General features: G+C 38.5%; 1 protein-coding gene across 2 annotated transcripts; it reads right to left on the bottom strand.

The window, feature by feature from the left end:
* Positions 1–3,712: 3,712 nt before the first annotated feature.
* Positions 3,713–41,320, bottom strand: PIK3CB (phosphatidylinositol-4,5-bisphosphate 3-kinase catalytic subunit beta). 2 transcript variants are annotated; one of them, XM_054385952.1, is made up of 22 exons: positions 41,168–41,320; positions 39,060–39,285; positions 36,971–37,194; positions 34,863–35,045; positions 34,443–34,613; positions 31,578–31,655; positions 29,122–29,373; positions 28,471–28,567; positions 27,497–27,627; positions 25,501–25,554; positions 23,362–23,550; positions 21,240–21,361; positions 19,079–19,222; positions 18,073–18,172; positions 15,496–15,674; positions 14,767–14,876; positions 14,395–14,473; positions 7,998–8,165; positions 7,408–7,531; positions 6,247–6,392; positions 4,594–4,726; positions 3,713–3,890 (listed from the first exon to the last, which is right to left on the bottom strand). In XM_054385952.1, the coding sequence occupies exons 1-22, from the start codon at positions 41,318–41,320 to the stop codon at positions 3,753–3,755; spliced, it is 3,201 nt and encodes a 1,066-aa protein (XP_054241927.1). In that variant the 3' UTR covers positions 3,713–3,752. The 2 variants fall into 2 exon arrangements, with proteins under 2 accessions (XP_054241927.1, XP_054241928.1); XM_054385953.1 differs by lacking the exons at positions 25,501–25,554; positions 28,471–28,567; positions 29,122–29,373; ... (4 more) ...; positions 39,060–39,285; positions 41,168–41,320 and having other exon boundaries at positions 27,497–27,613.
* Positions 41,321–72,089: the final 30,769 nt, after the last annotated feature.

Here is a 72,089-nt window from a genome sequence, read left to right on the forward strand (position 1 = left end):
TCACGCTGATATGAAAAAGTCCCCAATGTCCCCACAGAAACATCAGCAAATCTTGCTCTGCTGGCTCCCCAGCTCCTGAACTAATTGGTATTTAGCTGTGCTCCCCGAGTAAGTGAGCCATGTGAGCATGATGTTATGCCTGCTGCTCCCACAGAGGACCTCAGAGGAAGCTTTCATATCCACACCACCTAAACCAGTTTGCTAAGAAACAACAAATCTAGGGTTATGAGCAGACCTACCAAAAAATGAAAGATCAGCAGCTCCTATATCCATTTGATCCGTGAAGATTTTATGATGATCTTACTGGGACTGATTTGCAAAGATATTCCAGTTGCAGAAATAATTTCACTATTAACCAGATGCTCAGACTATACCAACCAACAATAGGTGGCAGAGAGACGTGCCTCAAAAAACCCCAGTTTTGCATTGGAAGCTATAGTCAGTGTGGTATTGGGCTCAAGCAATAAAATCACTACCTGGAGCTTAGTGTGACTTTTCTCTCGTGAGCCAATCCAGAATGAGGCACATCTGTCTATAAAACCCCCACATCCAGATGCAAACTGTGAGGTCCAAGAGCAATGCAGCATCGCCATCTCCTATGGCAGCACCTAGTAACACTTGCTTTCCATCAGCACAGCTCTGCTCCCTCATCTCTCAGCAGTATTATGCCAGACAAGTTATTCTTAAAATCATTTTAAGAAGATTTGCCCCAAACTGGAATGCATTATCTGAGCACAGGATTTTAGTTTTAGATTTTAAAGCCAACTCAGACATAATTATATTACTACTCTTTCACAATGTATTGCAATAATAGAAATACTGATTCCATACTTGAAAGACTCAGACTTGAAATAATTTCCAAAGAATAAAGCTATGATCACAGCCTGATATACTGATTATTAAGAGCCTGTAATATTTAATGATCTGATTTCAATAGCTCTAGGAGATTAGAGAGGAATATTGGGCTCTCTTATATTAAATATACAAGCAGGCTCCACAAAGGCATTCACTAGGACAAGCAGGAGTTGTAACAGCAGCAGTTGTCACCATTTGTCACAAATCAAATGACACAAGGTAAAGAAAGCAAACTCATCTTTTAGTCATGCAGTCAAAAGGAAAAACAGAATGAATGTATGCAATATACACACTACATATACCAGTTGTTTTTAAAGCAGTCTACATATCTTTTTCCCCTGAAGATCCAATGAAGGCCTTGAGAAGCACAGTTGGTTTAAATTTTTTTTTCCAGTGGAAATATGTAGACCTGATTAAAGTGGACTTGGAGAAAAATTATTAACATGAGACCATCTGAACTGAAGTTGTTTTATACCAGAGTTGTTGCTCACACTTGCCTGCATCTGCATAAAGCTACATCCTTTCCAAAGGTCATATTGCTACTCACTGCTACAAACAAAATCTTTAAATTCCACTACTACAATCTGACCATTTGATGACTTTTGAATTCTTCAGCCTAAAACAACAGCTCAAAAGAAAGTGTGAACCCACTCAGCCCAAATTAACTTACCATTTTAACACTACAGCTGGATATTGGGAAGTAAGTACAGAAATAATTAATGGGTTGATGTGACCAAAATTCCAGTATTCTCCTTTCAGGTGGAAAAATGTCTTTACTCTGTGCAATATCCTGCTGGGAATTGAGGAGAGGTGTTTCTTCATCTGGAGGTCAATGCCACTTCTTCCATTTTTGCCAGTGGGAACCTACAGCACAGACTTGAGTGACTTCTTGAGCCTCACAAGAAGTCTGGATGGAACACACAAGTGACAAAGAACCATCATACTCCCTGCTGTCACAGACCCTGCACACCAGCCCAAGCAGCCGAGGTGAACTTGCCAATTCTGTCTCAATTTTTGGGAAAGGTTATGTCCTCCTCAACAAGACAACATATCAGAGATGTTCGAGTGCTGTGTCCCACAGCAAAATCCAGGAATGGCTACTTCTGCAAATGTATATGCTATGAATTAGCCAAGGATGACATTGCTTTCTGAGCTATAGGCTGCAAAGCACTTTCTTTTTCCCCTTCCTCCCATCTGCTTTAAAAATAAAATAAAAATTAGAAGTGCCACATGGCACAATTTAAATGCTATTCTAGTATATTAAAAACAAACAAACCCAAACCAAAAACCCCAATCCCAAGCCACAAACCACTTGTGACTTTTACAATATTCTAGAAGCAGAGGTCTTCTCAGACAGATTAGCGTGAAGGGTGATGACAAAAGAGGCAAACCACTACATTAAAATGTTATCCTGACTCCAGATAGCTTCCAGACCTTTAAAAGATACAACTAAACCCCAAACAAAAAAAAAAACCAAAACACAAACACTCTCAACAAAGTAAAATCACCTTTAATTAAATTCCTACATAAACCAACATTTCTATGCAAAACAACTGTTAAGTCAAAAAGTAAATATATCTGTTTAACTCTCTTTCAAATGTCAACAAGAATTGAGAGCTACCAGTGTTCCTTGGAGAACAAGCAGTAGTTAAAGTCTATCTTGCTGATGTTCAGAAACAGTATGTTACATCTTTTAACCAGCAGTTCCCTATTGCACGTAACAAATTTGCTCTCCATTTAAGCACCTAAAAGCCTGGTACCTCACTAAATAAATTAAAACAAATCCAGTTTCTTCAGCAACCATCTTCAACATATATGTCTTGGTAAAGCAACATTACGGCAAGCTTTTAATAAATACAGAAAAAAAAGATTAATGACTTTTCACTGGTGTTTTATGGAATGATCTTCTCCCATAAACACTTGCTTTTCCACACATTTGGGGTTTTTAGCATGTATGCTCTAAAAAGCACGATGTGTAGTACATCTCAGGAAAATTTTCCACACATAAGTCAGTACATTTGCATGGCATAACAAATCCGAGATGTGAATTTCAGCGTAAGGCTGTAAGGAGCTTCTTGATGAAACTGAAATAAATGTGCTTTTTAAGGAGTGAAAACAAAGCCCCAGAGGCCCTAGAATGAGAAACTGTTGCCAACCAGGGATTCTCAGGCGTGCTTGGAGTTGGCCTAACTTCCTCCCTGTTACTGAAGGGCTTCTTTCATGTGTGTTATGTCAGAGGAACAAAGTTGTGCAACCATGAACATCTGGACACTGCATCATTTTCAGTCTCCCCCTCCCCTTCTTACGAATATCTACTCTTCTTTTGGCAGCAGTATAAGACATTAAGCAGCTCCCTGTGGTACAATCATATTGTGGTTGCTATTTACAGTAGAATTAATGCATCTGTGCCACTAGGGCATAGTTCATATGAAAAATATACAATATGGTCATTTTTAGCCAGATTAGGAGTATATAAAATAAAATTAAAAACCAAAACAAAACAGACATTTACTCTTCAAGTCCTAACTTCAAACAAAGAACTGTTCTGTCAGAGGTCTTCAAACCTCCTGAATATGTTAGAGTACATTACCCTAACATATAAAAACAAATATTTACACTTCCATAAAGTACCAAAGAATTTTTAAAAATGCCTAGTAGCTCTCAGCGTGCAAAGTCAGCAGGAACTGATTATCCAGAATGTTCACTGTTTGTAAAGACAGTCTTGGAATCAAGCATTCAGAAGCAGAGTGCAAAAGACTCAAGAGTTATTTCAGTCCATTTGTTTTTGCTGTTCTTTGTTCTCTTTCTAAAAGTAAATTTTGTTGGTCCATAATACAGATTCCCTTCAAAAACACTTCTCAAGGTAACATTCAGATTAGTGCAAAGGCGAACATCTTCTAGGATCTGTAATCTTTTCGCACAGTGTGAGCCATCCAGTTCACTTTAGTAGTCCAACTTTCCCGGAGTGCTTCATCAAACTTTTGCTTAAATTGCTTTAGTGCTTCTTCCTCACTCTTCCCTAAGGCAAGAGAGTCCTGCAGCGACAGGAAAACAAGTACTGTTAGGAGTTTTAAAAGCACAGGTAAGGCCTTCTCCACATCTCAAGATAAATACCATTCTGATTGTTCTGATACTTGTTCACTGACTATTCACTGAGCCATTCATCAGTGGTATTTTCTGAGTTTAAAGCTAAAACTAAAGAAGAATTAAGCAAACTGATTTTCACCTTTACCACACTGCAAGCATATGTGCATATGTGTGAGCCAAGGTGTAAAATATCCCCCAAATGATCATCTGAGCATGAGAAAAACTTCTTTCCTGTGAGGGCGCTGGACCAGTCTGCCCAGACAAGTTATGGAGTCTCCCTTTCTGGATAAATTCCAAACCCACTTGGACGTGATCCTGGCCAACCTGCTCTGGGTGAACCTGCTTTATCAGGGTGGGTAGCTTAGATGATCTCCAGAGGTCCCTTCCAAACCCTACCATTCTGTGGCTACATTTAAGATGTAGGGATGCTGAACTCATTATGGAATAGTTGAGAGGAATATACATTCACAGTTTCCTTAGACTGTTAAGGATACTGACTACAGACCTTGTTCTATAGACTGAAAAAGAAAGCTTGGAGAACTATGTGGAAATCTTGAGAGAAACGGAAAACAACTAAAATGCCTTCATCTTAGAACAAAACTTCACATCTTGGGAATATCCTAAGTGCTACTGAGCTGCAGCCAACTTTACCTTGAGATACTGGATGTCCTTGACAGAGGTTAGTTCTGGAAGCCCTGCAGTTAACATCAGTGCAAAGAGTGTAATAAATAGGTTTCCATGTTTTCTCAGAATCAAGTAAGCTTCTTCACAATACTGGCGGAATCTTCATGTTCAGCCACACAGCACATGCAACAGAGACACACAAGAGAACTTACACAGTTGGCAAATATATGCAATGACTTTCAACGACTGTTACCTGGTCTAACACATGTATTGTGGGGACACAGTAACAGAAAGGACAAGAGGTGTCTACAGAACCTTTGATGTATTCCCACAAAATATCCCATGTCTCTCTAGCAGGCCTTTAAAACATGGATACGAAAGACCAAAGCTTTAAAAAGCCACTGTTCTACAGAAAGAGTGAAAAATGACAAAGGTAATGCCCGTGCCCCATCCCCCTGAGAATGTGCTAGGTCAAACACCCTGATGATCTTGTACAAACCTAGGGTAGAAAAACAGAAGCTCTAGAGCAGTCCCAACCAACCCAGCTCACGTCTGTAACGCAATGTCATCATGCAAGTACCTGAGAACTCGCTCAGAACAAGCCCAAAATGTGACACTGTCCAGCATCTAATCAAATTTACAGAGGAATTATAAGAAACCTTCAGACTAAGCTCATAAATTATAGTTTGAAGAATAAATCCTCTTCTGAGATGCTTTTCAAGTGAAAGTGGAATCCTGCTGCCATTTAAAGTACTCCACATTCCACAGCTATCATAATAATAGCCTTCAGAGTTTTAAAAATAGAGCTACACAGGTTGATTTCCTTACTCTCCAGGAGAGACATGGGTTACCAACAGTTATTCTTGATTCCTCCCAGAGACACCATTACAAATATATGTACAGATTCCTCTGCCAGAAGCAGCCATAAGATTTATCAAGCCACTCTTAAGTACTCCATTTTATATCTCTGCTACCAAATTCTTCCTATGAAGACTGGCACCAAAGCAACAGCAATCCTGAATGCCCCTCCTGACAACTGGGGAGAGTGTTACAGAAGGGAAAAAGAAAAATCCACCTCAATATGTAGGATCACAGAGGGCAGTTTTCCCTTGTCAGGCACTTTCATGTTCCACTGTAGCTCTCTAACCCAAGATGGGAATGGGCATGCAACAATGCTGGCTGTATGTATCTAAGCATCTAAGTAAGGTCAGGACTGATGTGCACTGATGGACAGGACGGGCAGCAGGGAGCCTGTTTCTAAGTCCAGTGCTTTCTCTCACTTGAATAATAACAGTCTGTGGAACCACAGAATACATCCATTTGGAAGAGACCTCAAAGATCATCCAGTCCAACACTCGACCCAGCACTGAAGGGACAACACTAAACCATGTCCCTAAGTGCCAGGTCCAAATCTCTCCCTAGTGTCCAGGGCTGATGAAGTCCAAAGCAGATAAGCCCAGAAGAATCTGCTATCTCCTGCAGGAGGAGATAAAAAACAACTAGAACTTTCCACCACATTCTAGCTCCGGTGCAGAAGTAGGTAGGATAGTAAATGCATGTAGCATACTTTCACACAAGTACAAATGAGCAAACCACACCCAAACTGGTTCTTAGTGTGCTGGAAATTATCACCAGAGATCATCTCAGTTACAAAAGGAAGAGATCAAAAATAACACTCACCGACCAAACTTTTCAGTGTTCCCTGTTTTTCCTTGTTGAATAACATGGATGAAATCATAGGTAAGTATGAAAGGTACCCGTTCCCTTTTAATGCCAAACTTGGACTTGAAGTTTCCAAGAATATGCCCAAAATCTATATGAAAGAGCTAAAAAATGAATAAAAACCAACCAACCAAAAAAAAAGTTAAAGTTATTTTTTCCAGATAAATATTTCACTTTTTAAATATCTCTGTAGAATGCTGCTATCAAGAACAGTTAACTCACAGTGCTAGTCTCCACAGCCCATAGCTTTGATCCTTCAGGATTATTTAGTTTTAAAACATTTCAGGATTTATTTAAGTCAGTGGTAACATCCACACTCTTACAAGCAACCACAGTTACAGTGTGCAAAAGATTATCTCAGGTTTAAGCTGATATCTGCCAAAAGATATCTTACTGGGAATACCATAAAGAAAGATGAACCCACTGGTGAGCCCATGAGGCTCATAGAATGATTTAGGCTGGAAGAGACCTTAAAGATCATCTAGTTCCAGCCCATTGCCATGGGCAGACACCTTCCACTAGACCAGGTCACTCAAGGGCTCATCCAGCCTGATCTTGAACACCTCCAGGGAGGGGGCATCCATGACCTCCCTGGGCAAGCTGCTCCAGTGTCTCACCACACTCACTGTAAAGAATTTCTTCCTACTATCTAGTCTCAATCTACCCTCCTCAAACTTAAATCCATTCCCTCTCCTCCTATCACTTAAGGCCCTTGTAAAAAGTTCCTTCCCAGCTTTCTTGTAGGCTCCCTTCAGGTACTGGGAGGCTGCTACAGGGTCTCCCCAGAGCCTCCTTTTCTCCAGGCCGAACAGCTCCAACTCTTGCAGCCTGTCCCCACAGGAGAGGTTCTTCAGCCCTCTGATCGTCTTCACGGCTCTCCACTCCAGCACTTTGATGTCCCTTATATCTAAAGGCTTCCTACATAAAGTCAAGAGTGAAGCTAGTAGCACTTCAATTAATCTCAAGGGACCTGTGACAGTTCTCCCACTTCAGAATCAAAGGTAAGCATTACAGCTTTCTAATGATAGGCAAAAAAACTACTGCAAATGTCTGTAAAACTCACTTTTATAAGCTTTGCTAGTTTCATAGGCAGAATAATTGAACAGATGAGATTTTTACCTGACCATTTTTTCTGACCATGATGTTGTCACTGTGTCTGTCACCAATTCCCAGTACGTAAGTAGCTACACAGTAGCCAGCACAAGACAGAGTAAATTCTTCAATGGCTCGATCCAGATCATCTCTATAAACACAAAGACAAACAATATCAGTGCTCACTGCTGCTAACTCAGGGCATGCCTTGACCTCAAAGAGGACTTTTGTTTGGTTAAACAAGCAGCAAACTAGAGTTATTTGGGAGAAAATACTGTATAAAGGAGCTATGGAGAACAGAAGAAATGCAAATATTATGAAAGGCAACAACAGAAAGACTTCACTCCCACAGTTTTTTTGGGTTGGTGTGTTTGTTTTACTAAGTCTTCTATAACTGACTCAACAACATGAAGTCAGAATGCTGCAAATGCTGAAATTTCAGCAGGATCATTTTTTTGAATTCCGAGAGCACCCTCTGATCTGAGTCAGAATCTGTCATACTAGAAAAATTAGTAGCAACAAACCTGCCAGAAGAGCCACACATCCATCAGTACTGAAATAGAAACTTAAGGGAATACTGTATATACTATAAATGAGAAAATAACTGTAGAAATTACCCTAAATTGTATTCCTTCAGCCAGTTCAAGAGAGCATCTTTGTTGAAGGCAGCAGCAGCAGCAACATTGCTGCTATTTAACTGAATGTCAGCAATGGTTTCTGAGCTAGAAACAGCCTCAATAAGGCCAGAGTGATCTCCAGTTGCTAAACAGCCATAGGGCAATATCCTGGAACAAAAACACAGACTCACGTTAAAAACAAAGAGTGAGGATGTTTTCTTAAGTATATCAGTGTTTTGAGCAGGCTGAATACTCATGTGAACTCGAACATTAAATTCTTGAAGGTTAATGTATGGATCTTGCTACTTGATTGCTGGTCAAAATACCAGCAATATACACAAAACATAAGTTTTTCCTATTAAATTTGTAAAAAAAAACCCAAAAAACCCAAACAGTATAAGCAAGCTTAATTTTTCCCCTTTACAGTTACTTGTAATTTTACAGGAGAAACCACAGAGGGAGCCCTTTGTTTTCATTTGTTAGTTTTGTGGCTCAACAGACTGTAAATGAGACTCACACACACATTCATTCTAGACTAAGTTATTTGTACACATGGAAAAGTTCTTAGCGATCTCAACCTTCCCCCCATTATCCTATTTCAACTTCAAATCTTAGAAATCCTTTTAAAGATAATAATTTTAAAATGTTTTCTGATTCTTACTAAATTTTAAGCATAGAAACCTAATGAAAAACAGGAATACCTCTTTTAATCCTCCTAATGTATAAGAATATCCCTCTGCATTCATATACTGTGCCTATTCTACAATATCACTGCATTAAAAGAAGACACAGCTGAAGATGTGAATCAAGGAGAGCAGTGTCTAAACAGATTAAGTGTACTTTTCCAAAACATCTCCTCACTCCAGATGCCTAAAGTACTGAACAGAGTGTCAGCTCAGGTGAGAACTAAATTTATTCAAGGGAAACTTAGATCAAACTCTTCAAAGACACTGTGTCCCAAATGGAGGTGTCTGCTCTGGTGCTAGGTACCTCAGGTCAAGTACATGACTTCAGCTCTGGTGGTGAGTCCATGTATAAAACAGCGGATGCCCAGGTACATCTAACTGAAGTGCACAAGCTGTAAGCACACTCACTGACTTACAAAGCTGGATAACAAACTGCAGGGCATGCTACAACTTGTGTGTGTGTGTGTATATATATATATCTAAAGAAAAAGCACTGCTGGTAGATTTATCATTGTTTATGAAACAGGGATTGATTGTTACAGAGAAAAGCCACATCTTTTACCTGACACAGCAGATTATCCCAGGGGAAAGGAAAGGGGAAAGGAAAGGGGAAAGGAAAGGGGAAAGGAAAGGGGAAAGGAAAGGGGAAAGGAAAGGGGAAAGGAAAGGGGAAAGGAAAGGGGAAAGGAAAGGAAAAGGAAAGGAAAAGGAAAGGAAAAGGAAAGGAAAAGGAAAGGAAAAGGAAAGGAAAAGGAACGGAAATTCCAGCTGAAACTAATGAAAACGTTTTGGTCTAACAGCCATTAGGCAATGGAAGAGTTCCTCTGTCTCGTTGGTAACACACAAGGGAAGCAGCACAGGTTGTAACAATTGTATACTTGGGGATTCTTCACTGGCAACAAAGAGAACCGAGAACCAGATTTACTGGGGGATTTAGAGAACACTCAACTTCAAAACAAAACCAAGAAGATTTGGAACAACAACAACAAAAAAAAAATTATTTGGAACCTTCTATTCCAATCCACTTATCAATGAAAGCCCCCAACTCTCAGGACCAGAGGGTTCTGAGAATGCACAGGCGGGTACCTGCAATCACCAAACAGCAGGGCCCATGGTACAAGGAAGCACTGCCCATCCTTATCACCACACAGCAAATGTAAGCCAAATATTGCAGGTTAAAGTGCATGCTGGCCTTCATCCATGGCATTTCAACCCACCCTGCTTGCAGCTTAACTGGGCACATGTCCAACAACTTCCCCTTCAAAAGCAAGCAATGATGAAAGCTTTCAGCCCCTTGAGGGCTGTGTGCTTACAACTGGAGGAAAAAACATCCCTGTCAGAAAGAGTTTGACAGGAGTCAAGTTGGGGACAAATCCTCTGGGCCCTTTCCATCTCATCCTGGTCTTTCTGACTTCAACATCTGTCAGCAGGATATGCTCCCTGTTTTTTAATGCCAGTAAAGACCACAGACAGATCAATACAGAAATCCTAGGCAGGACAGAACATTTCCTTCACTCCATTGAATACTGTTTATTTCAAGAGTTTAAGTCTCCAAAGCAGTACCTTTCCAAATACAACACCCAGCTCTGGTAATTTATCAATACATTCTCTGTAGCTTCAGGTCCAATAGTTTAAAAATGGTAACACTCTTTAGACTTGTAACAAATGCATTTTCAGTATGTCCATGAACTCTGATTTCATTCACGTGCAGCTGCTTGACATCAGACTTCACACATCTCAAAACTTACCATAAATAGGTAGTGAAATGAAAAGGTGCTTTGGAGAACTCCCTCTAGCTGTCCAAAAAGTAACCAAGTACTAAATATTTTTATGGCAGTTTACCACATCAATGGTCGCTCAGCACAGTCAAACTCCTCTTGGTTTTCTTTTGCTCCATTACTAACTTCTCCCTTAACACAATTTCAATGCCATAATATAGGTAAAGCAGTGGAAATACTTTTTGATGCAAAGACTGCTCTCCTAGGAGGTGCAATACTGCAGACCCCACAGCATGCTTGAATAAACAGATGTCATGCTCCTTTGCAGAGACGTGTATTGGAAATATGTAAGGACACACAGAATGATCATCCTCAGAAATGGTAAAAAAAATCAAGGAGATGTGGCACCTTGGGACATGGTCTAGTAGTCATGGAGGTCTTGGGTAGAAGGTTGAACTTGATGATCTTAGAGGTCTTTTCCAACCTTAATGATTCTATTGGGAACATGCTCGTGCACCTGACTTCAGAGGCAGAATTTTTTAAAGCAAAATAACTTGAAGAGTTGTAACTGTTCAGGGGAAGGGAGTTGAACCTCTGAAGTTCCCATTTTGTCACTTTGCAGACACAACTTCAATATAAATCCCGTTTAACTTAGTAAGTTTGTTCCCTAACTGCCCCAATTTAAACTACAAGAAACAACCAGTAATAAACTACAGAAAGAACTGAGGAAGTTTGTCTGCACATACTAATGACTTAGGGCCAACTACTTCCTGCTCCATTGTCAGGTAATAGCTTGTCTTAGAAATGAATAGTTATGGGGATGAATTACAGAATAAACTTTTGGTTTTCTCATTTCTTTCTGCACCTGACTGACTGAGGTCTAAGATAAACTGGCATTAAAGACAGACATCCCTAAATGACAGAGCAGTGCAGTGTTTGTCGGGATGACAGTCTTTGCTCTCTCATGGTTTGGTCTGTACAGAGCAGCAGACACAATTCACGTCTGAAGTTGCACTCTGTTGTGTCCATCCAGTGACAGCCTAGGATGAAGGGCCTACTGGAGTACACTGTTGAATACTCCCATGTAGACCTATTTCCTTTTCTGATACAAAGCCTGGCCTAGCCCTGCTATTCAGTCAGAATGCACACACAGGAACCGAGGCAACAAAACACACCACATAAGAAAGAGGCCAGATCACCCATGAGATAAATCAATAGTTAAACAAACAAACCAACTTTCCTCCTTTTTTAGTTTTTGAGATCTCAAAGCTGATATATATATTTGGTGCTCCTCTCCAGAGCTTTCTGGGGATTTTAAGAAATCCCAGAGGGAACACTGTGCTTTCTTTAGACACAGGCTGGACTAAGATTTCATTTTAAGTTACTACCCATAACTGACTGTGGAGTGCAGTCCAATTATAAGGAAACTGATCATATCCCAAAATCCTCGATGGCAGCATATTGGTTGCCATTTGATCCATGCTTCATAGAAGCTGCACAATTTGCTTGTGGCAAGACATTACTGATTGAAAGAGAGGGGCAAACAGCAAGTTCTTTTGTTCTGTTGAAACAAGTGAGAAGCCTTGGGTAGAGTTATGAGACTTTCTGTAGGGGAAAAAAAGTTGAAATGCATAAAATCCATTCTGCATCCAGAAAAGGCAAAGAAGAAAGCAATTCAGGAAAACCAGACCCTCAAAGGATCACAGGGCAAGAAGAAAAGAAAGACTCACTGGTATGGAATTACGAAGTTCTCGTTTTTGGAAGAGCAGATCTATCAGACACTACCTTCTCACCTGACACCATGCCTCTTACCCAGGCAAAAAGAAGCCAGCTAACAAGATCTGACTGAAGAAAGCAGCAAAAGATCTCGTTATTATTGCTGTTAATTCATTGATTTTGGACCTGCCTCTTTTTGAGAGGCATGTAGACTGTAAACAAGAGGCATGTAGACCATAAACATGGAGATCATAAAGTCTCTCAGCCATGCCAGGCGTTTGGAGTGCTGGTTCGTCCGGTTCTCTTTTCAATTATGGCCATCTCAGAGCCTTCCCTTAGCAACTGCTTGGTTAATCTTTCTTTGACAGACAGGAGTGTAACCCTGCCTCAGTCTGAGCATTTGATTTTATAATCATAACTATGAGAGGAAGAATGGAAGGAAGATGCTCCCAGTTAAATAAATAAATGGAAGAGGCCAATTATAGAACTTCCAGTCTCTCCAGGAACTTCCCCTTTCTACTTTTTTTCTTCTGAGAGTTTTAAGAAAAATCTTGCCCAGAGTCACTTTTTGATTTTCCTCTGTAGAGTTTAAAAAAAATGCCTTAGTCAGGAAAAGCATTTTTGATGTCTCCTAATGACTATTTCTGTTTCCTAGGCACAGTGTGTGGCCCAGACTGGAACCACAAGCTAAGCTTCTGGGAAGGCAGCAACCAAAGAATGCCTCATCTGGGATTCCACAGCTGCCAGAGGTTGTCCTTGCCCTTAAATGCTGCATCAGTTTCCTCACAGTCTATTTATAATGACATAAATTATCTGAAGTTTCCTCAAATCAGTGTTCAACTTTACACACACTCAACCACCTCATCGCAAACATACACTTCCAGGAACAATTTATTATTCACATTCCTACTTTGTCCCATAAATCACTCAAAGGAATCTTTCCATAAGCAGCACAAGTAACAAGTTTATAATTTTATTTATCTGTGTGGGTTGATGTTATGTGCTTTATGGAGCTCCTGCTACTATGCTTGGAACCACAACAAATTTGAAATGAGCTCAAAGAATCTAAATGAAGTATTTCAAGTAATATTTAAGTAAGTACATCTAGCCTTATGAAAACATTTTAATCATGGAAGATTGCAGCTCTCCCACAGGCAAGCAAAATTGAATTGACAGTCTCTAAATGGTTTATGATAATGTGACATCCAGTATCTTCTTCAGAACTAAAAACTGGTGCATAGATTTAGTTGGAGAAGTTCCCCTATGCAGGAGGGTTGTATAATAACACTGAACAATGCCTCAGAATGTTTCTCTTTGGAATACTTGAGTATTCCTACAAAGAAGTCATGCTTAGCAAGCATATGCATGTAAGAAAGAAATAAGACCAAGAGAAGTAACAAAGTGTTGAAAAGAACAGCCTGTATTTGTGCATTCTACAATTCTGGTAATTCCCAACCAGAGAGTGAAATTCTATTATGAAGAAATCTCAAGCCTCCTACTCCCTCACCCCCAAACTACCAATACTTAAAGCTGCCTAACTGCTAGAGAGGGTTTTGCCTCTTAGTTTTACCTATTAGGGAACCCTGATGGTATGTTCTAGATGCAGTCCTCAGCAGAGCTGTGTGCTACAGTTGTACTTCTCTTGTGGAAGTGAATTTGAATGTAAGAGCTGCAGTTCTGATAATCACCAAGTCCCCATTTTTGCATATGTCTGGAAAATTAGTGACCAGCGGTAGGTAAGTTTGTTACATGAGTTTATTAAACACCTCCCATTGTAAAGGTCACAGACACACACAAACAAAAGGCACAAAACCTGCTTGCTGGACTCTTAACTACAGAATTGTTTCTTGACCACACACAATGCTTAACATCTAGATGATTTTCAGGGGATGAAACCAGTAAACTATGTAAGAGAATGGTGGAATTTATAACCAGCATGGCAACTCAGGTAAACAACAACAGATACGGTGAACCAGGAAAAATATTATTCTTGATAATAAACAAAAATCCCAAAGTTTCCCCTAATTTTATCTTATTCATACTTTTCAAGGCTGAATTACGTGGTAATGATGGCAATCCTAGGGAATGAAATGCAAGGAGAAACCATCTAGTCAAGTACCATAGCCTGTTCACTTTGGCCATGACAACTGAAACCTTTGGGCATCAATATAGATGTTTAGAAAGGGGACAGTAGGGAAGGTATTTAAAAAACAGGAAAGCTTTACTGCTAAAAGTGGACTCTTCATCCAAATAAGCCAGGCCTCCAGAGTTCCTTACCGGAGATCCAGACCAGCTTCTTTCCAAAGTATGTCCATCAAACGCAAGATCTGGAGTGTCAACATGTCCTGTCGGAGATCTGTAACGAAAGGTTGAAACTGCTCTTTCAGTTTCTTAGTGTGTTGTAGACAAACTTTCTAGTGTTCATAAGGCCTTTAGAAAAAGGTATCCAAGAACAAGGTCTACAAGTAGGAATTATGATAATTATATCATAGTGACTGATAGTGTCTAGGCTTTGAAAGTCAGATGCTTCATTTGCTTACTGATGTTAAAACATGTCTATGTGTTGCAATACAGACTGACACAGCTCAAGTGAAAATGTGGAAATTAAGAACAAAAGGGATATATAGAATGTTTTTTAGCTCTGCTTACCATCACCATTTTTAAAGATGATCCCTACAAGATCTCCTCCAAACATTTTGTTGTTGTATACTATCCACAGAGGCTTCATTTTAGAATCCATATATCTACACTTCTCAACACTAGAAGAAAATACAACCTAAGTTTTAGTAAAATGAATAAGTCAAGTGAACAGGTCTAAACGTTGTTCAAAACACACCAAAACATGCAGACTTCAAGTTTGGAAATACTTAACTGTTATGACCGCTTTTATGCTATGAGGATTTACCAAGCCATGAATTTATCTGTTACAGAAGGGATGCATCAAATATCAGGACTGCCATACATACAGCTAATGCTTAAACTAAGCACCTGCATTTTCAGAGAAAACAGTTTTCTTTATATCCTTTCCAACCAATTTTTAGACTTTAAGTGCCATTAAAATTTTTCATGATTTTTGTGCTTGTTGTTCTAAACAGAAGCCAGGAATGCAGCCTAATTCACTTTTAGGCTTACATTTCAATATATTTAGCTATGGTAAGGCATTGACTAAGAGACTATTAAATTTCAAGGCAGTTCTAACTGAACCGAAAGCTTAACCTTAGGCAGATTCCCAACAGACCTTCTCTCCTGCAGGAAGAGTTCCCTGTGACAGCCTATCTCCTGAACAGCACAGTCAAAGGAAGTTAAAGCACACAGGCATTTCTGCTGTACTGTTTCCGTGCAAAAGCTACAGCAAACTTTTATTCACTCTTAACTTACTGCAGCTCTGAAAGGATAACAGAAGGGTTCAGAGGAGACTGGAGGTCAGAAAGTGCTTCTCTGTAAGCATTTTGTTTCAAACACGTATGCATTGCATCTTTTCCTTTTGCTTTGCTTTGTTTCATGGCATTCAGCTTAATTAGACTGTTTAAAGTCTTCATTTTATTAAGGGCTTCCACCTGAAAGAGATGTCTCATTGTTAAAATTTATTGCTCTGATTTTACACATAGTACAACACAAAATCCGATTTTCAAATAAAGCAAAGAATTAATTCTACAACTTTTAAAAAATGGAAATAACAGATGACGATTAAGGTAGTATTCCTGAAAAAATATATGAAAGCAGCCTTTTCTACACGATTCACATCCCAGAAATCCCATTTTTCTAAGCAAAAAAAAAACCCAACAAAAAAACCAAAACTAAAGCTCCTGATCTTTAGGTCACTTTTAAAGACACGCCGTAGTATTTGGGGGGAAAAAAATAATTAATAAGAATGAGACATTTAATTGATACATTTAAACAAATTCTTTCTTCAAAGTACAATTTTTGTCTACTAATTCAACACGGTATGTAACACTGGTGCCTCTATCCATACTGAAATCAACAGAAACAGTGAGTGCTTCATACCTCTAACAAAGTCAAGCATTACTGGAGACGAGCTGTGGATGCAGTTACCTCACTACACACATTCAGTTAGTCGCACACAGACACAGCACTATCTGTGGACAGTTCTCACACACACAATTACACAAACTTAACTTCTACAGAGAGGAGTTTTAAATGTTTTTTTCACTAAGATCCTATTGAAGTTAGGCATAATATAAATGCACGAATTACTTAAGGTTTTACAAATTACAATCTCATCTAAGCAATATTGTTACCTTAAAAATGTGTTGTACAAAGGCAAGGCAATTAGTTGCAGTCAATACAGGTGAGTTTAACCCTTTTACCCCCTCTCCGTTTTGGATAGTTTTCTCCTGGAACACGGTCTCCTGGACCGTGCATTATGCTAGCAAAGAAAAGCCCTTCGGTACCAAACCTAGATACTAGCACACACAACAAACACAATTCCCACCTTGCATCTACATCTAAGCAACTTGTCAGCCAAACACAAAATAGCTGTCACCACAACCAGCTGTCTTTGCACTAGCCACAGTTAACATGCTCAGTAATACACATTCTCTAGCAAACAGCCATCAACTCAACAGTGACAAAAGCTGATTTCTATACAAGGAAGCTTGAGTCGAACGTATAAAGGTGCTGATTCAAAACTTACCACTTCTACAGAGAGACCGAACCCTGTCAGGCAGGATGCTGTGGAAATTGTATGTGGTTTGATTATAAACGTGAGGCAGTGGAGACCTGCGAGGTCAGCCATCTGTCAAAACCAAAAGGGCTCTGCTTTTCCACTATTCTAGGAGCTGTACAAACATCAGTGACAAGGGAACAAAATGGAACCTATGTTGTACAAACAGGAACTTTTTGAAGTATTTCTACTTTGAATTTCTTCCGTGTTTGCACAGTTGGGAATTTTTTTGCCCCTTCTTTGATTGTACTGACATTTGTTTCCTGTGAAGCACACAAAACTTTCCTGACCTTAGGTCTATTGCTGAAAGCATTTCATCACCTAATCTTTTTATGATTTTGACAATACTAACAAGCACATGTGTCAGAGATGGTCTTTTCCATATCCTGAAAACTACAGTAATAAAGAGCACAACACTACTCTCTGTTCCATATGCCTCTCAAAGCGCAGTTTCAATGGAGACAGTATCAAAACTGTTAGAAAGAATACTCATCAGACAAGTATCTACCAAGTTCACCTTTGTGGCTTGATACAGCAAATACATTAATTCCAGAGAGGGATCACTTTTTAAAGAATTTTATGGTCACAATCTAAATTAACTGGCTAAAATCGCATTAGAGGCTTCAAAACATGATTTGTGTCTCTGCAAGACCTGCTGATACATTTATTAGGTCATTTTAAAGTGAATAGACCCTTTTTTTTTTAGTCCTTTCCTTAAACAGCACATTTCTGTCAACACTAAAATGTGTATTTGGTTTACTTCAACACTTCTGTTTCCAGGCAGCACTACATTGTGCTATAACTTCAGGGAGTTTTGTATCACCTTTAACAAAAGCCAAGGCTGCAGGAAGTAGCCCTGGGTCCATTAAGAAAAAGGGTAGTGGTGACTACTGAACATGCTACCCCTACTGGGGCAAAAAGGTCATGAATTTCAAGTGCACAGATACTCTTCTTTAGTTAATAACCCAGACAGCCTACTGTTCTATCTAGAACACTTCTGGAAATACTTTGCACATCTTGGAACTCTATAAAACCAGCTTCCTACCCCTGAGGCCCATAGCATGAGGTATTTTCTGTGCCAAGGAGGACTGCTCCATCGTCCAGCTATTCAGCCCTTTTCTCTGTCACACTCCAGCTTCCTTGTCTTCCCCGCTCCTTAACAGATGGACTTTGTCACGGTAACCAGTATGCCCCCATAGAAGCAATGGAATAAGTATCTGAGTTACAAAGCAAGGGTAAGTCAAGATTTGAAGGGGAAGGGACGTCTGTACCTGTTTAGCAAGCACCTTCATATGAGCAACACTTCCTCGGCAGTAAGCTTCAAGTATCAAGCCAAACTGTACTGAAACAGCAGGTATGTGAACCTCTGACCTGTAAGAGGAAACACTTCTCATCAGACCACAGCATTTATAGATCAGCATTCTTCTAGTTGCTAACAAACAAATGAAAACCAAACACCAAAACACCTCATGTAGATAAACAAAAAGCCAGATTTAAGAAATAACAGAACACTTATGTACTGAAGACTATGAGGATGGGCTGGTTTCAATGCATGCCACCTGTTTCAAGGTCCAGGACTGTTCTAGAGGCTATAACATTAAGAGGTAGTAACTGGAAATTTGTTTTCAGGAATCTCTTTTATTCAAGAAAGTAATACAGCTAGGTCACAGATGATACTGACCATCAGAGCTGATGTTAAAAAAAATCTTTGTAAGAGAAAAGCCAAAGTTTGCCTGTTGGAGAACACTTCTATACAAACCACTGAACCTTACATCACAGCCAATCATCCTCCAAAACGTTTTCATGCAGTGCTTGCTCTTTTTATTTAGAAATATTTAAATAAATTGTACTTTGAAGACAGAATCAACCTATAGTCCATCCTGTCATTCTGCCGCTCATGGAATTGGTCAACAGAAGTAGCAATGACACACTGAACTGCTTGTATTTTATGTTAGACTCTCAACAATAATACAAAATTTTCCCAACTGAGAATTATAAATGTTGCAATTTCACAGTATGAGCAGCCAAAACAAACTAAACTTATCAGATAGAGCTAAATGCATCTGTTAAAGAGCAGATGACAAACCACTGTAATACACTTCTAGGCTTGCTCTGATGTGTAAGTGTTGAAGGTAAAGAAACATAAAGAGGGCTTGTAGGGGACTATGATAATGGCTCATTTAGAAAAATCCTGAAGAAATAATATTTCATATATAATTTCTGAAGTCCTAATCAAACTCAATAGTTTCAGAAAGACAAGGGAAAAAATCCTCCTACCTTAGATGCCAAAACAGCATCTGTCCTATTCTCCTGTTAGCAAGTGCTCTCTCCAACAGAAACCTGGAGAGAGCACAATCCAGAAAAGGTTCATACTTCAGGACTTGCACAAGCTGAAGAAGATACTGAGAGAGCTCTTCATCACTAGAATCAGGTACATAAAGCAGTTAGTAACAGCATAACCAAATTAATGATATTCCAGAAATTCAGATGAGTATGACAAACCCAACCAGGTCAATTTGTTTCAATAGCAAGTGTCCTCCAGTTTTTCAGCCACAACGATATTTAAGTAGCAGCTTAGTGCACTTGCCAGACTGACCAATTCTTCAGTAAATTATATGCCTAACACAATATTAAGGCCCTCAAACCTGAAAGTTAAAATCTGGTATTCTGTCACAGGCTTTTAGAAGATCAAGACATCATCCTAAGTGCTTGGTTAGGCATCAGGGAAATGAAGTATGTCACATTACTTCAGACTACACAGTGGCTGCCTTTGACCACTTGACCTGACTGAGTAGTGGGACCTTTGGAATCACATAAGCAGTGGACATTGACAAGGACTGAGAATAACTGCAGATACCAATCAAAGTCACTCAGTTACAAAGTGAGAGAAGAGGATTCATTCCATTGAAAGCAATTCAATTAATGGGCCATTAAAGGTTTATTATCTGATAATTAATAGGTATTCATTTATTAAGGCATCTACAAAGTGATCCACTTCACCAAAATTTTGTCTGGAATTTTGTTTATTTCTTTAAATCATACCAACACCATGACAGTTTCCAGGAGATAAGGAAAATTCATCATCTTTCAGAAACCAGTGCCCAAATTACTCCACTTCAGAAGTGCAAATTACAGCATCTAGCCACAGTTCATAATCACACATTTTAAAAACCTCTATACTAATTAACTACATCAAGTAGTATTCTGACAACAAAAAATCATTCCAGTAACTTTCTAGAAAAGCCTGTATTCCCCTCAAAAAAAAACCCTCCCACACTTTATAGCTATGTTACTCTACAATAAATGTGAATGTTCATTGACTTGTTACATTTGAAAATCTTTTCTCTTATAAAAACCCTGCAGAATTCAAAACCTCTGCCCAAGATGAAAGGAAACGAGCAGAAATTCGTCTGTCCACCACATGAAGACTTCAGAGATGTGAATACCAATTTCTTTCATTCTCTCCATCTCACATTGAAAAAACTTCAGTAACTTGGTAAGACCTTTGATTTACACTGTGTTGTATTTATTTTTGCCTATTGTTTTTATTTCAGCTAAGAGGATCATCATTAGGTTACAGTTTAATTAGATGTTTTTTAAGGAAGTTGAAAATTGATTTCTACATGCAAGGAATAGAATTTTGCTTCTGTGACGGAACTAAGAATTCTGGAAATAATTCCAGATGTAATAATTCTGTATTATTAGGGCAGACCAGCAGCTACATTGTTTGTTTGTATTTGAAAGAAGTCAAAATAGTTTTTTTTTTCTTTTTTAACCCAAAAGTTTAGCCTTGACCATTAAAAAAAATTAATCATTAAACTATTCATCACAGAGAATTCAGAATTCAAGGACAGGAAATATGCAGTAATGCTGCAAATGATAGTGTCATACAAATCCTGCCCTAGGTGACAGCAAAGAGCAAAACTGTATGTAATAAAGTAAGAATTGCAGATAATGAAGGCTACTGTGAAGAACAAATCAGTAATTCCTTGGGTTTTTATTATATACTACATCTTACACTTCTTCTAAATGATACAGCCAACACCTGGCAGTGTGAGGTGGCTGGTGGCACTTTTTACAGTATTCAACCACTGCAATAATGTTCTCCCTTTGTTATTAAAAAGTTCTTACATTCTCTTGCTCTCCTATCCAAGAAAGAAATGACCACAAACCCCTCTCTGGGACAAAGGTACACTGGTGTGTTCAGTTAGCAACATGAAAAGCAATCATCATCGAATACAAGATGTCAGAATAAGAAGCTTTTATTTGGCTGACAATGTGCTTATCCAGAAACCGGGTTGCTGTATTATATTTACTCATGGCAGGCAGCACGCATAAATCTTTCCTCTCTGGGTTCTTTTTTTTCTCCCATAACTGAATCAAGTACAGGTTTTTAGCCCAGAAATCCTTGCCTGCTGAAGCAATAGAATATACTCACCTCATTTGCTTTAAACAACCCACTGCATATTCTCTGACATACTGGTCTGGGTAATTGAAATCCAACAATTCCAATGCTTCTCTAGGCAGCAGCTTGGGCCATATCTGAAGGAGAGCCTGAAGCTGTATTAAAAAGATCATTAGGTTAGAGGTGAAGTAACTGTTTGAGAAAACAGATGGGTGTAACTGCCCATAAACCCATTCATACTAACAGAAGACGATTACAGACTGGGACCAAGCTTGTGGTGGGAAATCGTGGGAAAACGGGCCCACTTCTGATCGTATTTCTTACCCTTTAGAAATCATCAAGATTTTTTTTTTTTTTGGCAACAGGTCTTATTTACACTTAGTCTGAAAAAATGGGTTTCTTCAAACACACACAGTAAACAAAGCTTAGGTAACCACAAATAAATACGTTTTAGAAATAGTTTTAATAAAATGTAGATAATGTTTTGTAACTGTTCTGGTAAATATATAATAAATTTGGTAATGGTAAAAGTTTTCCACTAATAAAACAAACACAGCAACAAAAAACACCCAAACCAATCAACCAACCAACAAACAAACCCCAAACAAACAAAAAAAAAGGTTTTTGCTAAGAGAGATCTTTATCAAATATATTTATCCTCCTCAACTGATGGAGCCTTTTCCCACAAGCACTCTAAGTAGTAATGAGCTTAAATTGCAAAAATGATGATTCAGGCTAGATACTAATTTTTTAAATCCAAACACAATTACATTCTGGAAAAATCACAGCAATCATTAGTGTATTATTTTGGGCTACTGAGAGCAATATATATATATATATAAAAGTATCATAAAAATAAACTAATTTAATTGCATTTTAATGAAGCTACCTGCTGAGAGTATACTTTTTTTTATATATATATATGTATACACAAACACATGGTAATATGACTGAAACCATATGCTATTGATCAGGCTAATTAAGCTCGAACATGTGAGCAGCACAAGATTTTTCCTCTCCGTAGGAATGAGTTTTAAGTCATGATAAAAACACCCTTTTCTACAAATTATGTAATACAAGTATTTCATATTTAAACAGCAACTTATAAAATCTGAATGATAAGGAAAATCTTATTTTCCTCCTGATTTAGTAATCCTTTCACAGCAACACTGAAAAATTTCTGTTATATGCCATAGTTCAAATAATGCTTCCAATTCAAGTATGACAAATGCGTACAAGTTCATAGTCTCAGTCTGCATTTAACAGGTATATTGATTCAACTATTTAAACAGCCTGTGGAAAAGATTCTGAGCTGGATCATCTGTGAAGTTTTGTGAAATTCAGGAGGCAAGAACAGGCACTGATCAATCACAAAGCAAAACCAGTGGCCCTGCCACAACCCCAGAGGTATTTTGTTCTAATTGTGAGTATCACATCTCTGAAAAAATCATCTGTTGGCCTCAACAAGGTTTAGTTCCCCCATCTGAGATGTGGGGTTTTTTCCAGTCTTCAAGCAGTTTAACCATTTTTTATAAGAAGCTTTATTTCAGATCTTGACTTACAAACTTAAAACTTCTTTATTTAAAATAATCTTGTAAAAGAAGTTCATACTGTGATGCTGGTGAAACATTGGAACATTGCCCAGAGGGACTCCATTGGTGCAGGAAAAAAAACAGCTGGGCAAGTCCTGCTGTATCTGACTATGCTGGAGCACAGGGGTTGGACTAGATGACCTCAGGAGGTGCCTTTGAGTCTAATGATTATGTGAAATTCCTTGCATTTAAGATCAAAGTTGAGCACAAGATTTAAAAATCAGCCTGTATCAATAACTGCTGTGCTTTTCTCATCATTCAGAAGATCTCTGAAACACATTTTTGGTCGTGGTTGGTGTTGTTTTTTTGTTGTTGGTTGTTAGATTTTGTTTGTTTAGGGATTTTTTTGTTGTTGTTGTTTGGTTTGGTTGGTTTTTTGTTTTGTTGTTTTGGTTTCTTAAGATACTAAGTTCTAGTTTACCTGTCCAGGCCACAGAATGCATACAATGAACTTTGGTTTACACAATAGCATCACTTCAAACTGTCTACATTTGGGAAAGAAACCCTATTTACTCATGATTTAACTCCAGTACTTTTCCCCACCTCACTGTCTTTTCCATTACCTGAGCAACATCTTCAAGTTTGTTCCATTTTAAAGAGAGCAGCAGTTTTGGCAATGATTGTGGAAAATTTTCACGACAGTCATATCGCAAAGTCCAAATAAGATCCATTTCATTTTCACAGAGTTGAGATAAAGGATCTCTTTCCATTATTTCTTTTAGCACAATATAAAACTTCTTACCACCTCGACCCTAGAAAATGAGAAATGTGCAATGTTTTGATAAATTCCATAAGATTCTTTTATTTTTGCTCAAGTACTAGAAACCCTACACCAAGAACATCAGATAAAACTCCTGAAACACAGGGCACGGCTTACTGTGCCTTTCTTTCAGATTTCTTAAGCTATGAGAACTGTAACTAGTAGATTCAGAATTTTCTAAAAAAGTAACTATACTTTATAGTTAATGACACTAGATGGCAATATTTCTATTTTCCAACTCTAGCATGGAGAACTTCTGTTTAGGACACATACACGTTCTCTCTTTTTTTTTTTTTTTCAAGTGAGTAAAATATAATAGATATGTGAATAAATATTTGGGGGTTGAAATTTAAAGCCAAACCCCACTTTTCCAACAATAACCAAAGGGAATTACATTTGCTAAGTATAACAAATGTTTTTTGTTTGTTTGTTTTCTAAACCAAATTTGTCTTTTCCAGACACCTAGCTCCATTTTACCTCTTTGAAACATTAATATCAGTATTGATTCTGTAAATGAGTTTATATGAAAGTCTTCACAACGCCTCAGTTAATATCTTCTCTCCCCAGTAGTGCCCTTATGCAGACTGCAAGGGCAGAAATTAAAGCAGTGATATCAGCAGCAGCATCAGCAACAGCAGCATTTCATAGTAATGGCAGGCAAAAGAAACTGCTGTTTTGGGCAAGGACGCAGTAGTTGAAATCAGTAAATTAGTTTCAATATGTATTTCCAAAAAAAAGTAAGGAAAGTTTAAATACCAAAGCCAACTTTATCTTCACAAAGCTGAAGAAGTTTCTGCACAATTTTAAGATGTGGGCCAAAGGTCTTTACATCAGTGGAAATATAAAAAACCCGAAGAGGCCAGTTCAGAAGAAATGGTAGGCAAAATCAGTTAGGATTCATAGCACAAAGAGCTCTCATCAAACGGCATTCTGCACAGGTTGCCCAGCTGACAAAAAAATGTCCATCTGCTGCACACAGAAGTTTGGATCCTTCTAGAAATATTATTGTGCTAAAAGGTTTTAAGTAAATATTTTTGTGGAAAAATAGCACACCTTTAAATTCTTTAGGAGTCAATAGATGTACAAGGCAAGCTGAACTTAAGTACAGAGTATATTTTGGTACCAAAATGAGAAAACAGTCTTGGCAATAAGGTGGCTCTTGCATTTGAAAATATTGATCTTTCAAATTAAAAGTCACCATGCTATCAAGTTGGCATTCTGCTATTTAAAATTTCACATTATTTGTACACTAAGTTGTTGGCACACAAAGCAGCATTGCGTTTTCATTCTTCCCGAGCAGTCCACGCCCTTGGTATTGCAACTGACACATTTTTCCAATAATTGGTTCATTCTTGTATACAGTGCAGTTATTATTACTGTTGATCCAACTGTGCTTTCACATCCTAAATTGCTGTCTTCTGTATTTCTGAACTTAATACAAAGAAAATGCCTTCATATTTTGGTGATCTTTCCAAATTTGTCTTCAAGTTAAAACTATACAGTTCCTCAAGAAGAAAACATAATCATATTTAAGAAACAACAGCTTACAGATCAATGACCGTTTTTGAAAGAGCTTCCTGGGAAACATCTGACAATCAGGCAAATCATCATATTTAATAAAACTGAACAATTTTCCAGCAATATTTTATGCAGCCTAGGAATGTTTTCCAGATCTAATGTAAACCTTACTCTATGGATTTGGAACACAACTATGTAAAGCTATCGTGCTTTTTGGAAAAGAAAAAAAGAAGAAAAAAAAAAATATAAGAAGTCCAAAATATCTTGGAAAGTGGAGATATAACTGAATATCAAGGCAGTTCAAAGTGAGTAGAACTGTCATTATTTGAGCAATTAACTTATTTCTAGATTGATGTATGAGTTAAAACCAAACCAAAAAATCAGAGAATTGTCCTTTGCACAGTCTTTACTAGCAGATGCTTACCGCCATTGCAGCATTGTCACTGCTTCTTGCAATCTCAGCTGCCTTTTCAAGTATCTGCCAAAAGATGTTTTTAAACACATCAAATACAAGTCTGAGTGCAACGAAAGAGTAAATATTATACAAATTAAGCAGATAAGGATTTTTTCTGTTACATAATTACAACACTACTATTTTTCATATACAGTGGTTTAACACAGACTTCTGTGCTGTGCCCCTTTTCTAATCTGCAGTACCATGGAGGGTCAGGAATAGGAGTGCTCATGATTACATCTATTTGTTGCTTCTTCACTCCTGGGCTAAATATTGTTCCCTGTAGAGTCTTATCTTCTCTTTCTCTTTGCATTTCCTCCTTATTTTTCAGTACACCAAACCAGTTCCTCAACTCTAAATGATCCTTTGCTTTCTCATCTCTACTTCTGCTCTTTTTGAGGGCACTGCTTCCACAAGTCATGCTTGATATCTAGAGCCATACTTCTAGCCCTCTATTTTAAGTATGAATCTACAAACTTAGTCCTTTCACCATCCTCTCAGACCACCCATATGACCTCTATCAGTGTTTCCAGGTAATTCTCTAAATCCAGGATCTTCCCTTGTGTCCCATCATGAACAACCACATTAGAGCAAGAACTCAGTTAAGGATAAACTGAATATTCCACCAACAAGCTCTCAGCAACAGTCAACACAGAGCAACCCTCAGGAGCAAGGACTGATGCTTTTGTTAAGAGCAAAGCAACATCGACTCAGTGATGTGAAACAGTTACTGGAAAAAAAAAACATTTTGTAGTATTCCCTCAAAGTCAAATGCTTTCAATGAATGTCTGATTGCCAGATCTGCAAATCACTTTATAAAGATGCCCTGGGATTTTCCTCTGTCTGATACTCAGGATTTCTCAGGTACAGTTCAAGAAGGGAGCCAAAGCCACAAAATACAAAAAGCTAGCATCCAAATAGAAGTTAGAGGGGATGGTGAAGACCATTAGACACTATCTTGATGTAAACACATCAGGTAACTCACTCAGAGAAACCTTTTGTCTGTATTCCCCCCAGCATTTTAAAGTACTGAAAACTTGGCATCATGAGTACAAATGAAAGGAGCAACAGTGCTAGAACAAGATGTGATTGCATAAGAAACATACTTTTACATATCTGTAATATATACACAGAGAAGCAGTCTTTCTTCTTTAAAAATTAAGAGCATAATGAGCAAAAAACTTAAAGTGTTACAAATAAACCAATAACAAACCTGACTAAAATACGTCCAGTATGAGTAAACTGTCCAACCATAATTAAAAGGCAATTATTCAGTTCTCTTCTAGCATTTAAGGCATTTCCAATGCTGTTTTAACATGAAAACAAGCACTTTGCCAACAAGAAGGAAAAAAAAATACCGAACTAACCCAAAATCAAAACCAAAACCCCTTATCATATTATTTGATTTAATTCTAATGAACTTCAAACCTAAAATTCTTCTTTGATCAAGCTGACAAAGCTTGGTGGTTTTATTAACTTTCCCAAAAACAAAATTCACACTTATGTAGGTACAAAGTAAACTTTGTTTTTTTCAATGCATCATTAGCTGTCTGCTTTAACACTTATTTTTCTACCTGTTTCTTGGTCTTAGCGTTATTTGCTGGTATGTGAACAACTTGCTACCTAGCATTCACACCACAGACATTACCACATGTATTCCACATACTCCATTGGCTTTCTAGACAGACATTCTTATCCAGATGTGTAGAAAACTGCAGGGCAACATAAGTGGATTTAGACCAAGAGCAGACCTTGAGATTTTTTTTTTCATATGGTATTAAGAGTTTGCTTATCCTCATAGAGATTTTAGCCCACAACCAAGTGCCCCAGAGAGTGGATAACATACATTTGTACCAAGAAACAATAGATCTTTACAGAAATTCAGTGAAAAAGCAGTGCTGAAAGAAAAGAAGAAATAGCTATTTACACATAAGAATTTGTGAGTGCTCTTTCTGTTGCACCTTACCTTATCAAAGGGAGGATAATGGATAGGCTGTTTGGAATATTCTTGAAATCTAATGTGCAAAGCTGTTGCATTTTCAGTGTAAGGGTTAGTTTGGACAGTTCCCATTGGATTCAACATTTCTTCAAGTTCATCTGAAAAATTAGACAGAAAAATTAATATCACAGCTCAGGCATGTATTAAAATTAACAAATTTGAAAGGAAAAGACACAACAATGAACTCCTTATGGCTAGCACTTTTACTACAAAGAACTGCATGACCAGCATAAACTACCCATGCCTCCTACATTCACAAACAATGGAGTATCACCCAAGGAGAAACTGATGTTTCCTGTCCCAAAGAAAGAGTTAAAGGAAGGTGAGATCTCCCTATACTGAGTCAAACCTTAATAAGACCTGCAGCCTCCATAAAGCAGTACACACATTGCCTCTAGATCAAACAGCATGAAGAAAAGAAGAGTTTAAAATCAGATTTATTTCAGCACTACAGAAAAGGGTTTCTCAGGATGGAAAAAAAAAGTGACTTGGAAATTTCAGGCACTCTTACTAATCAATCTGACTATCAGGGAAGGAAGACTTGACATTTTAATCCACTTTCTTACTGATACAAACATTGTCACATACAATATCGTTTATTTAGTTTAGGATACACAGGGAATGAAAATTACTACTTAAGCTGCATCTCAAAAGCAGGTAACACTAGATATAAACAAGTATCTGCTTTTATGGGATTTTCCTTGCAGAACAGATAAAATTTTTACAATACTACTTCCAAGCACACTCTTGCCTATTCCTCCTTCCTAACACACAATAGTCTCAGGAAAGGGATTAAAACATTACATATTCATCCAAAATACAAGTGGGAAAGAGATTATGACAGGGGAATTGGACACACATACAGTAAATGCTCTATCTGATACTACTCTTCTTCAGTCCTGTAGATGTTTAAAGCCCAAATCTCAGAAATAAAACTTTACCAGGAAACGATGACCAGCTGTGCAGTACCAGTTCTCCATTCTTCAGCTGTCCTTTATAATCAAACACCATGGTGTTTACCCAGGCTACAGGATAATGCTGTTAAAGGAAAGACACTTTACACAGAAACGAAGATGCCAGTGAACATTACCCTGCAGCAAGCACTACAACAGAAGTCAAAGGGAGGGGGCTGGGTTCTTTAATGGGTGCTTTCTTTCAGAAAAGCAGTTAAACAAATGCATAATTTCCAATATGTGCTCCAGCACCTTTGAGGACAACAAGATTTAATTGTAAGGGTGCCACTCAGAGTGCAAAAATGCACATTTCCCTGCATGTGAGCCTAGATGCTAATTTTTTCATTGTTTCAAATCAGAACTCTTCCAAGTGTTAAGAACAAAACTGACCTTTCAGAATACAATCCCTTAAGTAGCCATTTGCCAGCTGGTTTACAACCAGAATTCATGCAGTTTCCAGTGCCTGAGAAGTATGAAAAGTGTTTTTCATACCAAGATGTGCAATTGTTAAGACACGCTCTTTTTGATTTTTTTTTTCCATTTTGCATTCTTGAACATTGAAGTGAGGACAATAAAAGATTTCCAAATGCTCATTTCAATCTAACTCAGAGATATACTCAAGGGAAAAAAAATAATTACCACTTTCCCTGCTTTCCTAATGGTTTGGTATTTGGAAGGATTCATTGCCTTGGTTGACTTCTTAGTTTTCATCTTGTCCATCACAGCATAAACAGCAAAACAGAGCCTTGCCATTCTTGGGAGATCACAGACATTTATTTCAAACTCTAGTACTTCATTCCAGACGTGGTCACTTCTCCCAGATATTTCTGTGCTTACAACGGTTTTACAAAGGAGCTCTGTACCATGGAAAAGACCAGCCCTAACATGAACCTGCAATAAAGAAATGAGACATTTTAAGTCTGCCACAGAACCTAGAGAATTCTGCATGAACTAGTTTGCAGAACATACATACAGGTTTTTCATCAATATTTCTATCTTAAATCTTCCTGGACCAATCAATATATGTTTAAATACATTGGCTACCAATTTCTTTAAGCACTGAATTACTTATATTACCACATATGAATAATAGTAACAACTCATTTCTATTAATAAATACAACATATGGATATACAAATACTTCTAACTTAACATGCCTAACACAGAAGGAAGTCATAGGAAATAAACAGCTAAGCAGAATGAAAAAACTAAGACTCATTATGGAATGAGTTAAGGCTCATTACTGCGTTTCTGTTTAACATATGAAACACAGAAACTTGCATACTTTCAAGTAAAATTTAACAGCAACAAAGTATGGTATTGCTGGACATACTGCTATTTCCCTCACCTTTTGGATAATTCCAATTGCCTAATTTCCAGTCCTGTTAATGATTTTATTCTTTTCATTCTGACACTCCCCTTTTACTACTGAAATGCTATGTACTGATGGTGAAGCCAAAAGGCAAAACAAAAAGAAAAGCAATTTCAAATGTCATGTATTTGGAAAACTGGTTGACAGCTGAATGAAGTCACTTGTGCTTTAGGTGAACATACTCAATCCAGCACACATTAGTGGAGTGCTATCCATCTGACAAATGTTTCGTTTCCCACTACAAACACTGCATTTATCAACCCAGTTGGCGATTTCAGCAAAATGGATGAATATTGACTTGATCCAAAGCACAATGATACTAAAAGAACAATGGCAGTGAATTAAACAGATAAAAATCAGGACTAGGAAACAAATACGTTCTCAATAGTGACAGTTCCATAACAGTGTAGACAGACAAAGCAGGGAAACATGCACAAGCTTGCAAGGTTACTACATGCATTTGTGGTCTTGGGTAACTACAGGACTTTAAAAATTTCAAGACTACAAAGCATTCAAAACACTAAATAGAATTTAGATAGTGTCCACAGGCACCAATACCAAGGAACTGTAAATTTTTCCTATTCCTCCTCAAGCTTACAATGTACTTTCTTTTTCCTCTAAAACCACACTGAAATTAACCAAATCCCATTTTTTTTTTAAATGTGAAGAAAAACCCAACAAAACAACTAACCTAACCTAATAATTATGTTGCTTCTGGAATCTATATTCTCTTTTCATTTTTCCTTCCCTTTTCTTTTAAAAACTTTAAGTCTACAAAGCATAGAGTCAAAAAGATAATAAAACTAGCTAAATAATGGTTTAGATGAAGGAAAACATCTGGGTTTTGCAGACATCCTTTTACACAGTCACAATTCTCAGGTAGTAAAATCGAAATTATGGCTCATTTAACTATGTAGTAAAATGCAGTATATACAAGAATGTTGTAATATTTCTGAAAGAAAAAAAAAATTGCACCGAGTATCCTGAATAAAGCATCAGAACTACAAACATCTATGGCTAATTGAATTTCTTCCTAACCTACATGACCAGCTATATTATTGTTTGCCAATCAATAAATTAAGGAAATTAATGTTGTTCTACCTCGCAGACAAGTGTTTTGTAAGGTCTAAAAGCAGCTGTGGAATAAATTCCCACGTGTTAACAACTTGTGGTCTGTAAAACAGTCCGTAGCTCAGTCATGTACAATTTTACAGGAAGTGATACTACAGCTTTTTTGTGTGTGTGTGTGTGTGTGTGTGTTCAGCATGTTTAGAAAATAAAAGACAGATTGTCAAGAAGCATGCAGTTAATGCTTGGTCACAAAGAATATATACTGGACTACAAAAATATAAACCATCGAAAGATCTTTGATATTTAATCTAGTTATACTTGTCAGATGTTTACAACAGTTTGGATTGAATAAGCTTATTTCACAACCATATCAGTACTTTACAGACACCATCTTTAAAAAAAATGAACTATCATATGAATATTCACGTCATACTGCTCATGGTTATTGACATTGTTCTAATGCACAGATCCAGCTTCAGACAATAGAGCAATACCTTAGCAATAAAGCAATATTTTAACCAATGTAAGTGGGAAGAGCCAAAAATGCTTACACTTCTGCTGAACTGAAATCTGTATAATTCTGAGTTCACTAAACATGAAAAATCAATAAAATGATGAACAGAATGGCTTCTGATGTTAGACATTTACTTACTTTGGCATTTTCTTCTGTATTTAGTTTATTACCCTTTAACAGAGTAATCTTGAAAGGGCTGGAAATATCCCACACACTCTGAGAAGGGAAACAAAGATACAAATTGATTCTTAAGCACTGTAACACACTGAGACCTATTTGATAAGGGAAGCATTTACAGCCAGTCATAAATACAAACTAAACTATATGTGTTTTGAAATGTACATTTGAAATCTTAAAAAATAAATTGGTAAATACAAGATTGGTATTGTAAATACAAGAACATACACAATATTTCCTAATGGGAAAAGACAAAAACCACTCTGCTGAGAAAGGAGGTGGGGGTGAGAAAATACATCAAACACTTCTTGCTGACAATTCACAATAACCCTGTAAATTTATTGTCAATTCTCAATTTATATGGTGCACAACAGAGCAAAGTCTGCCCACATTTCTTAGAATGACAGTATGTAAACTTCAACTGTGCTGTAAGGCCAGACAGAAGTTTAGCAATAAAGGAGGCACCATTAAAAGAGAAGTTAGATGTGTATTATGGCTAGAGTTGCCATTACTGAAGTGGCAACACCATGTGAAATATTTGGGCTAACGTAAGATATCCTCAACAAGCTGAAGAGGTGGACCCAGGTGAACCTCAGGAGGTTAAACAAGAGCGAGTGCAGGACTCTGCACCTGGGTTGAAACAATCCTCATTATTGATACAGGCTAGGGGATGAGGTGATAGAAAGCAACCCTGTGGAAAAAGGACTTGGGAATTCTGGTGGATGAAAAGCTGGACATGAACCAACAATGTGCACTTGCAGCCCAGAAGGCCAGTGGCATCCTGGGCTGCAACAAAAGATGTGTGGCCAGCAGATCAAGACAGGCGATTCTGCCACTTTACTCTGTTCTGGTGAGACCTCAACTAAGTACTGCATCCAGCTCCAAAGCCCTCAACAGAGGCTCAAAGAGGATTGGGGGTGCTTTAACACCTCTCCTATGAGGATAAGCTGAAGGAGCTGGAGTTGTTCAGCCTGGAGAACAGAAGGCTCCAGGGACACCTAATAGCAGCCTCCCAGCACCTGAAGGGGGCCTACAAGAAGGCTGGAAAAGGGACTGCTTACAAAGGCCTGAAGGGATAGGATGAGGGGCAGTGGTTTTAAATTAGAGAAAAGTAAATTCAGATTGGCTGTTAGGAGCAAGTTCTTTACCATGAGGATGGTGGAACCCTGGAACAGGTTGCCCAGGGAGGTAGCTACTCAAGGTCAGGCTTGACAAGGCTCTGAGCAACCTGATCTAGTGGAGGATGTCCCTACTCACTGCAGGAGGGTGGAACTAGAGGACCTTTGGAGGTCCCTTCCAACCCAAAACATTCTATGATTCTGGACCATTACTGTGGATGTCATATATCTTGACTTCAGTAAAACTTTTGATACTGTCTCTCATAACATCCTCATAGAAAAGCTCAGGAGATGTGGCATAGATGGCTGGTCAGGAAGGTGGATTGAAAACTGGCTCAACAACAGAGTTCAGAGGGTCGTCATCAGTGGCACAGAATCAACCTGGAGGCCTGTGGCAAGTGGTGTTCCTCAGGGTACTGGGTCCAGTTTTGTTCAGTATTTTTATCAACAACCTGGATGAGGGAATTGAGAGTACCCTCAGCAAGTTTGCTGATAATACAAAACTGGGGGGGTTGGCTGACACCTGTCAGGCTGTGCAGCCATCCAACATGACCTGGACAGGCTGGAGAGCTGGGTGCAGGCAAACCTCATGAAGTTTAATAAGGACAAGTGCAGGGTCCTACATCTGCACAGGCACCAGTACAGGTTAGGGGCTGCCCTGCTGGAAAGCAGCTCCACAGAGAAAGAGCTCAGAGTGCTGGTGGACAACAAGTTCTCCATGGAACAACAATGTGCTCTTGTGGCCAAGAGAGCCAGTGGAATCCTGGGATGCATCATGAAAGATGTGGCTAGCAAATCTAGGGAATTTCTTCTACCTCTCTACTCTGCCCTGGTGAGACCACACCTGAAATACTGTGTCCAGTTTTGGGCTCCCCAGTTCAAGAATGACAGAGAACTGCTAGAGAGAATCCAACAGAGAGCCATGAGGATGATTAGGGGACTTGAGCATCTGCCCTGTGAAGACAGACTGAGATCCCTAGGGCTATTTTGTCTGGAGAAGAAGACTGAGAGGGGATCTGAACAATGTGTACAAATATTTGAGGGTGGGTGTCAAGTGGAGGGGGCCAGGCTCTTTTCCATGGTTCACAGTGATAAGCCGAGGAACAATGGATTCAAACTTGAACATAGAAGATTTCACCTCAACATGAGGAGAAACTTCTTTACAGTGAGGGTGACAGAGCACTTGAACAGGCTGCCCAGGGGGTTTGTAGAGTCTCCTTCTCTGGAGGCTTTCAAAACCCACCTGGATGCATTCCTGTGCAGACTACCCTAAGTGATCCTGCTCTGGCAGTGGGGTTGGACCCGATGATCTCTTGAGGTCCCTTCCAGCCTCTGATAGACTGTGATACTGTGCCCAAGCTAGTGGAGCCTACGCAGAGCACTGAGGCTGGAGAATTCAGGTTCTCTGCAATACCTTCCCCAGATGCTGGTAACAGATCATCACCTACTCTTCTGGGTTGTGATTAAAAGTAAAATCAAGAGCAATGGAAAGGAGATGTTAAGGATCGAAGGTGGACAGATGAGGAAAGGGAAGGTAAGAAATTTCCCAAAAGCCTCAAGGTCTGCTACTTCTGGTGTAAAAAATTTCTCACAAGCAACAGGATGTTCTGAGTATACCCAGGTGACCTACACTGGAAAGCAGGCATTGAGGTTTATATTCCAAAGCTGCTGTTCCTTTGGGTATTAGATATTCTCCACATCAACTTACAGTTGTTGTTCTTGTTTTTTTTGGTGGCAGAGGAAGAGGAAGGTTGGATGATTTTCTGTTTATGGCAGCTTCTATGGCAATCATCTCCTGCTCGCACATTTTCTTTATGGTGCAGCACTCAACTAGAGTCAGCTGAGGAAGGGTCCTGTTCATCACACAGTTGCGTATATACTGAGAGCCCAGAGAAAACAGATGTTATCAGCTAGGAGACCATTTTTACGGCAATTCTCAAATCAAAGAAACAAATAATGTACTACAAAGACACTAAGGAAACCGTGCACATGCATTTCACAATTGGAGAGGGCTGCAGCCATGAGGAGGAAGTGTATTACTGTTCAGCACAGATGACCAGCCAACGGTACAGGAAGGAAAGCCAAATTTTGGCCAAAGCACCAGAGAACTGTAAAGGGCTTTACGTACCTGAAACTGAATTAATGGGTGATCACCAAAAACATATTCTAGCCTGCCACTAACTTGCAGCACATAGTCAGCAGGCTCAACTTCCTCATCTTCTTTCCCATGGATAGTCAAACGTTTTCGGATTGCCAATTCATTCAACTTGATGGGATTCAAGTTGGGAGACACCTGAAAACTAAATACATCCTAACAAAAGACAAAGAGGAATACTGAATGCCAGTTTGCCATAGTCAGATGTACAAACCTTAAACAGCAGCAAGCACAACACAATAGGTAGAAATACTTAACTGGTAAACCAAAACTATTTTAACAGCTAATGTTTACCCCTTCAGTGCAATCAGAGCACTAGCCATCCTGAAAGCTGCAAAATGGTCAATTCCCAAACTTTTACAGTATCAGAAGCATTTTTAAGGACACAGATTTTATCTAATTGATTCAGCAGCATCTTAAAGACTTCTAGTATAAAGATACTGATTTACAAGCTTTTATTTTAGGGCACATATGAGTGAGACAATAAATCATGCATACATTTTAACTTGCCACTAACAAGTTACCCTCTTTCTAGGTACCACTGTACTCAGAAACAAAGGAAAGCTTCAAGTAATAAAGCAGAAAATTGTTAATGTGATTTATGTGCTAAACCACCATCTTACTTGGAGTAGTGCAGAGGAGCTGTAGAAGCCCTCCCTTGATTCAGCAAGTTCCGGGGGTTTGTTTTGATTAATTTTGTATTCACACGTACACACACACACACTCCTGAAGATGTATCAATCTAAAAGCAGTCATTTACAGATGCGAAGTGTTGTCTGGCTTACATTCGTCTGACTCGTGCTTTACTTATATAGGTGTTTACTGATAAGGTGCCAAGCTGCCCTAATGGGAAAATCTAAGCCTGTAAAGTCAGGCAAATTTAATTGTGCATTTTTTCAGCTTCTGCAAGGTTCATAACAGGTTCCCACCTTCAGAAACCTGCTGAATTGTGAAACGTTTCTGCTTCTATCATAACTGATAGTGGGTAGACAGAGAATGACACTTTTTCTCCCCAGGAAGCTGGCGCTCACTGACAGCTGCCTTGCTTCCAAACTGTACATCTTTACACATCACAGAAACGGGGATTCGTCTTTTCCTCTTTCTCCACAGACAAGGAGGTGGCTTTTACAGCTCACCCACACATTCTAGACAAAAAGCATTTTAATAGTCCTTTCTCTCAATCTTGAAGCACTCATACTAGAAGAGTGCAACAGATCCCATGGCTTCCTATTTAATTCTCCTGAGATGGTTCTAGTACCCAGTGCAAGTAGTAAATCTGAAACATTTGCTGCTCTAAAAAGCAGCTCATATTTGAGCTGTTAATAGCTTAGAAGGTCAGAATGGCAGCAGAAGCATTCAAAACATTTGAAATGTCAGCAGCCTAACCTATGACAGTGGCAAGCAAATACATTCTGCACCAGCACAAACTTCTGTACTGTTATCATATGCACACAGTATTTTAATCAAAAGCTGAGCAGCACACAGATTTTCTTACTTCTGGACAACTACAAGTTCTCTACCAAGCAAAACAGGACTGGGAAAAGGTTTTATCATAAAAACTCCTCTACATCCAACATCAGCTAGTGTTACTTGTGACCAAATTTGGTGTTCAGCTCTGCATTTGGTGTTTCCAGAAGCAGGCAGGTTTTACCATTTGGGAGGTTTTTAAGTTAAACAAAGATAGCATCATAAATAATACAGTTTTGTTAATTACCTCACCAGAATCACTGGCAAACCAGCATCTAGCACCTGGGTTAAAATGGACAGCAAAGGCATCCTGATACAGTTATGTACTTGGGAGATTTTAAGTGTCCTGACAGCTTTTAATTACATTTTGTATTTAAAAAACCATGAAATAATATAGAACACAAGTTGTACATTTTGACTTTGGGAGTTCATTTCATAGCTGTAGGTTCACATCCCCACTTTCTTTCAAGAGTCAAGGATGCTGGTAAAAGAATTTGCATTTTAAAGCAAACCCCATAATAGTATTCCATTTTATTTCACCCATGACCAATCACATGCTAATTCAGACCAGGATCAAGAACAGAACACAAACTGCGACAAACAACCATTCCTACCTGGCAGTTATCGAAATGAACAGCCACTACAAGATTTCCACTATAGAGCTTATCTTGGAAGCTCTCTGGGATAACAGGTTCCTGCTCTGGTGGGTAGGTGTGCTTCAACCAGTCCATCCAGGAGAGACCCACGAGCGACTGAATCTTTTCCTCACTGATTCTCCGCATTTTAGTTCGGAAGTCATTCACTTCAGGATCTTGTAAGGAGTCGAACTCATGGAGACCTGAAAGAATTCAAACAAGGGAAAGGATGCACACCTGTAAAAATACTGCCATCCCACCCAAACCTTGATTATCTTTAAGGTTACACAAGTGCTTATCTTCAGGCATCCCATCCAAAATGGATGCTCATAAGTGACCTGGCTGGTATGTTGTCCTGCACATCAGTGGACTTCCAAAGTTACTTGCATAATTCCCATGCAAGCCAGCATGACAGCTTCAATAACAAGAACCAATGTCTCTCTTAAGCACTCTTAAATGGAAAAGACAGCCTCATCCTGAGTTAAGGATAGCTTGGTAATTTTCAAGTCTCTCCCCATAAAAGCAAATGCAAAGAAAGCACAGCAAATGCATCAGGAACCACAGCAGGGAAAAAGTGTTTGCAAACCACTTATTTTTTTTTCATGCCACAGAAAAATGGCATAACCTTTTTTGTTTCATTCAGAACTCAAAAGTGACAGTGGGAGCATAAACAGATACATTTATTCTTGATTTTTTTCTTGTGAATAAAATCTTCTACTTGAGTCAAAATGACAAGACTGAAATTTCAGCCAATTCAAAATCAGTACAGTTCCTTCTCCAAAATATGTAAAGAGGGAAGACACAGTGGGGAGTTCACACAGCTATGATTCTTCAGTACTTCAGAATCTATAGGGCCTGCAAGTGTTTCTGTAATTTAGACAGCATCCTTCAAAGCACCAAACACCTTTTGAGAACAAAACATGCAGTTTAGAATCTAAGAGAGAACACGTTTATCACTGTTAAGGCACAGAACAGGGGCTGTGTAAGGAAGGATCTCACACAGTAATAATAAGCAAAATATTCAATCAGAGAATGTGAATCTGTTAGAACCTCTCTGAATGGTTAAACTGGCTAACTGTTTCCATTGTCAGCTTTAACAAATAGGCAGACAGTGTACTGCTGAAATCTAAACAAAACCTGCAGTCTTTATAAAAGACCTAACAATGGGTCATTGTTTAAAAACAAGAGGTATGACCTCACACAACCCTGTCAATCTTGATTGTATAACCAAGCAGAGTAGATTTGAAAGCTGAAAATTCCAAAATAACATCAAGTTACTGCAAAACCTTTAAAAATAGCTTTTCATTGTTTGCTGAAAAGCAGCACCACAACTAAGAGCAAAAACAATTATGTTGTTAACTCACTCAGAAGCCATGTGTGAAAGAACCATAATATTTTCTACTTCCTTCTCTGTGTCCACTTTGCTGTCAGGCTATTTATAATAGCACTTTTCAGGGATTACTCTTTTCTCCACTGAGTAGTAATATTACAGATTTCATAGACTCATAGAACACACTGGGTTGGAAGGGACCTCTAGAGGCTGTCTAGTCCAACCTTTCAGTATGCAAGGACATCTCCAACTAGATCAGGTTGCTCAGAGCACCACCAAGCCTGATTCTGAATGTGGCTTCCACCATCTCCCCGGGCAGCCTATTCCAGTGTTACAGCACTCTCACAGTAAAGAGCTTTTTCCTAATGTCCAATGTAAATCTACCCTTCCCTAGTACAAAACCATTGCCCCTTGTCCTAGGGCTGCATGCCCTCCACAGACTGTAAGCTCCCTTCAGGTCTCCCTAGACCTCATCCAGTAAGAGAAAATGTGCTCTTGACTCATGTAGTGCTACAACACAGTGCTGAAATATAATACTGAAAGTAGCTAATATTTCATATTGAGTATTTAAATTATTTTAAACTACACCAGTATTAGTTTGAGAAAGGGAAATTCTGTCTGGTAAATGTTCCATTTTTAGTATTTTTTTCCCAAATTTTTCTACTGTTACCTGCCCAATTAAGACCCTCTCACAAAAAGTTTACCATCACAATTACCAAAACAATTACATGTAATTACCTTTGCCTATAAGGACACCTATTTTGGAATCCAACTTTTCTCCTGGATCACAATTCCTTGTCACTAGCTTAAGGACAGGAAGAAAGGGTCTAACATCACAAAGTCTCCGCGTTTCATCCTCCAGTTCTTCATGTACAGCAGTTTGATTCACACATGAGAACATGTATGAGTCAATCTCCATGAGGAGATGAAAGAGTGGATAGGAATGTGCCTGCTTCCATAACAGCTGCAGAAAAAAAACCCAAACAACTCAATGAACAAGTGAAATAAAACAAGAAACTGCGGACACTGATTACGGATGGAAGGTACCATTAATTTCCATTTATGTTCCCAAAAGAAGGGAAGAGTAACACGTTTGCCAAGTTGGTTCATTTTTATCGCTACATATCTTTACACACAGGTATCAAAAGACTAAATCTGTCATTGTTCCTGTCTTCTTTTAAAATAGCCAATTATATTGATTAAAAAATCTGTACCTTTTTCTTTCCCCTAAATTCTTTAACTTCCATTTTCAGCTACTGGTACTTACCTATATCCCTTAATGACTGTAAAACTTAAAAACCCATGAAGTCCCCAAAACTAACTTCCACTGAAAGCATCCAATTGCCATCACCCAAGGTACTGAAGCCTGGTGGAATTCCGAAGTCTACAGAAACGAACAGTTCTTCAAATCTCAAATAACTGTCTTGCTTCTTTTCTTATATTTTACTCAGTTTTGAGTACAAGATAAATTCCTCATATTTACTCTCATGTCCTCTGATTACACATCTAAGGGTCCACAAATTAGGGCTCGTCACAGCAGTGTGCTGCAAAGCTCCTAATCCAATATGCCAGTCTTCATTATTGTTTTGTTTCTAGATACAGTGATTTCCATGACAGACTTCTGTAGCTGTGATCAACATTCCCTTTCTTTGAAAAACAGCTAAATATCAACAGCAAGTGTTTACAGCACGTTGAGTTTCAATGTGTCACAACCACCAAGAAAATCAGACAGCTTAGTTTAAGTTTCTCATTGTTGTCATTTCCATACTTGTTTTTTAAAAATTTTTAGCGGCTGAAATCAATAACAGATATTCCATTACCTAACTCACCAACTAACCTGGAGTTGCTTAGGTTACTCTTTTACTAAAACAACAACGTTTTTCCATTCAGAATTATTCAAGTATTTGGCACAAAACTCATTTCTCAGATCCATTTCTAGTGGCACTCTCACATTTTTCTAAAATATCAACTGATCAACTGCATTAAAAAAAATCACCTAAACGTCTAGAAAGTTTCAAATTAGGAGTGGAATAAATTATATGAAGAGACTACTGATGCACAGAAAACAATTTCTAAAAACAAGTCAGTACTCTCAGACCAAATAGGAATGAAAAATCATGTACTTACTTACCAGGCAATGCAATAGAACAAGGAATCACACTCCTTTATTTTCTTTTAGAAGTTTATTATGCTTAAAGAGATTACTTGGTGGTATAATTCACTCACTACCTAATCCCAGAGTAACTTGTCTAAATGCCCTCACACAGCCATTATCTGATGAAAGCTAAGTTCATTGTTCTTTAATATCTGTGCTTATTTCCTTACCTGATTGATTATTCCTTCACTTTTTAATGATGCCCTAACAAGGCACTTGTACACAAGCTTTCAGTGGCATGTATAGTTGTTAAATCATTCAACTTTGGTGTCAATCAAATGAAGTAGGAGCACAATCTGTGACTTCTATATTAAAAAAATCACATTAGACTATGTCTCCTGTTTGCACGCTAATCAGAGAAATGCTAAATAAATGTACAATCTATTACTGATGTGTTAAAAAAGTTTCAGTGTAGCAACACAGTATAATATAGAGCTATTAGAATAATCTCTGCTGTAACTATTGTAACTATCAGCAAGAAGCAATTTCTCCAGAGCTTGCCATCTGCCCAAAATTATTCCAAACCCCTAGACACGCATCTTTTTTAATCAATCTGCTATGAATGTGCCTTCAACACATTTTTTTATGCCTACTCAAATTCATTACTTGATTTGCCAAAAGGCACACAAAAATCAGAAACAAAGTTAACTTCCAAAGTAAACTTCTAAGTTAATTGACTGTTTGGTATTACCTGTTTAATATGAGAAATGGTGGCATCTCGAGGGACATCCAGATTGATGTAGATTCCAGTGGGCAATAGGAAGTCCACAGATATTGAGCCATCAGCACCAATCTGCGAATCCACTGCCCAGATGTCAAGGCTGTCTGTCACGGCAGGAGGCATTATGAAATCTCAATAATATCATAACCACATGGCCTTAGGGGAAAAAAAAAAGAATTAAAATTCAGTATACTTAACCTTCTATAATTAGACACACATTTTAAAGCCTTTGGAAAGTTTACATTAGCCTGCCTGTGCAGCTCAGCTTGCAGGTCTGGGGTCTCAAATGCTTGTATTGCAAGCACATAAGCACAGATTCACTCATTAATTCCATTCAGTACAATAAAAGCACATGCCTGGTAAAGCACTATTGGTGAGATCTTTGTATCATTATGAAAAAGAAATAAAAAAAAAATCTAACTAATTAGAGGCTAGCTGAAAGTTAGAAATTAATTTTAGGTCTTCTCCAAAAATATTTGCCTGCATAAAATCCAGTCAAAGCAAACTTCTTGGCTGGAGCACAGCAATATTTAACAAGAAAACACAAAATCAACTTCCTAATTTTGTTTTTCCAAATTTCCTGTTAGTTGTCCAAAAATTGGTCAGAGTGACATGAAAATCTGTATTAATAGCAAGAAAAGCATCTTCAACTCTATTACACAGTGATGCTTTTCTCTAGAGACATTTATCTCAATTTGGTTACACCCTTAAAAAAAGATCACCTCCTACGAATTCATCCCATGGTGAAACTACACCCAGTGCATGGTAAGGGGAAACTCTGGGATCCATTTCAAAACATTCCTATTTCAAAACATTCTTAGTTATTCTTAATGCTAGCACTAGTTTTCTGACATTCCAAGTCTCATCTTTCGATTGCCATTCTCTAAAGATGCTTTAATCACTATTCACTTAAATATTCACCTTTCTCTTCAATCAGACAATGCTCTTCAGCTGACAAAGGGATGACAAGTGTAGTAAAACACTACTGAAAAGCACTACTCCAATAAAGACAAGTTACCCCTACATCTTTCTAATTCTTGTTGGACATCATGAAATGTGGGAAATCACCATTTGTACAAAAAAAAAAAAAAAAGCCAGAATGTGCAACTGCATGACTACTACTGCTTTCTACTGCTTCTATCACTCCTTCCCTTTTCTTCTAGATGCCTTCCCTGCTTTGAAATCAGGCCTGCTCTGCTCAGTTGAAGGTCCTTCCTTTTTACAGCACCAGCAGAAAGAGCAGGATGTAACCAGTACCCTGGGTTGTTGTCCTTTGTACATCACAGAGCAGCTCATCTCAGGCTCATCAGCAAGTGGAAAAAAAATATTTGCACAACAGTCTTCTGAAATTTAGTCACTGCTGTTGACTACACTGCTAAAAAGTCTGTTTGACACACAGTTATCTTCCCCTTTGTTAAGACACCAAAATCCATCATCACAAGGTAATCCCTTCTGCAGGCATTAAACGTTCAAAGGTACATTGGATACAGTATAAGATGTTTCAGCTGGTCATGCCATTGAATTACAGATAATTGTCATGCTGTGCAAACTTTCTAGATGTATATGCTTTTATGCATACAGATTTTCAATCTCAAAGCACTTCATTACTATTTTCTCCCCCAAATGAGCAACCTGGATTTTTTTTATAAATCCAGAAGACCAACTACATCACAAAAAAGGTGTTTCATTCCCCTTCCTCTTTATCTTTTTCTCATTACAAACCAATTTAGTTTGGGAAAGGTCAAACCATCAGATCCTAAATCCAAACTTTAGGATATGCTGGAGTTAACGCTTCACTTACAGTGAGTTAAAATTTGTTTGATATTCCTATTTCACAGAAATACAACTCTTTACAATTGCTGGGCTTTTAAATCAAACAATTTACTGCCATACACATTATCATCCTTAACTGGCAATAGAACTGCAAAAGCCGTACTTCAGAAAGTCTATTTGTAATCCCTTGTTTGATACAGGCAGCTTGCAAAGAAATAAATCAGCAGGCAAGCAGAAAAGAAAGATGAATGTGTCTACAGTGGAAAACAGAACATGCCAGCAGCAAAAAAAAAAAAAAAAAAAGAAATCAACTACTACAGAAGCAAATCTTTTTTTATTGACTAAAGTTACTAACATTTTGTATGTAGTAGGCTGTTCAGCACTAACTTCTACTGTGTTCAGCACTTTTACTTAAAGCTCATTACTGTTAGATAGTAACATTCAAATAGCCATTTTACAACATTCACAGTCCATCTCTGCCTCACTCCTCAGTACCAGTTTCTATCCCTCCAGTTACCACAGACATATTAAACTGCTCATCTGACATTTGGATAAGTTCAGGAGATGAAAATTTCCAGTAGAGTGAGAGTTAGCCATAACGAACTGAAATCTCCTAAAGCTTACAGTCACCAGTGGAATTGTAAGTCCAAAACCCACATGGAGCCCAGCTAAATACTTCGAGCAGCTAAATACTTCAAGCAGTTATGGGTACAGCATCTGTGCTACTGTCAACTTGCCCATTCAAAGCTGCCTGATATATCTTATTCAGTGTAAGATATTTTCTATTTTCATTCTCTTTTTGGGTGCTTTTCCATATTTGCAGTTGTTGAAATCTCTTTAGTGCATCAAGAGGAGTTTAAAATGTTCAAAGAAGCAAAACTGAAAAAATGCTGTTACATACCCTACAGTTATCAAGTTCTTATCAGACACTTACTTATAATTAGGGACTTCTACCACAGACATCAGAATATATTTAAATTCCATTTCTGTTTTCAATGAAAAAGGGGAGAGCCATCATCACGCCAATCTGAGCAGGCTGGGAAGCTGTTCTTGCTTTCGGGCATTTAATATTTCCTTCCTCAAGACAATTGGTTTGTGCTTTTTACAGTCAGCACCCAGTTTCCCCCAGTAGCTGACATCACAGGGGTCAAGAGAGATCTTATACTGAGAATCACACTGATTGCCACTGTAAAGAGTCTGTGAGAATGAGTCACGGGCCATGCTGTAAAATCTGTGATGGCACCAGTGACTAACTATATCACATCTAGTAACTGCAACAAAGGCAGAAAGCCATCTGGCCTGGGAGCAGTAACACCAGGGACCTTTTTTAAAACAACTTCCAGCTAAAGGAAAAAAACAATCATCAAAATAATAATAATAAAAATCTATTTCAGGCTACTAACCTCATAGCTATTCCTGCCTATTGTCACAGTAAAAACAACTTCTCATACAAAAGCAGGAAGTAATTAAAACAGTACTTAATCCTGGTTATTCAAGTATCTAATCAATGATTACTTGAATTTAATAGCAGCAAAGCCCCATTCTAAATACTCTAAGTCACAGGCACCTAGTATTGAGAGACTGCATTCAATTTATTTCTATGTAAGGAATAAATCATCTCTAAACTTTGACAGATATTTCATATTCATACATATGTGCATACACACACACTTTCAATCTGTTTTAATACACCAGCAGTTCTGAAAGAGCTGCTTATACTAATAGAAAGACTAGTAGAATATCTGCAGGATGAGAAGAGAAAAAGAATGTTAACACTCATCTTTGTATTTACTTAACGTTCACAAACAAGAGGCCCTACAAGATTTCTTTGAACAAAGACAACTGCCTGCAAGTTTTTTTCTATAAACCAGCACATCTGGCAGGTGTACCAAGCATTCTGACTGAAGTGGAACAACTAGCACTACAACCTGGCAACATCTAGGTTGTAGAGACAAGGAGCTACTTGGAGACAGTCCAGCAGAGGCCATAAAGATGATGAAGACACTTGAGCATCTCTCTTAACAATAAGATACTGAGAGACCTGGGGCTGTTTAGCCTGGAGAAGACTGAGAGAGGTTCGAGACTTGTTGAGTCACTTGGATATTCACAAGTCCATGGGACCTGATGGGATTCATCCTAGGGTGCTGAAAGAGCTGGCAGATGAGCTGGCCAAGCCTCTCTCCATCATTTGCCACCAGTCCTGGCTCACTGGAAAGGTCCCAGAAGACTGGAAACTGGCCAATGTGACACCCATCCACAAGAAGGGACAGACAGAAGAACCTGGGAACTACAGGCCTGTCAGCCTGACCTCAGTGCCAGGGAAAATCATGGAGCAGATTGTCTTGGGGGCAATCACTGCGCACCTGAAGGATGGCCAAGGAATCAGGCCCAGCCAACATGGATTTAGGAAGGGCAGGTCCTGCCTCACCAACCTGATCTCCTTCTATGATCAGGTGACCAGCCTGGTGGATGTAGGAAAGGCTGTGGATGTAGTCTACCTGGACTTCAGCAAGGCCTTTGACACTGTCCCCCACAGCAAACTCCTGGCCAAACTGGCAGCTTGTGGCTTGGACAGCAGCACTCTGCGCTGGGTTAGGAACTGGCTGGAGGGCCGAGCCCAGAGAGTGGTGGTGAATGGTGCCACATCCAGCTGGCAGCCTGTCACTAGTGGTGTCCCCCAGGGATCAGTGCTGGGCCCCATCCTGTTCAATATCTTTATTGATGATCTGGATGAGGGGATTGAGTCCATCATCAGTAAGTTTGCAGATGACACCAAGCTGGGAGCAGGTGTTGATCTGTTAGAAGGTAGAAGGGCTCTCCAGAGGGACCTTGACAGGCTGGACAGATGGGCAGAGTCCAACATGATGGCATTCAACAAGTCCAAGTGCCGGGTGCTGCACTTTGGCCACAACAACCCCGTGCAGAGCTACAGGCTGGGGTCAGAGTGGCTGGAGAGCAGCCAGGTGGAAAGGGACCTGGGGGTACTGGTTGATAGCCGCCTGAACATGAGCCAGCAGTGTGCCCAGGTGGCCAAGAGAGCCAATGGCATCCTGGCCTGCATCAGGCATAGTGTGGCCAGCAGGAGCAGTGAGGTCGTTGTACCCCTGTACACAGCACTGGTCAGGCCACACCTTGAGTACTGTGTCCAGTTCTGGGCTCCTCAGTTTAGGAAAGATGTTGAATTGCTGGAGCATGTCCAGAGAAGGGCAACGAGGCTGGTGAGAGGCCTTGAGCACAAGCCCTATGAGGAGAGGCTGAGGGAGTTGGGACTGTTTAGCCTGGAGAAGAGGAGGCTCAGGGGAGACCTCATTGCTGTCTACAACTACCTGAAGGGAGGTTGTAGCCAGGAGGGGGTTGGTCTCTTCTCCCAGGCAACCAGCACCAGAACAAGAGGACACAGTCTCAAGCTGCACCAGGGGAGGTTTAGGCTGGAGGTGAGGAGAAAGTTCTTCGCAGAGAGAGTGGTTGGCCTTTGGAATGGGCTACCCAGGGAGGTGGTGGAGTCACCATCCCTGGAGGTGTTCAAGAGGGGATTGGACGTGGCACTTGGTGCCATGGTTTAGATAGTCATGAGGTTTAGGGTGACAGGTTGGACTCGATGATCCTTGAGGTCTCTTCCAGCCTTCTTGATTCTATGATTAATGCTTATCAGTATCTAATGGGAGGGGGGCAAGAGAATGGCGCCAACTTTTTTCAGTGGTGTCCAGTGATGGGACAAGGGGCAACGGGCACAAACTGCAACACAGGAAGTTTCACCTGAACACGAGGAAAAACTTGTTTCTCATGAGGTCCCAGAGCACTGTAGCAGGCTGCCACTGTGGGCTGCCCAGGTCTGCTCCTCTCCTTGCACCAGTATCAGCACACCTCAAGACTCCTAAAGAAGCATTTCATCTTCTCATCCAGGTAGAATCAATGAGTTATTTTCTTTCACATTATCTGTTGAATCAGATCACAGAAGGGTATGTTGAGTGCCAGAACCTCTGAAAGGAAAAGAATGGAAGCAGGACCTCTTTTCATCAGCAGTCAGCCTCCAGAGGGTGTCACAGCACTTCAGGTAGCTGCACACTCAGGATGCAGTTCTACAACTGGCTAAAACTGAGCAATCATACTATCCTTTCTGCCAGCAATATCAGAGCGCTGGTCCAACTCAGATTTTTAGGTATTCCTCTTGTTTAAAGTTAGTTTTTACTCAAATCAGCTTTCTAAGCTGGCACACTGCATGAACAAAGAAGGTGGTGCTAATGCTTAGTTGAAAAGAGGGTAGGACCATCCTTTCTGACAGCAGCCTAGATTCTGAGCAACCTGAGCAATACAAGAAATATCACTTTAATTTGCTTTCAACAAGGAGACAGAATTCCCAAATACAAGACAATCAAAATTCTAATAGCCTAAAGCAAAATAAACGCTTCACACTAACTCAGTTCCACCTAGGTGAAAGGGGACACACTATGTTACATAGATTCTCACCACTGACATCCTCCTTAAAAGTTCACCTGTCTTGACATTGTTTCATCATAGAAGCAATGTAAGCTATTTTTGTCTTCATTAGAGTTTCCTGCAGAGGGTAAGAATTTCCTCTGTGAAATCACTGTGAAAGCTACAGAATTTAATTTTCTATCTTTCCTCTGTATTGTGACCTTGATCACAAGACAATCAGACATATCCCTGAACAGCTATTGAGAACAGCTATGTGTTCCCAGCACAGAGTTCTTCATCATTGTTCTTGTTTTGTGGTGGGGCTTTGTGTGTGTGTGGAGAGCAGAGGGGTGTTTCGGTTTGCTTTTTTTAAAGGACTTACCGTCTCCAGGCAAACAAAAGAATTTGCTCTAGTGCTGATAGCCTTATTCTAGAAGCCAAAAGACCTCGTATCTTCCCTCTCATCCCCCAAAATAAATATGTCTCATCAGCTAACCAAAGAAATCACTAGGAGAGGGGGAAAAAGGAATAAGCAAATGAAGGAAAAAATACCAGGTTATCAGAAGAAAACTGCTCCTTCACTGATTTGTAAAAGGGTTTCAGGAACAATGACAGTCCAAAGTAAGTTACATATGTTGTTCTCTTGCAGCCCCCTCAGTTTTTACCCTAACCAAAACACAGAACTAGAACCAAGTATGCCTGGGCTATACAGTGCAGTTACCAAAGCAGACTGTAAAAACAATGCAGGCAACACTTCCAGAAAGTGTCGGTCACTAGCAGAACCACTGGGACATTACAAAATAGCATTAACAAACCCCAGGTATTCAGAACATCCCCAAGAGTTACAAGACTTAGCATTTAGACCAAAGGACCAGTAGAGTTTCAGAAGCTGTGGTTACAAGTTGGGGGTGTGTGACTTACTGAGCCATCCGCTCAGAAGCTGAGATGACAGGCAAGACCAGTTTCTAGCAAACTCAATTCCATTGTGATTACTTCAAGAAAACAGCACTGAGAGCAAGGACCATGCATCTGCAAAGGCTTCACACCACCACTTTAAGAACTCAGTTTTACTTGCCTGGAGTAGTTAACTTGCTCATGCATAAAGGAATAAAATCCAGGAGGTGCAAATATCTAATATAAACCAGTGCTGACTAAGAAGATAGGAAGGGCAATGCAAAATATGAGAGAGATTTCATAAGGTTATCCTGAAATTAAGAGCTGAACAGGAGGATGCTCTGAGAGTGAGACTGGAGGCACTGCAAAACATTAGACAGGAAGTGACAATGTGATAAACTTTTCTTTCAGAATAATTATATCAGCAAAAAAAAGTACTCACAACTCCACATGGATGTAACCAACACCCAGCATTAATCTGTTAGATGAGTTCTTCTAAACCCAGCATTTTTAAGAATGCACTAATTATGAAATTTCACACTATGTCATCAAGTTAGAAATTTTTCTTTACTTGCAAACTCACCATATATGCCTTAACACTCATCTTTTGAGGTGAATTTTTGTTATTAAAAGAACATCAACATAAAGTCCAATGCAACATTCAATCTACATCCTGAAACACAATAAAAAATAATACTAATTAAAAGACAAGTAAAAGAAGCTTCAAGGAAGCTGATAAATATAAACACCCACTTAACACAGTGTTAGAGGAAAATTCTGATTACCTGTTATATTTCATAGCATTTCTGCCTCTTAGCACCACGAAAATCTAGTCTGCAGATAATTCTTTAGAGGAGGTATTGAAGTGATATCACCTATCCCTGAAATGTGATCACAGTTCTCTCAGGATGAAGTAAGTATGCTATGCCAAAGACAAGGCAACAAGGTACGGGGAGAGTGAGCAGGGAAGAAATCACTTGTGCATGAAAAATCCATTTTCTTAATAATTTGCTTTTTATATCACCTCCTTCAAACAATGGTGCATTTAAAGGCACAAGTATCTAGAGCTCTTCAAGCTGAATACAAACCTGGATTTATTTTTTTCCCTAAAAACAAGAGTATTGAATATTTACATCGGAGACAAATATCAGAACCCAACTTGTTTTGGTGATATAAAAGCCAAGAGCCCTTTGCTTACGCAGATTCTTGCTTTATGTAATAAGTTATTACAGCTCTTAAGCACTACATTCAAGATGATCACGACCGTGATCAATACAGCTTTATCTACTGCTTGCTCTGTCATGTGGCAGTCAAGGGACTAAAAAAAAAAAAACAGCCTTGCAGCAGTGAAAGCATCTGAAAAGGGCCACCCTAGCCAGACACACAAGAACAGTGTTCAAACAGTATCTTACTGTCCAGAACAGACTTGATGACAATCTGACCACAGTAATTTTCTAGGAAACAGTAGCAGCATATCACGTAGTCTAAGTAGGAGAAACACTAAGCACCCGCACAATGTAACCATTGTAATCATTTATTTAACTACATAAACATCTAGGACTATAAAAAGATGAGCCAGCTATACTCAAGGAAATACTTGAGAACAAACAAGAACTACATCCTATTCTGTTCCTAAAACTAACAAATTAACAGCTGCTGCCACAGCCTATGAACTTAGAGGTCCCAGACAACCGTGCCGCCCTCAACACACCAGCAGCAGTTTCAGAGTGTTGCACAGGACTCTCCGTTTACTGACTTCCACTGTGTTTACACCCACTGCAACAGGATCATGTCAGACACGAGCTGGACTTCAAGTCACTTTCTTTCCTGCACACAATTTCACTTTATCTGTAGCTCACCTTGAGAGCAGTTTACAATCTGAAGCAGCACTGTTAGGCTCTTCCCCTTCCTTGGCTGTCCCTTTCCTCCCTAGCCACACAGTGGAAAAACATCATGAACAAACATTACTAGTTTTCCATCAGGTCAGGGAATGACTGGCCTCACCCTATGACAAGCAGGCACCATATCTGAAGCAAGGGTGGGGTGAGAACAGTCTTTGCCCTTTAGCTGCAATCATAGGGATGAAATTAAGTCTAACATGGAATTACAGCTAGACATTTGTATAAAGGTTTAACGTGACAAGAGAAAGCACCTACACTGAGCACCAAGTAGTAAGAACTCTATTTTCTGTTCACTAGACCTCACAGTTCACACAGGAACAAGAGTGACCCTCTTTTAGAGATGGGATCTAATGCACACACAAATTAAGTTTATTCTGTATGTTATTTCATACCTGAAAAGTGAGCCCACTAAAAGTTCTGGCCTTCTACAGCTGCACAGGTGAACTTAAATTGCTTGCAATTCTACACACAAGTAACTTGATTAGAAGTACAAATGCCTAAATCAGCCAAGCTAAGATTTTTCCACTCCAGGAATGTCATGGTTATTTACCCACAAAACCAAAGATGTTAAAGAACCCAAGGCATCTCCAGTGTAGCCTGGGAAGTTATTTTTAAAGACCATGGGGTACTATAAATATTTCCCAGTAGTTCGCTTCTACTGCCACATGAGCTGGTCCTATGGAATGGAAAATTAAGTGTCCATTTAGTCAGGATTTCTCCAGAAATCAGAATAAAAATATCACCATCTAGCTTTCTAAAAATATCTATGTACAGAAAACATGAAAGGCCTTATTTAAATGCCATTCCTTCACAGTGCTCAGACTGGTACCAAGAGAGTCTCTCAGCTACTCAAGATTAGATTGTCTCATTTTCTTCATGAAATATAGCTAATTTTCTACAAACAAAGAGGATTTAATTTTTTTTCATGGTCCCTGATGATTTTGCCTGTTTGTCTTCTGTAACTTTACTCCTCTGCTGTACCCATCACATTAAAAACCCAAGCCATAATTTTAAAATCGTAAGAAATGGAGTTTCTACTTTGATATTAATGCCTCTAAGAAAATGTGGCCCAGTTTTCAAGAAATGCTGAGCACCTGAATTTGCAATTGGCTTCAACAGGACTTAAGAGACACAGGGAAAAAAACAAAAACAAACAAAACACAAAACCAAAACATGTTAATCAGTTTCAAATTAAAGTTTAATTTCATTTTAAACAACTTGATTTGAACAGATGGCTAGATTAGATTTATCCCTTCTAATGGAAATTACTCAATGAAAGTGTAATTTTAAAACTACTTGTAGATGGGATTATTGTCTTCAGAATTTTTTTCCTGCAAATCATGTCTACAGTTAGAAAACAGCACTATTTAAAAGTTATCCGAGACTTGGAAGCCTTATCAGAATTGGTTCGAACAGTTCTTACTCCCCATTATTTCATACTCGGGCAAATACACACAGTTCCTGCTCTCTCCACACATTATTCACCAAAGAGATGAATAAAACTTAAGCCCCAGGCTTCTCATAGACTTCAGACAACTCACAGGCAGCATCATTCATACTGAACACAAAATACAAAAGTAACAAAACAGCTTCTCACAGCTAATTCATGAAGAGCCTTTGCTCTCCTCTCTTAAAATCAATACATGGATACATTACTATATATATATATATACATATAAATCAGAAATTCCAGGACAGATTTTTGTTCTCTACAGTTAAAGTCAGTTGCAGGGAGAAGAAATACTCCTTTCACACTTAACTGTTACTGCCTGAAATTCTATTGAGAAGTATTTGATCCCTGGATCATACTGAAGCTGAGGCCACTATAAGAAAACATCTCCGTTCAGCGCACTAGGATCCAGTTCTGCATGGTCAAGATGGGAGGGAATATAAAGAAATGGAAGAAAACAGTAGATTAGAAAAGCACTGTCATATAATAACTAACAGTAATTTTACACCTTGACCCATATAGTCAGGGACACAAGGAGAAAAGCTCAAATGAAGCAAAAAGCATCAATAATTTAGTATTCTAGGTCAGGTGGGCTGTGAGAATGTACCTGAAATATTCAACTTCAGGAAAACTTGTGAACAGCTCCCTGAAACATTTTCCTAAGTTTTAAATAGCAGCAGGCAGAGTGGGGCCTGACAAGGAAACCAATGCATTCTGGACAGCATGCTCCACAATGGTAAAATGAGACTCAAGATTTGGGAGAAGATTACATCTGATTAGTTCACAACCTAGACAATTCCCTTTTGAAGATCCAGATCACTGTAGATAATTTACATACTAGGGGAGGTTAGAATGAAATGTTAGGACATATTAAGTTCTAATATTAGAAAAAGAGTCTACTAAATATTTCATTGATGGGATGCTCAGGTAGATATTTAAAAATAAATAAATATCAGACTTTTAAAAGATGACTGGAGCTGGCACAAGGGAAGAAAGAGCACTGGTCAGTCTGACTGAAGGGGAAAAGTGGAGCCATATCCCAGAATAAAGTTGTCATTTTAATACAGGTGAGTCAGACAGCTACGAAGCTGTGTAACGACTTGTGCCAGCAAAGACATGAATAGAAGTGATGGAGGAGTAACAGTTTCTTCCAGCCCCAGGACTAGGTTGCCACTTCACAGTTCTTAAGCTCATTTTTAAAAATGTAGTTTTGTAAAACTACAGCCTGAAGATTTTGCTTTGTAACAGCCCAAGCTATTATTCAAAAGACTGTGTAACATCTCTGTGATGAGTCTGAAGTCATGCATCAATATTGGAGTTCTGCTTTCATTGATTTCTTTTTTACTGTAGGGTCCCCATCCCTCATTGATATATAAGAATTGTACAGGAATTCTTAATAGTCTAACAAAAAAACTAGGAAATATTAAATCAGTACTAGTTCTGCTCTCTGGTATTTTCTTGCCTGTTTTACCACTCAGAATAATCACTTGTTCCACTGTAAACACAGAGGAAAGGAAGAGTAAGAATTCCACTTACATTTAAATGTATAAGGGGTTAATATTTCCTCCCCTTTTTAATTGTGCAACTGGATCTAGACCATCAGATTTCACCAGCAGCCAACTGTTTCCTTCAGCTATTAAAATGTTACAACTCTAAACGACAAGCTACATGACTTTTTACTATAAAAAAGTTAAGATCAAAAATTGAGGGTTTCCTATATATAGATACCTCTTCACAGAGGGACTAAAAGATTCACTTTTCAATTATTTCTGATATTTCAATCAAAACCTCTAGGAAAGAGAGTTATTCTCCAGCACACAGACTGTATGCATTTACAAAGAGAGGTAAAAAAGTGGAATTACAACTGGTGAAAAATTAATTAGGAGTGGAATTTTCTGCTAGAAGAAGGACTCAGATAAGCAGCTTGTGCTTAAGTCTCATATCCCAAGATACCACAGATACTAAAACTTGGAAAGATGTCCTTTAAGGACAAAAAATAATAATCATTTACATGCTTCATCAGACCAGGCACTCTCCCTGATCAGGTCAGTTTCTTACACAGCTCAGTCTGCTCTGGATTTTTGCAGTTAAATTTTTTCCAACACCATCCTCAGTGTCTCCTACTGCACACATTCAGAGCCATGCTTACAGCCATTAGTTTTATGAAAAGGATTATTCAATGCTGAGCATGCTTGAACGCTGACCATTCAAGTCTAATGCAAATACTTAGATGCACTTTATGCTTTTTTAACGACACTTATATGGAAAGACAATTTGAAACATGGCATTTGGGAGAAAAGAACAATCTTAAAAATCACACAAAATCAATACTTTTTTCATTAAGTAAATGGTAATAAAGCCAAAAGTAGTCCTGGCCATTCATCACAAGGACCAAAAATAATTAAGATTATCTAAGAATCACAGACTAATTTAGGACAGAAAGGACTTCTGGGAGTCATCTGGTCCCATGATTATTTTCACCACTGAAGTTAAAATGTGTTGCTTAAGAGTTTGCACAGTGAGTTCTGAAAGCCTTCACAGATGGAGGCTCCACAGTCTCCATAAGCAACCTGCTCCAATAGTTAACCAGTCTCACAATGATTTATTCTTTTCTCTATGTTCAATTGGAATTTCTTTTGTTGCAACTTGTGTATTCTGCCACTTGCATTTCATCTTACCCTCCACCTCTTAGACATCAGGACACTTCTCTATCATCCTCCTTTGAGCAGCGGAAAAAACTAGTAGAAGATCTTTCTCTCCTTGTCTACGCTTCCCCCACACCTCATCGGCAGCCCCTAATCACTTCAGCTGCAGCACTCTCCAGTTTGTGAGCACCTTTCTTGCTTTTGAGAGCCCAGAATGGGAGACAGTGCCTGGATGAAGCTTCAGAAGGGCTGAGCAGAGGGGAATAACTGTCTCCTTTGCCTGGTGGGGCCTAATGTGTGGTGAGGGCCAGCTGATGCGAGGGCACATTGTGGATACACTCAGCCTGCTACCTCCTGAAAGCTGCTGCTGCCTTCAGCAAGAACTGCTTCAGCAGGCAGTCCCGACCCCTAAGCAGGGTTACTCTTCCCCAGCTGTAAGAGTGCACTTCTGCTTTTAAGACTTCCTGAGAACTTCACCTGGCTTGTTATCTGTGAATATAGGCACTACTTACACACACGTAATCCAAACAAACAAATGGGTTCAAAAATATTTCACCCAAAAGGACAAATTACAATCGATTTTAGGTTTTAACATCCAAATTCTCTAAGTCTCTTCAAAAAATAAACAGGAGAGTGGGCAGGAAACACAAGCTTACTGGCTATTAAACACAGGAGATAGTTTTGTGCATAGCATTAGCCTGTACACAGTGATTTAAAACTATGAAAGCTGTCTGCAGTGGATATTTTTAATTTCATTAGTTTAGATATCTCAATTTCAACTTTATTGCCTATCTGTTTTGGTAACTTGATTACCAGAGTCAAGAATTAACTTGTCAAAATATGTGTGTAACATTGTGACAAGTGCCTGTATTTTCACTGTGTTGTAAATAGACAACAAATAACTTCATAAAATGTAATTTCTGAAAATCCAGAGGTCAGAATTCAAGTTCCAGCTGCCACAAGAACCTTTTGTGAGTATCTTTGCCAGTCACTTGACATATGGTCTAGATCAGGAACTGATACAAATTTACATGTGCTGACTTAAAACTGTAGCATTTGGTACAAGGACTTAGAGAGAGGGAATCAACAAGCACATCAACATCTTTAAATCCATTTTTAATTGAAATCCTATAATAATTTATTTCCTGCTTTTAATTAATTAATAAAGTTATCAATCCAAACATGTTATTTTGCCAGTTAAAAACACTTTGGGAAAAATACCAAGTAGGAGAAATTTGGCTAGTCTGACTAGGTTGCACAGACGTTTTTCTACCCAAATGATGACACCATGTACACATCCCTTTTTAAAGGAGAAGCTAAGAAGAGTCATTTCCTCTTGGCAATAAAGCAATATACCAAAATGCACTTCTTGTAAACTAAACTCAATTTCCACTCTCTTTTGGTTCTAACAACCAGATATTTTTCATTCCCAGTTATGCACTCAAATGTATTTCCAAAGACTCCTGCAGAATTATGTTCACACATCACACAGCATGAGTAAATTCTGCAGCAGACAAAAAAATAAAGCGATTTTTTCCAGTTTCTGACTTCTACAAGAATATTTAAGTATCTTACAATCTGAAGCAAACAAGGTGACAGAAAAATGATTACATTTCCCATCTCAAGCAAGTGAAACAAACAGAAATTAAGAGTTATACAGTATCACTATAAAAATGTTTAGTTATCTAGTACCGAAAGATGCAATCCACAGTTAGGTAGCTAAGCTTCTTGTATCATAAATGAGATGTGTCTCAGCCTAGAATTCACAAAAGCTAGAAGTTAACTAGGAACAGTGAAGAAAAGACTTACCTGAGATACAGAAATTGTAGACTTACACTAGTTTGATTGATGACTGAACTGCAATACAAGACATACTAAAATACTAACAACAAAAGTATCAAAGCTACAGAGAAAGTGACAGGAATAGCAAGTTATAGCCAAAAAAAAAAAATTTACAAATTTCCTGAAAGACACAGACAGCTTTAATTTTTGCAATAAGATCACGGGTTATATGTAATTATATCTATACTAGGCCACTTCCTGCTCAAAATCGTCCCCAGACTACACAGGAACCAAGAGAATAATCTGAAGCTCATCTAAATTTCATAAGATATGATTGCTTCCAAGATGGGAAATGCCTTAACGAGAGTCCAAAAGAGTGTCCATTACGAGCTGATCAACTGAAACGAGTATGTAGTCAAAGACTTTTTCTTTCCTTAATGCAAGTAATACAAAGTTAAATACAGCAGCCTAAAAACAGTGCTACAGACTTTATAAAGGAAAAAAATAAAACCAAACCACCTGTAATACTTACTTCAGAGAACCCGTTCCTGGTTCAGTCTGACTGTGTGGTGAAGATACTTCTATTGAACATTTTTTTTGTTACTATTAGCCTTGTTTTCTCCAGAGGTTCCACAAGATGACCTAAATTTGACCTACAAAAGCAAAACACAACATAATGTAATTAACCAAACAAGAATATCAGCAGAGTTGGTTTAATAGCGCCATAAATTTTTTTGTGCAGACATATCTAATTAACCACCCATTTCCATTCTCTTCAAATACTACAGTACCATATTCACATCACATAATCTAGCAATGCCAAATCCTCAAACACTTGTTACCAGAAAGAAAAATGGAAAGGAAGAAAATATGCAGATGATGTTATTTATTCTAATGACACAGTTATCATGATCATGAATTACAGAGTCAAAACCATTTTTTAGCCACCACAGATATTTTAAAGTTTTTGTACACTCCACTTAGGTCTGATCAACAGATACCCATTGCAATTACAGACAAAAGCAAGGAAAATAGAGTTGTCTTTACTCTCCTAACCATATCTTTTCTTTCACAGCTGGCTTTAAACTGGCTTTTTATTTTGCTGGGGTTTATTGGTTTGTTTGTTTGTTTTGTTGCTTCTGTTGCTTTTGAAGGGGATATTTTTGTGGTTTGGGTTTTTTTGTTGTTTAGGGGTTTGCATTTTGGGTTTCTTTTTTTGTTGGTGTTTTTTATTTGTTTGTTTTGGGATTTTTTTTAGTTTGTGGGTTTTGTTTTGGTTTGGGTTTTTAAAGAGGGTTATTGTGATCCATAGTTTTATGGTGGAAAATTTGAGTTTACAACATAAATGATCCCATCTTCCTATTCATATTTCATATGTGAAATAGCAGGAGCAAGGTCTTCTCTTACCAAGATCCTGCAGATACATCTACACAGATCCAAGCCATCATCTCCATTTCATTCTAACTTGCAAACCAGGCCCTCAGCAAAGTGAAATAAACAAAAATATTTAACCTCTCCTTGAGAACAAACCAGTGCTACCAGTTTGCACTGACATTATCTCCAGATTTGTAGGCCAAGCCACAAAACACAAGGCCTTAACTAGGCTCCTCCTCTCATAAACAATTCTTTTTCTAAACCACACTATGTAGTCCACACTGTGCTTGTAGAAACTCAATGCAGGATACTGATCAGGAACAAGAGCTGTCACTTCCTCTGTCCCATATGAAGCACAACCTCTTTGGGGATCAGCATATAGAACATTGTGATGCAACTTAGGTTTCTTAGTGGCTTTGAGAGAAAAAGAGTTGCTGCTCCATCTGCTTAAGTCTGAAAAATTGAGTTGCTGCTCCATATACAGTCATTTGAAAACTAACTTGTGGTGCTTAACAATTTAACTAGTTCAGAAACATCTCACGATTAAAGCCTAGGAGCCTACAACAGGCAGTAGCCAAAGAGGAAGACTATAGAAAAACGAAGGCAGCCTTACACAATTCAGGTGTTGTGAGGACAAAGGAACAATGTGAATCTCTTATAACACTGAAGTAGCAGTTTGGCACTGATGTTTTATAGCCGCATTAATATTTATGCTTATGAAGTAAGAAGAATCAGAACCAAAAGCTAGTGGCCAGAAAGAAGGAGCTTGGGAAGAGGTTGTGAAGTGCCTCTTACCAAAGATACAAGATGTGAGATGGCTGCTTGGTTCCTATCATGCTTCAAATCATTCCCATCTTAGTCAACCTCTTGCACTGTGTTCATCCCTAAGACACTTATAAGGGTAAAGAGAGATAATGCTCCTCATGTTTTGTCCAGAAATTGGTGAAGAATAAAAGAAACGTGTATTAGCATGGTGTCAATACACTGGCACATGCACAAGGCCCAAAAAATATCTAGGGTCCATAAATTATACACCTTTACCAAGCCAATACCTTGTGAACAGCTCCCACCACAGTTTATCAGCTCCTGTGTTCTCCAGTTTCTTGCTTGCTAGATTTCTCCTCACTTCCCTACAGCTCAGTCCTTTTCCCCCTCTATTCTCACAGTAGTTTGCACCTCCACTGCAACTCTGACATGACATTGACAATAGGCTTCCTGCCGCTCCTTTGCCACCAGCTGAGGATAGCCAAGGGAATGGCTAACCCTCCAGACCCCAAAACATTTCTGTGTATACAGACAAACCCGTGGCTATAGATAAGCATTAGAATCAAAACCTTCATCACAGGGTGATAGCATGCAGCTTTATTTCTCTAGCTAACCAAGCTTGCTTGGTTTTTCAGAACATCAAAACAGAGGTTAGGACAGATGGTTATCAGCATAACTACAGATCACATCACGGTCAACTCTTCTTATGCCTGTACACGTTCGACCTTCAAAGCCTGAGTGGAAAGTTTTTCAGAGGCTGGTGACTGTATCACCTAACAGACCATGACACAAACTGCTGGCCTTTTCACTACCATAAACATCTATGTGGGATACATGCAAGCATAATTCTAGGAATGGAGTAAAGATCAGAAAGAGCTGAAGCAACTGCTTCAGGTGGTGAACACAAACTGGATGCTGTGGTGAGCACACGTCTTTTCCCCACTGCATCTCTCTGAGGAACATGGGAAAAACAGAACAGAACCTGGACATGACCAGCAGGGCTCCTTCATGGGTCTCTGTTAATATGATCTTAGCTGAAAACACAACACAAAGCCAAGCCAGCCTGACCACTTGCCCCTGCGTCCACACTCCTACCACTTCTACAGTAAGTGCCACCACCACAGACCTAAGAGAAATCCTGTCCCATTATAGCTTGCCACTTCTGCATGACAAGTTGTATTTTGCCAGGCAGTCATGTTTGTGACTCCTTCCATTATACCTGTCTTACACAGATGCTGGTTTTATGCCAATTGTAACTGATTTAGGGAAAATGTTAACAATCTTGCAAATAATTCAGGAATCATAAAATTGTGTTGTATCAAAATACCCATGATAATGCAGCAAAACTTTCTACAGTTCTATAGCTGCCTTCCATATATGTCCACAGAAACACAAATGTATTACAAAAATAAGTTGCACCACAAGGGAAGAAAGGTGGAAAACATCCAAGAAACTTTGGCCTAAAATTCCTGTTGGCATCTAATGCAAACCAGAAACAATTAGAAACTAGGGAAATAAGCCACTCACAAAGAAAGGAAAAAACCAACCAACCAAACAAAATTCATTCATAATCAATAGAAGATATCACATAGAAACTACTTGTCTAATCATGGCCCTATGGTCTTCTACTCTGCAACAATTTCTAGAACCACCCGATAGGCTCCTCTGAATTCTGCCAAAGCACACAAAGAAACCTCTTGTCAGAGAGAATACTTCAGGTCTGCTTTAGGATAACAACTCGGAGAGTGTTGAATGGCATGGCATAGCACTTTCTTCAATATCTTCCTCTCTACAAATAAACCTTTTGCTCTGCAAGAATGCATTGAGGAAGGCATCAGGACCAGCACTGGAAGCACTAGCAGATGTTTTGGATAACAATACATAGAGCAAAATAGAGATGGGGTATTTTATAGCTTTTGATTCACATCCTCAGCCACCTCAAAGCTATCTCGTACATTTCATCCTCTCAATACCACTGAATGTTGGACAAGTGAATGTCAAGCTGAATTAGCTCCTGTACTATCCACTCACCAGTGAAGAAACTCACAATTTCAGCAAGTCTGAGACAAGGAGAGGATTAACCATCAGTAAATACACCAAACAGTTCCAAGTGAAGAAAATACTGAGACATATATAGCAACATTCTTTTCCCTTCTTCTTTAGTCCCAAATTTCAACAATAGGCACAAAAATTCTTCAAGAACTTTCACTACCAGCAATTAAGCCATTACAGCCTGAATGTTCCTGAACAAGAAGATCAGGAATTAAAATAGCAAGAAAAGATAATAACTTGCAGCAGTGCACACTGGCTAAATCACAGTCACTTCTGACTTCTACATACTGCACCTCTTACAGCAAATACTAGAAATGCAAGATAAAACCTGCATCTGAAAAAAATTATTTCCTACATATTGCACAGTGTTGCATGCAGACTGATCTGAACACGAGAACTGTACATGGCCATCATTCTAATTATGCATTGCCCACAGACTCTTCAATGGTAGAGACCAGTTTTGACCTTTTACAGGTAGCAGTTATTTCTGCACTAATATCAAGAGAAATCATTTTACTGAGAACTGACAGTGTACTGTAATATACACAGCAGTGCTCTTTTTCATGTGCTTCTTTCACATGTGCTGGTGGACTTGACCTTTTCAGAAGCATGTCACTTTAAGATGCAGAACACAACTGCTGTATGAAACCCACCTATCTTGCACAATATCTTTTTATCCAAAACAAGACAGCCATATACCTACAAGCTCTCATCACATAAAAATAACCACAGAAAACTAAAAAACAAAACAAAACAAAAACAAAACCACCCCACAATACAAGTGTGTCGGTGTGAGCTGAAATTCCCCTCCCACCAACAATAACCAGGCTAGCCCAGTCTGGAAGCAAATGAAAAGCTGTATTTACAAGCAGAGTCTAAAATCTACAATGAAATGCAATGAATATGTACAAATATACAAAATTCACAACATTTACAAATATATACAATCAACAGAAAAAGCACAACCGATCTCCCTTTGCTTCCCCCCAAGGGGACCCTCCCAAAGGGACCTCTCTCTCCCAGGAGCTTCCCCCCAGACCCCCCTGGACAGAGAAGCAGAGTTAGTTAAGCAGAAAGTTGTTAACTTAGCTGCCAAGGTCAGTACGTGTTATCTTCAGCCAGAAGAGAAGAAGAAACAGCAGCCAGACAGCCCAGCAACTGCCCCCACTGCCGAACGCAGAATGTGCAGAGTGCCTACTTTGTTTTGGGTAATAGTTCTTAAACATTTCTATCTATCCAATGGAAGTGTTTAGAACAATCGTTATTTTGCTTTCTTACACCCAATAGTGACTTATTTACATTCTTTCACTTTCTCTGTTCTGAACTTTGCAAGGAAAAATTAAAAAGACAGTTTCAAACCATCACAACAAGAAGTGACAGAACCTGCAGCAGACAAAGGCCTAAGTTAAATGAGTCACAAAGACTATCAGAATAAGTCAGTTTATGGCCTTCCCTTTTCCATAAAATGAACAAAACAAAGATCATGAAGCATTTTCATGAATAACTAAAAAATGTGGGTCAGTGTTATTCTGTAAGTTAAATGGATAAAAGAAACATGATTTGAAGCTAAATTCAGTGACACATCTTCATTAAGAAGACCTTGGTATCATAATTACATTTATCCAGTGGGTGATTCAAAGCAGGAGCTCTGTACTTCACTGTTAAGAATCACCCCTAACAAGCTGTATTCCCTTTGCCCCAGGAGCCACCTTCGCAAACCTGTGCCTCACCTGCTGAAATCCCCTGCTGTGTCCAACAGGCTTGTTCCAGATTTATATTACACAGGCACATACTAATATGCCTTACAACTGTAAGACAGTACTAAAAAAAAAAAATCTTGAAAGTTTTCATCAACTCTTTAATTTGGAAATACTTATTCCTAACAGGGTGTCAATTACTGACATTTGAATTTAATTTTGGAGAGGGGAGGAAATCCCTCTTTCACACTGATATATTATTATGGTACTAAGTAACCCCATATTTCTCCTATACACTGTAATTTAGAACTTTATATGTCTAAAGTTGTGAGGCAAAATGACAATCTTTTGTCCTCCAACACAGTCAATAAAAGAGCAAAAGGCATGGGGTTCTTAATGACTATGGAAAATGAAGGACCTTCAAATAAAAGGAGTAAAGAACAGACACTTGCAAATGGCAAGGCATCACCTGCAAGGTTTAGGACTAATAAACTAAAACCTAAACAAAAATAATTTATTTTTCTTTTCCCGTAATGGTTCGGCTGCTTTGCTTCTGCTCTGCCACCTTCAAAAGAAATGCCTCTGAGAAAAGCCATTGGGGAACATATTGCTATTAATGAAGTTTAATATAAAAAGACTCTAGTAGACGGCAAATTTTTTCTCTCCTATTCTGTTTGGCAATCAAGCGTTCTCTTGATTTCACAGCAGTGTGCTGAAATGAAGACAAGTCTCTGTAAGAGGAGAGACTCTGCTAGAGAGGGCTGGCTGCCAGAGCTGATAACTTATAACAACTGCCAAATACCAAAACGCCCTCAGAGGGATTCTGGGCAGGAGAATGTACCAGATCTGAGGGTACTCTACAGTTCAAAAAGCACACAGTTTAAGGTTGTGCATAACTGTTTACTAAAAACAACAGTGTTTTTATGATTTCAGATGAGTCACAAACAAGTGCTTAGACTTGCTTTATATTGATTTGTAAACATAGAGTCAAATTAGTAACACTTTCCAGTTCATTTCCAGTTCCAGTAGAACACAGGACACAAATTATTACTCAACTGGTTCAGTAGCTCCAAAGCTGGTGACAAAGAAATTATTCGTTTGGACTGAACAGACTCATTTGTGTGAAGACATAAACTCCCCCATTTCCTCCCAGATCACTTACACTTCAGGCCAGTGCTGCAGCTATCATTTCACCCGTTAACGGAATCGAAGAATTAGAAGCTGTGGACACAGAGCACTGCTCCTCCTCCAACAAATCCATACCTACATGCACACACACATGCACACACAGAGAGTGAAGCTCAAAAAACTCAAGGCTGAGCAAACTTAACAACTGTGCAGTAATTTAAGATGGTGCAAACAAATCCACCTGCATGAGCCCTTGTGACATCTACAGAGGTGTCTGCAAGAAAAGTTAATGAGCCACCAATCAACTGGTCTGCAATCATTGCACTCCCTCAGCAGTCATGCTACTACAATTCACCTTTCTGAATAGTAAAATAGATAGCAAGCAATAATAAAGAATTTGACTTTGCATCGATTTTCATTCCATCTAAAGCAGTATTGAAAACAAAAACCTTGAAGAGAGGGGTGTTAATCACCAGCAGCACAGCAGCTCTTATACCTGTGAGATGTCAGTGAAGCACTGGTTCTTTTGGTCCTGTATCACAACACAATTATGCCCCAAACTTTTGTTCTAAAACTACTTTTAAAGCTAAGTTAATTATTGGACATAACTCAGAACACAAGGACTTGTTATGGAATAAAATTACCTCCACACCAGCATTGTCTGATAAGGAAATCTTATACTAATCTTATATTCATTTCATGAGCTCAAGGCTATTTTCAGACATTCTAAAGTTTATGAAGCCCTTCTCCAATGCTTCTCTCTGGGTTAATCTGAAAGATCAGAGGTGCACAGCTCTCACTGAGTAAGCTTTTTCCTTGAAACTCAGGATATCTGAACATGGCCCTTATTCTTCACACGTTTTCTACTCAGCAGTGTGTCACAGACACAGAAAGACTGCAAAAAACCCTACTGGTTCCACCCAAAAGTTATTAAATTAATAAATATTTACTTGCACTTTAAAGAAAGAAGTAAAACAGTGAATCTTTATCTTGGTTCTGAAAAGATCTTATCACAATTATTTAGCTATTAGAAACATTATTAATAGGACTATTCATGCCTTGTTTCTTGTGCTGTCTTCTGTGTAGTTTATTTTCTTCACTCCTTTCACATGCTGATCTTTCACTTTGCATTTACATTCTGTTAAATGCCTAATAAAGTGAAACTACACAAATTTAGTTCCCAAATTCTGCTTTTTGTTGTGTGTATATTTAATTTTATATAGATGAGAACACATTGAGATAAATAGCAAGAGTAAATAATTAATTTTTCAGTAATTAATTGTTATGAGCCACTTCGTGAAGCTACTTCCCACTCTGTCCCAGACACCAGCTTAAAGGCCGTGCTCTTTGCAATTAAAACAAAATCCTTGGTGTGGATTGTAATAGACTACAAACAAACAGTAGTGCCTGGCTAAGGTACTTCAAAGACATGCTACTGTGTTCCAACCAGCTGTTTGATTCCAAATATTATCACACAATAAATATCAAGGGGTATTTCATCACTAACATCATGTATATAGTAAACACCATCTGACAATAATCACTAATGTTTCTTGTGCTGAAGAAGGAAAAATTAAGCATCTAACAAATGCAGTGTACCTTCAGCTATATGCAACACTCAAAAGCAAATCTATTAAGCTCTTTTAGGGAATTAGACACTTGTGCATTTTAATTTGCCCTTGCTCCTCACTCCCTTCTTTCAGTTGGTGATATCTCTATTGCCTCATACTCAGGGTGTTATCAAAGGAGTTGCATTTATACACCAGAACGTACAAGCTCAATTTCTCAGTGTGTGTATGGAAATCCTCCAAGAAGCTCAACTGTTTTACAAACCCAGAGAATATCACTAGTGGAATGTGGAATCAAGATGGGCAGTTTGAAGAAAGCACAGAGTGTCACCCTCCTGCTCATATGAGCTGCTCAACAGCAAACCTGATATGCATTTAAAGGGGTGGGAAAAAAACCAGGGAAAACTGAATGGAAAGCCAATAGCAAGTCTGAACAGCAGTTTGGGCTTTTGGTTTAATTATTACCCTTCCTCTGGAACACTGAAATGATAGAAGCATTATGATATCCCTACTCCTCCTACCCCTTTTGTATGAGTCTAGGATTGGCAGTACAAAGGCAATCAGTGCAGAGCTGACAACACAGAATGTACCTGGGAGTGATTTTTGAGAGCCAATTTTCTAATAAAAAATTAAATAATCACAGTCCCAGGTTCTAACATATTCCTCTGTATTAATATCTATATTTCTAGCAAGACTGTTTTTTTCTCTTTCACAAACTTTTTTTCTTCAGTATCATAAAAGCTGCAATGCACTATACGTTGGTAGACTGTGTTTCTTAAAGCCTCTAAAAGTTCTCTAACGTTCTTGATCACCTGGTACATCTATATTTAACAAGAAAAAGTGTGTGGCTATCACAGATTCTTTCTTCTTAGAGCTGATAAATAATTCCTAGCATAATCAGCAATTTGTATTTATTTGTTAAAAGAACAAAGTTCCCCTCAATAACCTTGATCGGTCTTCTTTATGAAAGTTACTACATATTAAAAATAGGAAAACTCAACACATATGCAGCGACCAGGCTCATGGAACTTTGCCTGAGTTTTGGCTGGGTATTTGCAGGGGAAGATTGTTCATCAGGGGAAAAAATAATTTCAGCATGACAACTCATAATATTACATAATTTCAGAACCTACACTTCTACTACTTCCAGGCTATAAGGAGTGGAGTGCTTGGTTTGAAAAAAAAAAAAAAAAATTATAAATCTGGATTTGTATCCAAAAGTCAGATTTGAATAGTGGTCAGGTTTTACACTGCTTTTAGACATATGACCCAAATTTACAGAACATTTGATGTAAAAAAAAACCAAACCGAACCAAACACACTGTTTTGATCACTTGCAATGCTCAGCATAATAATTTAGATGATACAGCATTTTTTAAGCTTCCTTCATTAACACAATGTTTCACTAGATTGAAGAAATCTCTTTTCTACAGGCTTATTTCTGACATAAGTAAGAGTTTTGTGGCATCAGGCACACCACAGTGAGAAATTTACTTCTATATTCTGTGAAGGAACAGAGCTATAGTAATATGAGAGTTGTAACTCGCTGTAGGTGCCCTTTTCAGTGCATTGCCATGAGTATTCCCCGTTGTGTGAATTTCACATGAAGAGTAGCACCAGCTATGACCCTGTGTGATAGCAGCACTGGCAGTACACAGAAACACTTGGGGAATAAGCTTCCTCCAGAACAAGAGCAATCTGCTTGGCAGATCTCAAACATAGGTGAATGACTTCATACTCTTAGCATCACAAATGCTGCAGTGAACAGAACTGCCCCAAACCAGATTAAAAGTAATTCTGTACTGGATATTGATCATATTGCAAAGCAATTCCTGACACTGACATGAACCATGAACAGCAAGATGGAAAGACTAATATACAACCCTCTTAACTTTCTGTGTAACATCTCTAAAGCCACAAGCCTAAAGAGGAACATGACAAAGTCTGAAACCAAGACATTCTTGGACGTTTTCACAATATTTCCATCAGGTTCCGGCAACAGCACCTAAAAGCTCTGGTAAATGAGAATGAGCTCCTCCTTCCACAGCAAACCTCTAAAGGAACTTTCTTTTGACAACCACTTCACTAAGAACTATCTTCTGCTCCAGAGCATGTTCTTTCACCTCCAAAAACCAGCAGTGTACAAGGTACATATGTAAACCTGGGTGCACAGAAGAGCCCTGGAGCAGCAGAAGGTGTAGTTAAGAAAGCAATTCTTGAAACAAACCATAAAATCCGTAATTAAAACGATGACTCTTGCAAACAACAGCTAAGACTTTTCAGTTTTCACACCAACAACAATGGTTTAACCATGATAACAACTCCTCACCTTTACACTTTACAGTAAAAACGTTTTATTGAGGGGTCCAAGTCTTGAGGAGAGAATTGAAAAATAAATTGTCTTAACTCCTTTCAAGTTCTCTCCCTGATACGTTAGAAGGAAACAAATCATCCTATTTTGCTTCTCACAAATCACAGAAAAAATAAGTACATCACAGAACAACAGAAAATTAAACAACACATTTCATTTGCCACCGCCCCCAAAGTAATCTTTCTTCAGGTTAACTGGGTCTGTTAATCCCCAAAATTAGCCTGAAGAGAGAAGCTTGAGCTGAAAGTTCCAGGACTGCTGCTGTTTCTGAAGACTCCTTTTTATACAAGAGGTCTAACCAAACACACTGCCTGTTTTTCAAGATAACTGTCATTACATAGCTACAAATCTTTTATTACTCCACAAATAAGAGTTCAAAAACACAGTAAAAGTAACATATACTTTCCTGGCCAATGAGCCCAAATTAACTTAACAATTAAAAAAAAAATTGGCATCAAGAGGGTGAAAAATTTTCCTAATAATTGGTATACTTTTATTGGTACAGCATACTCAGCCTGCATCTCTCATCCTCATGAGCCAACAGTCCCAGATCACTCTTAAGCAGTGACATACCAGTATGTTAAAAATCAGCAAGCAATGACAGGAAGACAAAAAGGGGTCACCAAATGCTGACAGTCTCTTTAAATCCTGCAGTTGCATGCAATAAAAGTTGACAAGTTACCAAAATACAAAACCAAAAATCTGAAAAGCAACATGATGTGTCAAATTCACATTAAAAAGAAAGTAACTCGAGGACACTAAAATGATTACCTGCAACAATAGACTAAGGCAGGAATTGCTCTGCCTTTTCACAAAATTTACCTAGAAGTTAACTAGAACAGGAACATTAACTCAGAGAAAACAGCTATAAATAGAAGGGGATTAATCATTCACATTTCTATTCCCACGACAACTATACACTGAAAATTCTAACTTTTTAATCTTTTAATACGATGCTTTAAAAATACTTTAGCTGCTGTATCACAGTTTGTTTCTACCTAATTTTTATTAATAATTTCAATTTTTTTTTTCTTTCTTTAAAAAAAAATATCTTCCAGCAAAAGCATTATCACAGATACTAGACAAAACTGTGCATGAACTGGGATACATGGTCACTTGAAAATACTTTTACCTTTTCTCCATTTGAATATAAAGCACACAAAGCCTATTTGCTATTGTTTTCTACTATCATAGCTGTTAAAGTAGTCTTCTTTTAAGTGTTTGCATTTATCCTAAAGTAGCATCTCACCTACTTTAAGGTCCATGACAATTGACATTAGTATATTCCAGGATATAAATACCAGACAATTTTACCAAGCAAAGACATCAAAGACAGAAAAGTAACTGCCTCATCCCCAATGCACAGATGCAAACATAATGTGACAGCCAAACTTTTCCGACCTCTGCTGACACGCTTGGAAACAGAATCCAATTATCACAAATTCCTAGCCAGTGCTTTGCCCATGGTATTGCTCACCCCAGTAAACTAGTATTGAAGCTTTTGAGTTAAACAAAGTGGAGTAAAGGAAAAATAGATACATTTTTTATTTTAAAACTGAAAATAGAAAAATATTTTTCTCATTTTATGTTGAATAGCAAATTGAGTTTTAATGCAATATACTTGCAGTGATATGTTTGAAAGCATTCAATATGCACATTCAATTTCAAAAGACAGAGAGATGCTGCAGATCTTGATGACACTGCTGCAAATTAAGATGATAAATTATGACCACTAAGTAGGTGTGAACTTAGCATTATTTCTAACTTTTTATGCCCTCACATTATTGCAAATGTTTTTTTACCAGAGAATTCAATTCCAACTAAATAACCTTTCCTTTTTATGCAGTATTTTTCTGCTATTCTTAATCACCATAGCATTTTGTACATCAAATTTATTCACAGCACTCAAGAGAAGTAGAAATTCCTGTAGTTATCAAAACAGACTGCCACACAAAAATAAACATTTTGTATACACTTGTGTTAGCTGAACTCTAAGAACTTGGCAGCATTACACTGAGTAGTAAAAAAAGGTCCCCTAACACTTAAAGCAGCAATTCAGTAAGGAAAAATGTTTTTTATTATTACTCAGGTGAAAAACATAAAGTCAGAGCATTATGTTGAACATACCGAATTTTTCAACATAGCTAGAGATTACCTAATTCAAGTGTAAATAAACATTTCCTATAAAAATGTTATATCCTTATATTACTAACACTACTAATAGACATAGAACAAACAGTACTTCCGAAGTGCTGGGCAAGTGAAAATGGCCTAGGATGAAGACTCACCAAATTCCATGCAGTTTAATACATATCTTAACAGTGGTGTTTCTTTACCTTTAAAATTTGCAACAGTTTTACATAGCTTGTAATCATCGTGAAGGTTATTACTTAAAGAAAAGTTGGTTAGTCATGTTAGCAGTATATTAGAAGGCACTTTTTAATAAAATAGAAAAGGACTTTTTTCAAAAGCACTGTCTCCCTTACGTGGATCTGAAAATGCTGAACAACTGCTAAGAACAGATAATCAGTCCCTCCTCATGTTTATTAATAAAAACAGGGAAGTTTCTTGTTTCTTTTTTTTTTTTTGATACCAAGAATTTTGTGCCAAAAATTCATGTACCATTTGCTGCTGCCAAGCTGCTAGACTAATGATGCTTTTCTTCATTCAACAAGGTTCAAAAACTACTACTCAGTTTGCAGTCAGCATTTATGACAGAATCACAAATACAGTCCTCCTACAAAAACAAAAACAAGACAGCTCTTTTCCACACATACAAACACCTCTTCACATTTAAATATTATTACTACAATATTATAAAATACTTCCACATGGGCAGACAAGTATTTTTCACCTCCTGATATCATGGCTCAATCCTAATGCCAAGGTGCACACAAGACTCCTATGAAAGTTCCATTCAAACCTGATAAAAGAAAACTGAAAAATTAAAATCACAGAATTGTTTTGGTTGGAAAAGACCATTAAGATCATCAAGTCCAACCATTAATTCAGCACTGCCAGGTGATCACTAAACCATGGTCCTCAGCATCACTTCTATAGTGCTTTTAAACCTCTCCAGGGGTGGTGAATCCACCGCTTTCCTGGGCAGCCTGCTTCAGTCCTTGACAATCCTTTCAAGGATGACATTTTTCCTAATGCCCAACCTAAATGGCACAGCCTGAAACAGCTTCCTTTTGTCCTGTCGCTTGTTACTGAGAAGAGACTGACCCCCACCTTGCTACAATATCATTGTAAGGCTACATTTCAAATTTTATTTCCTGCTAGGTTTGGACTCATTATTGGGTTTTTTGTTCTTGTAGATTGCCATAAATTAGTAACAGGCCATGCATTCTCCCTGTGTCACTGGCATTTGCCTGTATTGTATCTCTATCCTGACTGCAGGCCTATACAAGCACTACCTCTGCTTTACTGCTGTCTGTATACCACGCAGAAACTCTTCTCTGTCTAGGGAATCCCAGGCTATGTCCTTAAATATCTTCACTGACATCTTGAATTGCATCCTTAGCAGGGCTAAAGATAACTCAACAGCAAATTCAGAGGTCCTGCTCTATCAGCTGAAACAAAATGAAGGTACTCAGCACTAAAGGCCAGAAATACAAATATTCCAAGCCCACATGATTTTCAGAATGCCACACACAATGGAGTCCCAAAGACATTGCCTCCCTTGCACCACTCATTGACAGACAAAAGGGACCTGAAAAAAACAAAACCCCAACACCCTTACATCAGCAGAGAGCAAAGATCTTTTCAAGATCTTTCAATATGGTCATTTTCAAGCATCGAGACACACAGGAGGATCCAAAAGCAGGACTCCCTGGTGTATCTCTAGTCCAGACTGCTGAGGCCTTACATAGCGGTACACTTGTTTCCTAGCCTGGACCTCATCTGTGACTAGTTGTTTCCTTCCCACAGCTGTCTCCAGAGTCCTTTCTCCTGAAAATTCCATTTTACAGGATGTTTTGTAAAGCATACAAACACCAGCCTATGCTTTCAAGGATCTGCAGTCTAAAAAGACAAGACATTTAACAGAGTGAAGACTCACACATGGGTAACACACATCCTTACTTTCTTTGGGTGCTAGGATGGAAATAATGGTGAATCTGGAGAGAAGGAATAATCCAAGAGTAGTAAATTTAATGACAGATTATAAGAAAAAAAAAAATAACCCAGGTGGATGAAGTGGAAAAAAGCACATCATAAGAACCAAAGAGCAAGTGCTTCACAAAAACAGAATTTGTGGTGTGAAAAGGATACAGGGCCCAATAAAATGTTCATGTGCTTCTTTCTACCACATCAACTTTCTACTTATCCTTGAGATTCTACTGACAACATTTACCTTTGTTTAGCTGCATCTCCTCTGTGTGCAGATGTGGCTGTTCTCACGTATGTGTACACGCAAACCACAGGCTGACTTACAACCTTATGGAGGACATAACAGTAAACAGCAACATTCACATCACTGACAGAAAAATAGTCTACTTTAGTACCTGAAAGAGGTGTTTTGGGGAGTGCTATTTGTAGTGACACAAATGTAAGAAGTTTTCTTAATCAGGTATACTTTATATTCTGATATTAATATTCTATCCTCATGAACATTAAGTTTTCAACTGAAAATAAAATATCAAAATATCACCTTTCCTCTTTAGGAAATAAAATTATGTGACAATATCAAAATCCACTTCTCAAGCACCTTATTCACAAAGGGTTAAAAAAAAAGGCATCACTCAGCAGTTACCACAAGAATTGCAAGCACTACAAATGCTACTGGCTGTTCCATTTTTCTAGAGACTTTTTACAATATTCCTTCAACCATCTACCTATTCTGCATTCAGACAATGAAGGACTTTCAGAACAATACTGTATCAGAAAAACCACACATCAATCTTCTTATTAATTCATATTAACTGACAACACAAACCACAAACACTCCCATCACTTCCACAAAACTATTTATCTACCACTACTGCCCAAACTCATTGTGTACCTGCTGTCAGTGGATTCAAACTCCAAACTTAAATAATGTAACTCATCCTTGAATCCTCTAGCAACGTAGAG

The sequence above is a fragment of the Indicator indicator genome, chromosome 13 (genome assembly GCF_027791375.1).
Source record: "Indicator indicator isolate 239-I01 chromosome 13, UM_Iind_1.1, whole genome shotgun sequence".
Classification (NCBI taxonomy): Eukaryota; Metazoa; Chordata; class Aves; order Piciformes; family Indicatoridae; genus Indicator; species Indicator indicator.

What these genes read in the sequence shown, in the direction of transcription:
- PIK3CB (XM_054385952.1), bottom strand. Translation starts at nt 41,320, where the DNA reads ATGCCTCCTGCCGTGACAGACAGCCTTGACATCTGGGCAGTGGATTCG. An exon ending in GTGACAATGCTGCAATGGCG is followed by an intron (nt 23,551 to 25,500) that starts GTAAGCATCTGC and finishes CTCATTTTCTAG; the next exon opens with GGTCGAGGTGGTAAGAAGTT. An exon ending in CTGAAGGAATACAATTTAGG is followed by an intron (nt 7,532 to 7,997) that starts GTAATTTCTACA and finishes TTGTGTTTATAG; the next exon opens with AGATGATCTGGATCGAGCCA.